The sequence below is a fragment of the Nicotiana sylvestris genome, chromosome 3, assembly GCF_000393655.2.
Source record: "Nicotiana sylvestris chromosome 3, ASM39365v2, whole genome shotgun sequence".
Taxonomy (NCBI): Eukaryota; Viridiplantae; Streptophyta; class Magnoliopsida; order Solanales; family Solanaceae; genus Nicotiana; species Nicotiana sylvestris.
Genome location: NC_091059.1, coordinates 173097786 through 173169874, shown reverse-complemented (window position 1 = coordinate 173169874; position 72089 = coordinate 173097786). Strand labels below are relative to the sequence as shown.

At 38.2% G+C, this 72089-nt stretch overlaps 2 protein-coding genes and 1 long non-coding RNA gene across 4 annotated transcripts; all 3 read right to left on the bottom strand.

Moving 5' to 3' along the window:
* Window positions 1–1580: 1580 nt before the first annotated feature.
* LOC138886943 (uncharacterized) lies at window positions 1581–1925 on the bottom strand. Its single transcript, XR_011405907.1, has 2 exons — window positions 1781–1925; window positions 1581–1747 (listed from the first exon to the last, which is right to left on the bottom strand). It is a non-coding gene; the product is annotated as an uncharacterized lncRNA (long non-coding RNA).
* Window positions 1926–40493: 38568 nt separating this feature from the next.
* Window positions 40494–42918, bottom strand: LOC104245753 (protein FAR1-RELATED SEQUENCE 5-like). 2 transcript variants are annotated; one of them, XM_009801415.2, is made up of 3 exons: window positions 42328–42918; window positions 41937–42189; window positions 40494–41847 (listed from the first exon to the last, which is right to left on the bottom strand). In XM_009801415.2, exon 3 carries the CDS (start codon window positions 41807–41809, stop codon window positions 40571–40573), a length of 1239 nt encoding a protein of 412 aa, XP_009799717.1. In that variant the 5' UTR covers window positions 41810–41847; window positions 41937–42189; window positions 42328–42918; the 3' UTR covers window positions 40494–40570. The 2 variants fall into 2 exon arrangements, with proteins under 2 accessions (XP_009799717.1, XP_009799716.1); XM_009801414.2 differs by having other exon boundaries at window positions 40494–42189.
* LOC104245754 (protein FAR1-RELATED SEQUENCE 5-like) lies at window positions 42080–42919 on the bottom strand. The gene is made up of 2 exons (XM_009801416.1): window positions 42328–42919; window positions 42080–42189 (listed from the first exon to the last, which is right to left on the bottom strand). Exons 1-2 carry the CDS (start codon window positions 42917–42919, stop codon window positions 42080–42082), a joined length of 702 nt encoding a protein of 233 aa, XP_009799718.1.
* Between the last annotated feature and the right edge of the window lie 29170 nt (window positions 42920–72089).

Genomic DNA, 72089 nt, shown 5'->3' with positions numbered 1-72089 from the left:
TCGATGGAAGTTTAGAAGGACCCCATAAATCTGAATGGATGTAGTCTAGCACTCCTCTTGTCTTGTGTTTGCCAGTGCTGAAGCTGACCTTCTTCTGCTTCCCTAGAACGCAGTGCTCACAGAAGTCAAGCGTGCTGATCTTCTCACCTTCCAAAAGTTTACGATTGCTCAACATCTCCAGTCCACGTGCGCTCATATGACCCAGTCTCATGTGCCATAGTCTTGCCTTGTCATCATTAGATAACTGCACTGTAGATGCATTTGCAGAGCCAACAATGGTGCTTCCGGCCAATGTGTAAAGGCCGTTCTCCAGCTTGCCTTTCAGCATGACTAAAGAACCTTTAGTCACCTTCATAGTTCCTGCTTCGCTCATGTACCTGTAGCCTTGTTCATCCAGAGTACCCAAGGAGATCAAATTCTTCTTCAGATCAGGAACATGACGGACTTGTGTAATAGTCCTCACGATTCCATCATGGCAGCGAACCCGAACTGAGCCAATGCCAACTATTGCACAAGTTGCATTATTGCCCATTACTACGGTTCCTCCACTTTTCTCGTAGCTGCTAAACCAGTCTTTTCGGAACGTCATATGCAGAGTACAAGCAGAGTCTAACACCCATTTGTTTTCATAACTACTATTATTATTACACGATGTTGTTAGTACATAATCATTATCAAAATTATGTACCTGTTCAACTGTAGATGCACTCGCCTTTTCCTTGGACTTTGACATTGGGCAATCTCGTTCAAAGTGCCCCTTCTTGCCACAACCCCAACACTCTGTATTCTTCTTGTTCACACGAGACTTTGATCTGTGCTTTGATTTGGTCTTTCCCTGTTGGCTAGTCCGGCCTCTTACAAAGAGGCCACTTGCCTGGTCATCTCTATCTCCTTCAATGTGCCTCCGCACATCACTAGAGTTAAGTGCCTGCCGCACTTGCTCAAGCTTGATAGGCTCCTTGCTATACATCATTGAATTCTCAATATCACGATATCCTGAAGTCAATGAAAATAGCAAAGCACATGCAAGCGTCTCCTCCTCCCTTTTAATTCCTGCAATCTGTAAGTCCATGACAAGTTTATTAAACGCATCTAAATGATCTTGTAACGAAGTACCTGACCCCATCTTAAATGTGTGAAGACGCCGTTGTAACAACATTCTTGTTGTCACTGATCGGTCTTGGTATAGCCCTTCTAGCTTTTCCCACAACTGTTTGGCCGTCTCTTCGGTACCCGTACTCACTTCACAAAGCACGTTAGGTGCAAGGGATAGTTGGATTGCACTCAATGCATCCCCTTCAATCTTCTCCTTGTCGGGAGCTGATATATCCGTAGGATACTTTCCGTCAATAGCATGGATTGAACCTTCCCTCCGCAGTAACGCCATCATCTGGATCTTCCAGATATTGAAGTTGTTGCGTCCATTGAATCTATCAATTTCAAACTTCATGGAACTCATATTTGCTTGTTCTTTCTCCTTGGATCGTTAAAGAATCATGTCGCTCTGATACCAATTGTTAGCGGAAACGTAAAAGAAAGAACACAAGATTTAACGTGGTTCGGATCAAAATAATCCTACGTCCACCAGAGAACAATTGCCCTTTTTAATATTAACAAAGGAAGGGGAGATTTCCCAATTACACTTAAGAGAATTTCTCTCTTAACTCTCTACTCACTACAATGTATTGTATTATTTTGGGATGATTTCTACAAGTGAAGGAGTGCATCTATTTATAGAGGTAAAGACCTCCTCTTGATGTCATTGGTGACATCAAACTACCTCCTCTTGATGTCATGGGTAACATCAAAGGAGGAAGCTTCCTCCTAGCATCCACACCAACTCTTTCCACCAACTCTTCCAATTGGCATGTCATTGTTGACTAAACATAAACCAACATTTTCAGCATGCCATTGTTGACTAAACATAAACCAACATTTTCACCTCTTCTTTCTAAGATTATAGGACCCACATAATCTAGCTTTCAACAAAAGGAAAGAGAGCTTCTGGCAATGCTATAATAGTTCAGGAAATTATTAGCTATTTTCGTAAAATGAAAGGCAAAACAAGTTATATGCTTCTTAAATTAGACCTTGAAAGGGCATTTAATCGGTTAGAGTGGTCTTTCATAAGGAAAACTCTTTTATATTTTAATATTCCAACCTCCCTTACAGAGTTAATAATGTCTTGTGTTACTACTACAATAACGTCAATACTTATTAATGGAACACGTACATCGTATTTCAATCCTTCACAAGGAATTCGACAACGGAATCCTTTATCTCCGTACATATTCATATTGTGTATGGAAATACTCTCTCGCATGATTAATCAGTCAGTAGATTACCTACATTGTCAACCAATTCGAATTTCCAAACACGGTCCAGATCTTTCCCACATTTTCTTTGCTGATGATATCATACTGCTCTCTAAGGTCACTACACAATGATGTCATCTGATTATTGATGTTCTTACCTACTTCAATCACATTTCAGGCCAAAAAATAAATTTTGATAAATCTAAAATATTTTTCTCAAATAACTGCTCCCCTTCTAATAAAAGTTTTGTGTTACAATCCTTTGCAATAAAGGAGGGTCAATCATTTGAAAAATATTTGGGCTTCCCAATTTTTAATGGACGACCTCAAAACAGTGACTTTCAATTTCTGCTTGATAATTTCAAAAATAGACTAGCGGATTAGAAAACTAAGTTTTTAACTATGGCAGAAAGAACTACTCTTATAAAGTCAACCCTCAATTCTCTTCCTAATCATATCATGCAGTATGTTCATATCCCAAATAATATCATTAATAAATTGAATCCTTACCAAAAAACATTTTTGTGGGGTACCACTGACACAAGAAAAAAATTGCATCTTCTTAATTGGGAGCAAATTACAACACCTACAATAAAAGGCAGTTTGGGTATCCAAAACCTACGAACTAAAAATTATGCCTTGCTAGCCAGCCTAGCATGGAGAACTTTCCAGAATCCTCGAGCACTTTGGGCAATGACCCTTCGAAATAAATACCTTCATCTAAAACCTGGCTATACTTCTTCTTCAACCTGGCGTAATATTGTAAAGGGTTGGCATCACTGTCAACAGGGTATCTACTGGAGACTAGGAACAGGGACCCATATTAATTTATGGTCTGATCTATGGCTTAAGATAGGTACAACTATGAGATCCATGTTTACAGGTCCACTACCTAAGTCACATAATATCCATATTGTCTCTACTGTTCTCAAAAATAATGTATAGGACTGGACGAATTTTGGTTTTGAACTTCCTACTGATATAGAATCAATAATAAACAGACAATACATATCCATCAATGCATAACAACATGATCAACTTCTATGGGGCCTAACAACTAGTGGTAAGTTCACTGTGCAAACTATGTACAAAGAACTAATTGACAATGGCAAATATTCAGCAGTCTTTTGCAATGACTTTCAATGGGTATGGAACCTGCCTGTTCAACTAAAGATTAGAAGTTTTTTATGGTTGGTTCTTCATAATAGATTACCTATGCTTCATTACCTAAACTACATAGGAATTCCTATAAGTCCTAATTGCATTTTCTGCCTTGCTAATCAAGAAACAATAAATCATATTCTGCTTCATTGCTCTTACGCTAAACAATACTGGAACTCCATAGGATTACAAAACTTTCCCACAAAAATTTCACTCAATGTTGCCCCTATTCATTGGTTGAATAAGCGCATAAACTATAAAGGAATTAATTTTCCTCATAAAGTAAATTCAAAAACTTTCCTAGCTACAAGTCTTTGGCATCTTTGGACAACTCGTAATAAAAACATATATGAGCATAAAGAACAAAAGCCAAATCCCTGCAATGTTTTAACTCAGGCTATAGAACATGCATACATGGTAGGCTCAAAATACATGCAAACTAATAGGGTGCCGTTACATCTAAGATGGATTCCACCAAGGATAAATTATTATAAACTCAATACGGATGGGGCAACTTCTTCAGCAATGGACACAGATGGAATTGGAGGGGTCATTAGAAATCGCATGAGTGAGTGGATGGTGGGATTTGCTGGCACAGTTCCTCATGTGCATTGTCTATCTGCTGAATTGCAATCACTCATCAAAGGCTTAAGTTTAGCCATACAACTACGACTGCTACCACTGGAAGTGAAAATAGATGCAAAGGAGGTAATTACACTACTGGGCAGTGAAACCTCAAAGTATTCTAACTTAAAACCTTAAAGTATTCTAACTTAATTTTAGATTGCAGGTACCTCCTGATGATACTCCATGATCCAGTGGTCATGCATACTTACAAGGAGCAAAATGGGGTAGCAGACCATCTTGCAAAGCTAGGAAGTAGAATGCCACTTGCTGTTGTGTTACACATTTTTATTAAACCACCATCTTCCGTCTCAACTCAACTGTTAGCAGACCAGCAGGGATTCACATCTCAGCGCATGGTTCCTATCACAGTTGTACAACAACTGGATGACCAAGCCGGCAATATATGTTTTGTTAATAATCATGTATCTAATGAGATTGTTGAACATTATTTTGAGAACTTAAGTAGCAGAAATGCAGTCTCTACTAGTTTAGAGGATCGTCAGTGTGAAAATCCTAGGGGCGATACCTCACATAGTTACGACTGTAATGATAGTATAGCTAACATTAGCATATGTAATATGATGCACGAGCATCAAAATCCTGTACGCATGTTTTAATATATATTAGTTATCTTTGGTACCAAAAAAAGATAAACCTTATAGTTTATCAAATGTGTTGGTTTAAGAATTAGCTAAATTGTTTTTTGTCTTAGACGGAAATGCTAAAAATTATAATTGTCTCCCACAGTAGTACTCCTAAGTAACAACAAATTAACTAGTGTTATAAATAGAATTCTATTTATGGTGAATATCCATATTTAGAGAGATTCTAGGGTTTATTACTTGGTGGCTAAGTCAACCTCTCCCTATAAATAGAGGGTTCTATTCCGTTGTAAATCATCCCAAAATTCAATAAGAATTTCTCTCTCTCTTTCTCTGCAATATTGTTCTTCTACTTTTATTGTTTCATAACACGTTATCAGCACGAGACACTAACCAATTGAGTAGAAGCTTTGGGATTGAGCATAATGATTGTCAATTGTTCTATGAACTTCCTTCATGATTAAATTCTAGATTTAAGGTAAGTATTTTACTTTTCTCTTTCAAATTCTTGACATTCTATAATTTGATTTTAAATACAAGCAAAGACGATAAATTTTGATTGCAACTCTAATGGAGTTTGAAAGAAATTATAACCATCCAAAGTGGTAAAATTTCTGGTTATAATTTCTATGCCTTGCCATGATCAAATTCATGTATGATTGTGGGCAAAGAATTGAAAACCCGTCCAATTGAATTTGCTCCATTCTCAGTCCCTTTAGAGAATGTGATAGCAGTATGTGATAAGTCTGAAAGAAGATAAAACTACTACTATGAATGTATCAATGGATGTGGACGTGATAATAGACGAAATTATAATCGTCATTATTGTGATATTGAGAATAATAAGGATTCTCAAAATAATCCTTCACTCTGTGAAAGTAATATTTGTCATCGATTTGACATGAGATTTTATAAAGTACATATAGATGATTATGGTCCATTCATGATGTGAATGTAATAACATCTAATTTATGAATACATATTCATTCTTGGAGGAATATGAACGTGCTAGTGGTAGTGAATATATCACACTCACCTCTAGATGGAGGTTTGAGATGAAATAAGAAAATAATGTCATTATTATGGCATGAATGATCATTGGTCACATACTTATTATACGCCAAAATATTATGGCAATGTGATTATTAAAAGACAATGGTAATGCAAGAAACAAATCTTGCATATAATTTGACCATGACCACAATGGTGTAACCTTTTTTTAAAAGAGATATTCATCACATGGATGTTGATGAATCTGTGGTAGTACAAAATTAATTGAGAGCTCTGGAAGAGCCAATTATTACTATTTTGAAGGAATACAATTGATTATCATGTCAATTTATTGTGTTGTAGTAAGTCTCAAAGAAACTTATTCAGTTTCCAAAGTACACGCGAAAGCGGTTGATTATATTGAGACTATAAATAAATGAAAGATTTAATATCTTCTATTACTACAACTTGTAGCGGGATAATATATATGTGAAAAGCTACCCGCTTTATTCTCCAATTTGTATTATACAAATAAAAGAATGTCATAATAAAGTAGAAGTTTATGGATATAAAAACTCATATCATAATAAACTTGGTGTTTATTAATAATTGCACATGTCATGGTGTAAATTTGAAGTTTATCAATATTGATAATTTATTCAGTTGGAATTTGGGTTAGCCATATCAATTTAAGTATGTTGTGCAAAAATTATAGAGAATCCACATGGGTAAATATTAAAGAACTAGAAAGTTCTTTACTAATTCTCTTACATTGCTTGTTCTTATTAATTAGTAGATCAACTAAAATTGGGATTGAATCTCATGAATGCTGGAAATATCAAAAGTGAATATAGGCTCATTCACCTGTCATGTATACCACATAAGATGCATTTATGAGATGGTTGCATGTCCAATTATTATTAACTCGCAACATGGTATTTTGCGAAGTAACTTGCTCAATAGTTTAATTTCGAGCATAATTTCCAGATTTTCTATTCAAGAAGTTCATCTTGATAAGTTGGTTTACATCACAACCAGTTTAACAAAATAATTTATTGAGTGCCTCCACTTAATAGCTAAACTATTGCTTATGAGAACAAAGTTATCTATATTAGTTTGATATAGGTTATATACCAAAGTATATTACATTCTCCCCTCACAAATGGTTCAGGGTCAGGAACCAAATAATTCCATTTTATTATTATTGATGTGCAGTGTATATTGATTAACACCATAAAACACAAAGATGAGTTCTCAAAGTTGAGGAAACAAGTTAGTTTTTCTAACATGAGGGGGAGACATGATAAACATTTGAGAAAAAGTTACGCGGAATGAATTATTATGTGTATATCTAGATCCTCGAATAAAATAATATGAACTTGAAGTTCATAAAAGGATAATTCATTTGCAATATATTGCAAAGCATGTAGACGCATTTGCTGGTCCAAAGAAAATAACTATATTCTCATTGCAAATGTTCCTATTAAGTCCTAGAAGGACAAAGTCTATGGTACGCTTAAACCATATAGACAAATCGGTTTCAAATAAAATTTCTTGATAAAGAAGATGAGCAAATGATCAAACTGATCATAATAAGGAGGCAAGTGATCTAGAAGATCACATGACATAACACTTCATAAAATCTCATGAGAGATTCAGGTACCTGAAAATATGAATGAAGAGATCTCTATGTTATGTCTTTATGAAAAAATGTTGGAATCGATATAAAATGTTCGTCGATGACATCTATCATAGCGCTAAGTATATATGAGGATCTTAAGTCTATCAAATATAGACACAAAAATTTTGGCCAAATAGAAGAGACGCAATTCGAATAGAATTGGTTTCATATGAAAGACAAGTATTTGGACCTGCAGTTCAAACACTTGAAAGTATAAAGTCAATGGTATGTGCAATCAGTTTTCGATATCTTATATGTCTAACATGACATGAAAACTTGATATGCATCTAAAGTCTCTTTAAATGGCTTATTTGACTATACTTATATGACAATCCCCAAAGGATTTAAACTGCTTAAAGCATATACAATTCTTGATCTTGAAGTACTACTTCCTCAGTACAATTTGTGCACAAATGTATCTTGTTATAACTATAAGCATGATAATGTGATAGCGAGATTACCTCTATGGAGATATTGAAGAGTCATTCCACGATATTTATGAAGACATTATATATGTATCACGAATGATGATTTCAAGGTGCAAAATATTCATTCAAGTTAATATGGCTGATTTATTTATCAAATCTCTACCAACAATCTTTTGAAGATGGTGCACAAGATAGGAATGTGAAGACTCAAGGATGCAAATTGATGCTCTCATCAGGGGAGTTAATGCGTGTTGCACTCTTTTTCCCTTACAAGGTTTTGTCCCACTGAGTTTTCCTTGAAAGGTTTTTAACGATGCAACCAAAAGGCGTATTATTAGAGATGTGTACTCTTTTTCCTTTTCTAGAAATTTTTTTCCATTGAGTTTTATTTTAGTTAAGGTTTTAACGAGGCACATTACTTATCGAGTATACATTCAAGGGGGAGTGTTATAAATAGAATTCTATTTATGGTGAATGTCCATATTTAAAGAGATTCTAGGGTTTATTACTTGGTGGCTAAGTCAACCTCTCCCTATAAATATAGGGTTCTATTCCATTGTAAATCATCCCAAAATTCAATAAGAATTTCCTCTCTTTCTTTCTCTGCAATATTGTTCTTCTACTTTTATTGTTTCATAACAACTAGTGAGTACTAGTAGGTTCTAAAAATCAATTTTTGAAACTTAACCTTCATGTAAGCTAAATCATCCTAAGATTAAACTTGTTTTGAAAATACTATTTATCTTAAATTACCACTTTACTATATTAGTTACTGTTTCTTGTTGAAACTCATTATTGCTTTTGACGGTAAGAGAATAATTGACAATTTAAGTAGTTCAGACTTCAGGCACAAAAATATATCTATATCTATCTACACTATATTAAAAGTACGAAAGCCTTTATCAAAATATCATTCGTCTTTTTTACCCTTTTAAAATAGAATTTATACTAGGCAAAATAGTCATTTTATTGTTTTCCTAATATTTAGGATTTCAAAATTAACTAATAATTTTTACTATAAAACATTTTCTTATTTAAATACAATTTCAAGATTTTAAAAACATTTCCTTATTTGAATACTTCAAGATTTCAAAAAGGCATAAGAGCAATATATTTTAACTAATTTAGATGTTTTTAATAAAGACATCCAAATTCAATTGCTACATTAAGTTTTAATAATTAACGATCATTATTTAAATATTTGCTTTCACGATTTCGTACAAGATTTTGTTAGTAGGTCTAATATTTAGGATTACTTATTCTTTTCCTACATAAAAAGAAACCCTTCCAAGCATACAAAGGCAACTTTACCTTGGTGTTGACCACTTTCTTTTTTAACCACTTCTACTTTTTCTATTTTATCAAATTTTTTAAATACAAATTAAATTTTGATAAACTTTACATAACTTCTTAATGATCGTGTTTTTTAGCAGATGGTGATAATAACTAAATTTAGTAGCATTGTTGCAAGAGGATCAAAATGTGATCTCTATTCTTATTTATATTCAGTTAATGATATTAAGGATATTATAAGTAATGACCTTGAATTGGATATGATTTTTGATAATTTATTGTTATTTTTTATTAAGCGATGGAGTTTTCTTAGCTACATAATTTATCAGTAAAGATTTTTTTTAGTTTACCTAACTAGAATACACAATACCTAAAACAATCATTTTCATACAATGTTAAAATAAAAGAGGCGGGTACGTGATAGATCATTAAGCTTTTAAAATTATCTGAACTGTTTCTACACTTAGCTAGGTCATCCGTAATTTTTTTAACTAAATATGATCAATATTTCTCATTTCAAGAGCTTATATTTTTAAAATTTTATTTTATAACTTAAATATATTATTTAATATTATTTATTAAATTTTTAAAAAGTTATACTCATATATATAAGGTACATGCGCATCGCGCGTATCCTAAAACTAGTTCTTAGAAAAGACTAATGCCATTTGTTAAAAAAAACATTGGGACTGACCCGACCACAAAAGATTCTTTAAAGTCATGATTATCATTGAATCATATCACATATCCTTCTTGATTTATAGTCTGTTTGGTCGGGCTTTTTATGGGCCAAAAATAATTGTTTTTAATATCAAAAATAGTTTTTTAAAAGTTAAGGTGTTTGGCCAATCTTTTAGAAAAAAAAATATTTTTTTAGTAGAACAGAAGTAATTTTTGAGAAGTAGAAAAAAGTAATTTCTTCCCAAAATGTTTTTAAGAAAAATACACTTAGAAGCACTTTTTAGAAGCTTGGCCAAACTAATTTCTGCTCCAAAGTACTTTTAAAATTAATTAGTCAAATAAAAACTCCCCAAAAACACTTTTAAGAAAAAAAAAATACTTCTTGATTGAGTTTAAAAACTTGATCAGACAGCCCATTACCTTTCTTTTGGCAGTAAAAAGTTACTTCTTCCTTCGAAACGTTTAATTATGTTTCTACTCATCTTTTGCAGGAAAAAATTGTGTGCACGAGTTTAAAAAGAAAAACAAAACAAGAAAAAAAGCAAGAAAGTTTAGAGTGAGATCATAGAAATGTATGTGCCAATTGTAATAAGCTTCTTTTCATGATCTTGGCAATAAAATCGGTTAATTAAAAAGAAAAGGAGAATTTTGTACAGTAAGTACATATATAGTGATGCTAATCAGTTGATTATTGGGAAAAAATAAGTATTTTTGAGTAAAAACCGAAGCAATTTCTGAGAAAAAATAAGTATTTTTGAGTAAAAATCGAAGCAATTTCTGAACAGTAGAAAAAAATAATTTCTTCCCGAAAATTAAGTTAGTAGACATATATAGTGATGCTCATCAGTTGATTAGTAGGACATATCTTGTCAAATAATTACAACCTTAACTTCAAACAGGGGTTAATATTATGTTTGTTTAAGGTGCAATTAGGAGTATCAAGATTCTATGGCGAACATATTTTTCATGGACCCAAATCCTCTTGCTTCAAGTCAAAAGTTGTAATTGTAGTGCCTTAAGAAGAAAACCTTTCCATCTTTGTCTAATCATCAACTTTAGTTGATAATTTCTGTGTATTAAGATTTTCACGTTTTCCATTAATTCCAAATTTGAAAATTTGCAGAACTTAATCAATAAATCATGATATTGGTTAAGGCTGTGGGCCGGTCTGGGCCCGGGACCGCGGTCCAAACGGGCCTAACGAGCTTAATGGGCCGGTTCAAGTGGGCCTGGGCTTAAGTGGTGCAAAAGACCGCAGCGGACCGGTTCAACACAAATAGCCCGTGAGCCCAGGACTGGCAGGCGGGCCTGGGCCGGTTCAACCGGGCCCAACGACTATTTTTTTTTAAAAAAAATTAAAAATGCCCAACGGCTAGATTTTAAAATCTGACCGTTGGGCTTCAAAATTGGTCCGTTATGCACTTTAAAAAATAGCCATTTGGCCCCCAAACTTTTTATAATTACACTTTTTTCCAATTCTCAACTATAAATACCCCTCCCCCCATTCTTTCATTTTTACTCACAAATTCATCAATCTCTCTCTAATTTTCTTCTATAATTGCTTACTTTATTATTGCAATTTCGTGAAAAATTGTGAAGTTGGTGAATTGAAGTATTCAAGTCTTCAAGTCTTCAACGATATTCAATTTTCAAGAAGTTGTTCGTCAATTCGGTAAACTCATTCCAACTCTTAAGTTTTAATATTATAGTTTTGTTAGTTTTATTTAGTATAATTATAATTAATATAGCATTTTCTTTGGAAAAAAATTTTGGTGGTAAGGGTAAGGGAAAATCTAAAATTGGTGAATCTAGTAGCCAAGCTACTACTCTTCCCCCGGCTCCCCGACCCAGACCTGTTACCCGTCCTCCTCCACCTATTATTCTTGATAGTGATAACCCTTGTTTTCAATTTTTCGATAGTCAATTTTGCCATGATGTTGCACCGGGTCAACAATTAAATGAAGAAGTTATGATGCTCTTTATCCTAATGAAACTATCTTTGAAAATGATGAGGAAAATGATGATTTAGATGAAATGCAACCGGATTTAGATGATACACCTACTAGTCCTGTTAATAACCCAAATGATGTCCCGCCTGACCCTCCTGTAGTAACCCCTACTTTTAATAGACAACCTGCTAAACGACCTGAAATATCTCTTGTTTGGCACTTTTTTACTCAACTAAGAGAACAAAATAAGGCTAAGTGTAAAACCTGTGGGTCTCAACTAGTTCATAAATTTACTGGAGACTGTAGCGGTACGGGTAGTTTGACTAGACACATATTGAAACACCCTAGAGATAAAGCTAGATTTTTACAAATGAAAGCTGCGCAAGAGGGGACAAGTGTAGATAGTACGGTTAACCCTAGTACAGGTTCAAATCTAGTTCAACCGGGAATTAACACTATTACCGGTGACATTTTATATTATGATCCAAATAAAGATCGTGAAGAATTCACAAAAATATTTACTGTTATATGCTTATCCTATAGTTTTCCTTCTAACCCTCATTTTGTGCATTATATTAGAAGAGTTTTTAATCCTACTTATAAAGGATGGTCTCGCGCAACCGTAAAGAGCGATATTTATAAATATAAACATGAATATGAACAATATTTGCGCTATTTATTTACTCATATAGATTGTCGCATTGCTATTACTACTGATATTGGTAGAAGTGGTAATGACTGTGATTATCTAACTGTTACAAGTCATTGGATAGATGAGGAGTGGATAATGCAAAAGCGCATTATTGCTTATAGAATAATTAATTCACGCCACACAGGTAAGTTTATTGCTAACACAGTTGCAGATATTTGTAGATATTTTTGCATTAGAGATAAAATTATGTCGGTTTCAATGGATAATGCTTCTAGTAACACTAACGCTATAGGCTTGCTTACAACTACACTAAATCCTGCATTTAGTAATATTTTTCATGTTAGATGTATTTGTCATATTTACTATTTAATCGTCGGTGCTGGTATGAAAGTTTTAAATGTAGAAATTGAAAAAGTTAAAATGGCTCTTAATTGGTTTTTTTATTCAAACCGTAGAAGTAGACTTAGAGACTATTTAAAAAAATGTAATGAATTTGGCCTTAGAGAAAGAAAGGTTCCTAAACCTTGTCCGACTAGATGGAATTACATGTATGAAAGTTTAGTTGTTGCATATGAATATAGGAATCCAATATGCGCAACGTATAATGCTCGTGTAGGTGATGGTGATGATGATGAGCACCTTACAAATCAAGATTGGAGTAATGTTAAAATGCTTGTAGACTTTTTAGAACAATTTCATATTGCTACAAATGAATTATCTGGCCAATATTATCCTACTATTTCTAACTGTTTAGTTTATATTGCAACACTTGTAGATTTATTTACTCAATTTTCAGAGGGTGGAGTAATTTATCAAGAAGCTATTAATTCTATGAAAGCTAAGTTTAAAAAATATTTTTTTCCTATCCCCCCTATTTTTGGTGTTGCTGCATTGTTAAATCCTACAATGAAATTAGGAGGTCCTCACTTTTGGTATTCAAAAATTTATAACGCTTTATCACTTTCAGCTGATGAATTTTTTACACTTGGAGATGCAAAAGCCTCAATTAAAATAAATGCTCAAACAATTTATAATGCTTATCAACTTGCCTTAGATCAAGCTAGACCAAATGTTCCAACTTCTACTTCGTCTAGTTCGCAAGTATCTAAAAGAACTGCGGGCCTAAAAGCCCTTAGTTCTTGGACGGAATTCAGGGGTTCTCAAGGTAATAATTTTGGTGATAGTTCACAACTAAATGAGCTTCAAGTTTATTTGTCGCTGGGACTTGAATCAGAGAATCCCGACGGCTCCTTCGATGTTTTGGAATGGTGGAAGGACAAACAAAAATACTATCCGGTTCTTTCAAGGATGGCTCGAGATATTTTAAGTGTTCAAGCTTCAACAGTGGCATCGGAGAGTGCATTCGGTCAAGCGAGACTTCAAATCGGTGATCATAGAGCGTCTATGAGGGAGAGCTTGAAAAAATCAGTACTCTTCAGAGATTGGATCCGTTCGGAAAGAAGAAATTTTGGACTTGCAGAATCACAACCGGAGATAGATGAAACTTATGAAGAAATGCTAGCGGAACTTGCGCAGGATGCTGCTTCGCCCGGAAACGGTGATGAACAAGCTTCTTTTCCACCACCACCAACGGAAATTCCTCCGGACCTTGAAGGATTTATGAGATTTATTAGAGATAATACATAGACTAATATGTAACTTGTATTTTGGCACATCTTCCTTAGTTTTTTTCCTTTTAATGGTGGTATTAGTACCTTGTTGTGCTCATTCCATTGGGGGAGGAAGACTAAGAAAGATATTGTCATTCTTTGTTAATGTCGTAATAGTAAAATATATAAGACATTTCCTTGAATATTTCTTTGCAATTTATTTTGTGTTTAAATTTGATATAGTATATATATTATATATCTAATACATATAAACTATATATATATATATATATATATATATATATATATATATATAAGGCAATATATATTACATAAGGCAATATATAATTATATATACACATAATACACCCTTATATATTCATACTATACATACTATATATACTATATATATTTATATAGTTATATATAAGCAATTTATACTAGTATATATATACTACATATATAGTTTACAAAAAAGTGTCTTAGATAAAAACAAATAGCCTATATATATATATGTGTGTGTGTATGTATGTATGTATGTATGTATGTATATATATATATATATATATATATATATATATATATATATATATATATATATATATATATATACATACATACACATATATATAAGGCACTATATATATCTCTAATACATATAAACTATATATATATATCTAATACATATAAACTCTCTCTCTCTCTCCCTCTCTCTCTCTCTCTATATATATATATATATATATACATACATACATACATATATATAAGGCAATATATATTACATAAGGCAATATATAATTATATATACACATAATACACCCTTATATATACATACTATATATACTATATATATTTATATAGCTATATATAAGCAATTTATACTAGTATATACATATATAGTTTACAAGAAAGTGCCTTAGATAAAAAAAAAAAAAAAGCCCAGAACGAAAAAAGCCCGTTAGGCCCGCGGGCCCGGTCCATTTAGCCTGGGACCATGTGGGCTTAGGACCACCGTCGGCCGGTTCCACACATTGAGACCGTTTGGCCCGGAACCGCCTCAGCCCGGCCCGCCTCAAGCCCGTCCCGCATCAAGCCATGCCTATTTGGCCCGGCCTGTTTGGCCCGGCCTGTTTAGGCCCGTTTGCCCGGACCACAATACAGCGCTAATATTGGTCTACCTTGCCCTTAACTACTATATTCGTAGATTCGCCCTTCCCCATTATTTGGGACTAAAATACATGTACGTGGCTTCTAAAAAAAGGTTAATTAGTTTGAGAGGTCATAGAATTTCAACTCTAAGCTCCACAAAAAGATTAGAGCAGAGAAAGAATATGTTGAAAAGAAGTGTAGTACACTATTTTTGGGAAGCCCGAAAATCAAATGAAATCTTTTACAAGTAGAGAAGGAGAAACAAAAAAGTTTACAATGTGAAAATTCTTGTAAAATATACTATATGCTTATTTATTTATGTTACATTAACTGATGTCAAGACGTAAGAGAAGTGGAAACCTTTAAATTCTTGTTAAATATGAGAAGTGAAGTGTACGAGACTAAAAGAGGAGCATTTATATGATATTAGCCTTAATTAAGACCAAAATGTTGGTACTATAATTTATAAGCACCCTCCAATTTTATCTGAACGATTTTATTCGCAAAAAAAAAAAATGTCATAACATAATCCCCTCTCCCATTTTCCCTTCCCTTACCCAAATAATATAATTTATTTATTTTTATAAAAGTAAGAAACTAAAAAATAAAGCCATAACACTACTGGAAAATGGCAGAATTCCGACCGTCAAAACGGTCGGAAATCACGAATTTTCAACTACTTTCCGATCGAAATTGGTCGGTCGAAAAACAGTTGGTCGGAAATCAATTTCCGACCGAATCTTTCGGTGATTTCCGACCCAAGTTGTCGGAACGTTCAAAAGGTCAAACGACCAAATATTCTCAAATTTTCGACCAAAGTGATCGGTATTTACCGACCGAATCAGTCGTAATAATATAAATAAAAATAATTATTTATTTAAAATTAAATAATAAAAATATATAATTTCCGACCGAATCGGTCGGAAATTAATAATTAAAAAAATAAATTTTATTTAATTTCCGACGGAAGCCATAAAAATGATTAAATATTAATTATTTTTAAAAAAAAATTGGGCTGCTGTCCGACTGTTTCCGTCGGAAATCAATCGAAATTTTCTGTAAAACTGAGCAGATTTTGAGCTACACCACCTGTCAAACTATTACAATACAATAACACCAACAATACCAACCATTAACACATTCTAAACCAACAATACCAACCATTAACACAATCTAAACCAATAATACCAATCATTAACACAACTTAAACCAACAATACCAACTATTAAACCTAACTATTTTGGGCATAAAAACATCCAAATAGTAGCCCACATTTAATTTTAAAAACAAAACATAAAGTTGTCTCTCACAATCAAGTTTATCAATCAACCAAAATATCACACCTAAACTACAACACATTAGATCCAGTTTATTCATCCTCATCATTAGATAGATCATGCCCATGTTTTCTCATGAATTTTGCATCTTAACAAATGTTCTGAATTGGGTGTCCAATTGTTGCTTCAAATCACGAATTTTCTTCCTCATATCTTCCATATGTTCTTGATTTTGAGAATAAGAAGAATTGGCTAAGAGTGGGTTTGGATGACCTGTAGGTCGTCGATGTACTCCAAGTCCGTAGATTCTGCCTTTGTTTACTCCACCCGCTGCCTCTGTCCACAATGAAGCTATATCATCAGGTATTGATTGAGTTGAAGGAGGCTGAGTTTGTTGTCATTCGTCCACCCTTTTATGATAATCTTCCTGAAATGAAAACATAACTATTATATAAAGAAACTAATATTAATAAATCATAAATAATTATGAAGTTAGGATTTTACATATGTGTCTGACCCATGCGTCTCCACCTAGTGTTCTCTTGTATCATCCTTGTCCTTTTTCTTATGTGTCTCCTCGAAGACCTCAGTGTGACTCATATCTCGCCCTCTTTCCTTTTCCTTCATAACAAAAAGTATGAGTTAGACATTACAAACATAAAATTCTATATGTAAAACCAAGAAAATTTTATAAGTAATTACCACTCTTAATTTATGGGCCGCGAAACTAATCGAACCTCAAAAATACTATTTATTTCATTTTGATGTTGAGAATGCCATGTACACTTTGTCTACAATATAAAAAGTAACATTAGATGAAAACGATAATTATTTAAATAAATGTAATCAATTTTTAGCCTAAATTGATTCCACATTTGATCTCTGATATTGTATGTTATCTATCCCCAAGAATTCCACGGCTCATGATAAAATAGCTTCATAGAATCCACAACCAAATGTGTCGACTGAAAGGATGGCAAAAACCTACATTAAAATTAACATATATATGATGACAAAAACCTGCATTAAAATTAACATATATATAATTAATAAACATCAAATAAATTCAAATATTTGGGATCTACAATAACAATTATGCAAAAACAAAAATCGATTAATCTACAACTGTAATAAAACAATAAAAGTAGAAGAACAATATTGCAGAGAAAGAGAGAGAGGAAATTCTTATTGAATTTTGGGATGATTTATAATGGGGTAAGACCCCTCTATTTATAAGGGAAAAATGACTTAGCCACAAAGTAAAACTCTCTACAAGATAGACATTCACTCTAAATAGAATTATATTCATAGCACTCCCCCTTGAATGTCTACTCGATAAGTAATGTGCCTCATTAAAACCTTAACTAAAATAAAACCCAATGGGAAAAACAATTCTAGAAAAGGAAAAAGAGTACACATGTTTAATAATACGCCTTTTGGTTGCCTCGTTAAAACCCTTGCAAGGAAAACCCAGTGGGACAAAACCTTGTAAGGGAAAAAGAGTGCAACGCGCATTAACTCCCCCTGATGAGAGCATCAATTCACATCCTTGAGCCTTCGCATCCCGATTTTGTACACTAGCTTCTTGAAGGTTGACGTTGGTAGAGATTTTGTAAACAAATCAGCCATATTATCACTTGAACGACTCTGTTGCACATTGATATCACCATTCTTTTCAAGATCATGTGTGAAAAATAACTTTGGTGAAATGTACTTTGTCCTATCTCCTTTTATGAATCCTTCCTTCAATTGAGCAATGCATGCTGCATTATCTTCATACAAAATTGTGGGTAACTTGTCACATTTCAAACCACATTTGTCTCGAATAAGATGTATTATTGACCTCAACCACAACACTCTCGACTTGCTTCATGAATAGCAATTATCTTAGCATGATTAGATGAAATAGCCACAATTAATTGCTTAGTCGATCGCCAAGATATGACAGTGCCTCCACAGGTAAATACATAACATGTGTTGAGACCAAGCCTTGTGTGGGTCAGATAAATACCTAACATCAACATAACCAACCAGATCGAGACTGCAATTATTGCCATAAAATAAGCCGATATCGGTAGTCCCTTTTAGATACCGCAATATGTGTTTGATTCCATTCCAATGTCTCCTTGTAGGAGCAGAGCTATATCTTGCTAAGACATTAACTGAAAAAGTTATGTCAGGCCTTGTAGTATTAGCAAGATACATTAGTGCACCAATTGCACTGAGATATGGTACTTCAGGGCCAAGTAGCTCTTTATTCTCTTCTTGAGGTCGGAATGGATCCTTATTCACATCAAGTGATCGAACAACCATCGGAGTACTTAATGGATGTGCTTCATCCATGTAAAACTGTTTCAATACCTTTTCTATGTAAGCATATTGATGAACAAAAATTCCATTTGCCAAATGTTCAATTTGCAAACCAAGACATAATTTTGTCTTTCCGAGATCTTTCATCTCGAATTCCTTCTTTAAATAATCAATTGCCTTTTGGAGTTATATAGGAGTTCCAATAAAGTTTATGTCATCAACATATACGGCAAGTACAACAAATTCCAATGTTGTTGTCTTTATAAAAACACATGAGCAAATGACATCATTTATATAGCCTTCCTTTAATAAATACTCACTAAGATGATTATACCACATTCTTACTGATTGCTTTAGACCATACAATGATCTTTGCAATTTGATTAAAAACATTTCCCGAAACTTTGAATTATGTGCGTTTGGCATTTTAAATCCATCGGGAATTTTCATGTATATCTCATTATCAAGTGAGCCATAAAGGTAGGCGGTAACCACATCCATTAAATGCATGTCAAGCTTTTCATGGATAACAAAACTAATGAGATAACGGAAAGTTATAGCATCCATAACGGGTGAATATGTCTCTTCATAATCGACAGCAGGCCTTTGTGAAAATCCTTGTGCAACAAGGCGTGCCTTATATCTTTGTACCTTGTTTTTCTCATTTCTCTTGTGTACAAAGACCCATTTATAGCCAACAGGCTTAACACCATTAGGTGTTTGGACTACAAGCCCCAAAACTTCACGTTTTGCAAGTGAATTCAACTCTGATTGGATTGCTTCTTGCCATTTTGGCCAATCAAGTCTTTGTCGACATTCTCCAACTAATTGATGTTCAAGATCTTCACTTTCTTGCATAATGCTAGATGCAACATTATATGCAAAGACATAATCCACCACTATATCCACTTGATTCAAATTTGTCTCAATATTGATTGGATTTATTTATAGTTCCTTATTTTCTTGAGCCTCGGGCTCAATGGATTCCTCATGAATCTCAGAATTTATTAAATCGTGGATTTCTTCATGAGGTTCTTTCGTAGTGTCATTTTGATCATTTGTTTTCCTTTTTCTAGGATTTCGATCTTTGGAACCTAATGGTATGCCACATTTTAGGCGTAGTTTTGACTCATTAGCTATGACACTAGAAGATTGTCCAACAGGGTGTCACGACCCCAACCCCAGCTGTGATGGCGCCCAACACAATGCTAAGCAAGCCCGACCAATTAACATCTCACAATCTCTGTCTTTATAATTCAATACCAATTTTTGGGATTTAATACCAATTTAATATAAATAGAAGTATGAATTTAACAGATGAAATTTGCGGAAACCATAATCACAAAAAATCTCTGTAAAACAGCCCACTAATCCGGTGTCACAAGTCTGAGCCTCTAATACAATGTTTCAACTATCTAATACAGAAATATGTCTAAAATGCGGAATAATAAGTGGAGATAGAAGGAGAAATCGGGTCTGCGAATGCCATGCAACTACCTCGATAACTCTGATGAAAACAGAACGGCAGGAAAGCTCGCTCTATGCCTCAGGAATACCTGTACCTGCACACATGGTGCAGGGAGTAATGTGAGTACTCCGACCCAGTGAGTAATAACAATAAATAATGGCTGACAGTACGAAACCACGTAAAGGCACTAAGAAGTTTTATATCAAAACAGTAAAATCATTTAAGCAGCAGTGAATGAGGAAATCATGTGAAATTCTTTAAACTAGGTAAAACAGATATAATCAGTATAAATCAGCTCCTCAAGCATTTCAATTCATTTATTCGTTCTTATCCTCAGTTCTCAATTCATATACTTCTCACGATAACCGAATCAATAAATATATATATCGCTGCGGCGTGCAGCCCGATCTCTATATCGTTGTAGCGTACAGCCCGATCCATAATAATAATAGTCGACTGCGCTCACTGGGGGTGTGCAAACTCCGGAGAGGCTCCTTCAGCCCAAACACTATATAATTGTTGCGGCGTGCAGCTCGATCCATATAAATAATTGCTGCGGCGTGCAGCCCGATCCATAATATGTATAATATATATATTTGCTGCGGCGCGCAGCCCGATCCATATCATATAACATATATATCTGTTGCGGTGCGCAACCCGATCCATATCATATAAAATATATATCTGCTGCGGTGCGCAACCCGATCCATATCATATAAAATATCCTCACTATTGGGTCCTCGACTCCTCTCAGTCATTTAAAAATCATAGCCTCTCGGGCATAATGTACGGTCGGGGTCTCAGCCCTCATATCTCTTTCTATTTATGATTAACATTTCAAAAAAATTTGGTTCATATCATTCTTAAGCAATTGGAAACATGACTGAGGATATAAATTCTTTAACAAAATAAGTGAGGAAAACCAGTCAAAAATCCCCCAAGGGTTTTACAGGTCGGCACAAGGCCCCAAGCATGGCAACAAGCCCAATTCACAATAATAAAGTATATGTCTCAATCAACAATGTAGTAAAATATCATTCAGGATGGACCAATTCACAATCCCCATAGCATTGAACCTCACGCTCGTCACACAGCGTGTATCTCAACTTAGTATAGCACTACGTTGTGCAAATTCGATGTTTCAAACCCTCAGGACATCATTACTTACCTTAAACTGGCCAAAACTCTAGCTCGCTATGCCCTTGCCTCTCAAATTGGCCTCCACGCGCGTCGAATCTATCCAAAATTAGAACGTATAGGTCACAATATGCTAAGGGAACATAGCCCAAGCGAAAATATTCGAAAAACATCAAAAATCTCGAAATTAACAAAACCCGAGCTCCGGTCCCACGTCTCGGAATCGTGTAAAATTTATATTTTCAGAATCCTCATATCCTCACGAGTCTAACCATACCAAAATTATCCAATTCCGATACCTTTTGGTCATCCAACTCATCATTTTACATTTTTGAAAGGTTTCATAATTTTCTTCCCAAATTCCATCCCAAATCACGAATTAAATGATGAATTCAGTGATAGATTCATGTATTCTAGTTAAATCTGAGTTAAAATCACTTACCTGGATGAATTTCTTGAAAAACCTTCGAAAAATCGCCAAAATCCGAGCTCTCTAGGTCAAAATATTAAATAAAACCCAAAACCTCGTATTTATAGGTACCCCCTCAGATTTCAGCTACCACGGGCCGCACCAAAATGACCGCGGTCCGCGCAGGCCAGTGCGGTCCGCGCAAACACAACCGCGGTCGCACAGGCCTTCCTCTGCAGTGACAGGCTTTAGTATTTTGGCCATAACTTTTGCTACAGATGTCCAAATTGTTTTTTTTACCTTTCTGGAAACTAGACACGAAGGGCAATAACGTTTGTTTTTGAATCATCTCAAAATTCCTTGTAGATCAAAAGATATGAGGTTCCGAAGTTGGACCGACGATCTGCAGATCTTCATGACCGCGGACCGCGACCATTTTCCGCGCCCAGCACTAAACCACCGCGCCCAGCACTAAATTCACCGCGACCAGCACTAAAACTTCTGCCCCCATCCATTTTCTAAGTTCAGGAATGTCCGGACTCGCTCAAAACTCACCCGAAATACACCTGAGGCCCTCAAACCTCAACCCAAACATACCAACACCTCCCATAACATCATTAACACATTGTCGAGCTTTCGAATAACTCAAAACAACATCAAAACACCAAATCAACTTCGGATTCAAGCTTAAGAACTTAGAAATTTCAAATTCCACAAACAATGCCGAAACATATCAAATCAGGTCCGATTGATACCAAATTTTGCACACAAGTCATAAATGACATAACGAAGCTACTGCAACTCTCGGAATTTCATTCGGATCTTTATATCAAAATCTCACATGTCAACCGGAAATCATCGAAATATCAATTTCGCCAATCCAATCCTAAACCTTCCACGGACTTCCAAAATGCATTCCGATCACGCTCCTAAGTCCCAAATCACCTAACGGAGCTAACCAAATCATAAAAATTCCCATCTGAGATTAAATACACATAAGTCAAATTTTGGTCAAACCTTTCAAATTTAAGGCTTCAAACTGAGAACTGTTCTTCCAAATTCATTCTGATTACCCTTAAAACCAAAACCAACGATTTACATAAGGCATAATGTATACACGGGGCAATTCATGCCTGAAGACTGGCGATCAAAGTGCAAAAGTTCAAAGCGACCGGTCGGGTCGTTATACAAGGACATCAATACGGATTGGAACATTCTCTGCAGTGATATGTGATTTTGTTATCCTTTTCAGATCCGTAAATGTGTCTGGCATTTGATTTGTTATTCTCTGCAAATGGATAATATTTTGCACCTCTTTTTTACAAATAGAGACACGTGGATCAAGATGAGATAATGATGGATTTTTCCACAATATTTACCGTTTGGTTTCACCAACTTCTCCCCCTAATTTTGGGAAAAGTGTCTCATCCAATCGATAGTCTGCAAATCGAGCAGTGAATAAATCCTTCGTTAATGTTTCAAGATAGCGAATAATGGAGGGTGATTCAAACCCAACATATATTCCTAACCTTCTTTGGGACCCATTTTGGTGTGATATGGCGGTGCTACAGGCACATATACTGTGCATCCAAAAATTCTTAAATGGGATATATTAGGTTCATGACCCAAAACTAATTGCAACGAGAAATATTTATGATAATTTGTTGGTCTGAGACGAACTAGCATTGCTGCATGCAAAATGGCGTGACCCCAAACAGAAGTGGGCAGCCTCGTTTTCATGAGTAACGGTCTTGCTATCAATTGCAGACGTTTAATTAAAGACTCTACAAGACCATTTTGAGTGTGAACATGAGCTACAGGATGTTCCACTTTTATCCCAATTGATAAGCAATAATCGTTAAATGCTTGGGATGAAAACTCAGCAGCATTATCAAGTCTAATAGACTTAATTGGATTATCGGGAAATTGTGCCCGTAATCAAATTATTTGTGCCATTAATTTTGCAAACGCGAGGTTGCGAGATGACAAAAGGCATACATGGGACCATCTAGAAGATGCGTCTATTAAGACCATAAAATATCTAAACTACCCACTAGGTGGGTGAATAGGTCCACAAATATCCCCTTGTATATGTTCCAAAAACACAAGGGACTCAATTCCAACCTTTGTTGGTGATGGTCTAATAATTAACTTGCCTTGATAACAAGAAGTGCAAGAAAATTCATTATTTAAAAGAATCTTTAAATTCTTTAATGAATGCCCATTTGAGTTTTCTATAATTCGTCTCATCATAATTGATCCAGGGTGTCCCAATCGATCATGCCAAAGTACAAAAGTATTGGAATTAGTAACCTTTTGGTTTACGGTAGAATGTGTCTCAATTGCACTAATTCTTGTCCAATGCAGGCCACAAGATAAAGATGGGAACTTCTCAATAACCCTCTTTTGGCCAGAGACATTCTTGGTAATGATGAGATATTCAAGATTATTCTCATCTATTGTCTCAATATGATATCCATTTCGACGGATATCTTTAAAACTCAACAAGTTCCTCTTGGACTTGGAGGAGAACATTGCATTCTCTATGATAAGTATTGTTCCTTTAGGCATAGTTATAGTAGCTCTTCTAGAGCCTTCAATTAATTTACTACTGTCAGAAATTGTAGTAACATCTGCCTTACACATACTTAAATGAGAGAAATATTTCTTCTCTTTGAATATTGTATGTGTCGTAAATGAATCAACTAAACAAATATTTTTACAATTGAACTTTAATCCAAGTTTGCTTTGTGGGATATCCATATTTGCTTAATCTTCTTGAGACGGTAGAGTCTCGTGCTGATAACGTGTAATAAAACAATAAAAGTAGAAGAACAATATTGCAGAGAAAGAGAGAGAGGAAATTCTTATTGAATTTTGGGATGATTTACAATGGGGTAAGACCCCTCTATTTATAGGGGAAAAATGACTTAGCCACAAAGTAAAACTCTCTACAAGATAGACATTTACTCTAAATAGAATTCTATTCATAACAACAACAACAATTTAATAATTGAATGGATGAAACTGATAATAGATTTCAATTAAGCTTAATTCCATGAAAGTCAAAAGATATTAAAAAAGTTAGAAGTAAGACATATTGTCAAAAGTAGTCAACTAGCACTAAGAGTTTTAAAACATTCTTCATACTTTCTCCCTTTAAAATTAGTACCTTCCCCAATATAATCACATGAGATGAATTGCTATATATGTAACAACTTTACAAATTAGTTAGCAAAATTATTTAGTAAAATTATCCCCAACTTAGTAATGTTATCCCCAAAATTAGTATGTAATTTACCAACATATAAATTTAATTTAGCAATATATGACTCTAAATTACCAACATATAACTTTAACATATAACCCTAAATTACCAACATATAAATTTAACATATAACTCTAAATTACCAACATATAACTTTAATTTAACTACTAACAATAGTCATAGATTTACTTTAGCTAACACCAATCAATTTTTACCAACCAACCTAGGAGCAATTAAAAAAATTAGTGTATTTTTTTTTTTAAAAAAATAACAAAAGAGGGTGAGGGAAACTTACCTGGCAGTGGAGGGTCGTCGATGGACCTGCAACTGGGTGGCGGCAGCGGCGACTCCTGCTAGTTGATGGCTGCGGCGGATTTGGGTGGGGAGAAGTTTGAGTGAGAGAGAAGAGAGAAGGAAGAAAAGAGGGGAAGGAAAAGAATGGGGTTGCTAGAAGTTTTTTTTAAAAAAACTTTCCGGCCGAATCGGTCGGAAATTTGGTCAAAGTAGTCAACTCTCGTTTTATTAAAAAATTCCGACCGAATCGGTCGCTACTTATTATTATTTTTTTTATTTTTTTTAAATTGTTTCCGACCGAATTGGTCGCTAACAGTGATGCGAAATTTTCCGCCAAAATTTACGACGGATATAAACGGGATATTAGTCGTAACTATTATTAAAAATTAAAAATATATTTTTATGCATTTTCCGACCGATTCCGTCGGAAATTTCCGATTACTTTTTTCCGTCGAAATATTTCGGTCGGAAATGGGACGTTTTTTTTAGTAGTGTAAGAAGGGTGCAGGTACACATGAAACAGACATTAATTGGCTGGATGGTTCAAGCAGATTTAATTGCTTCTTCACTTGACTAAAAAGCAGAAAAAGATGAATGTTATACCTATAATTTAATAATTCCGTTAAGAAGTCGTTTATTTAACTGTGCGATAGGAGTAATTAATAAAATAATTAATGATATTAGAAAACGGTTGGTGTGATATCCTTGAAATCATTTCCACTCTCACAAGAACGAATCTTGCGTGCATGACCACGCAAAATCCAAGTTTGTGGCTTTTATAGGAGTATATTTTATTCTTTTCTTGGTATTATTGCAGCCTGCATCAGAAAAGAAATGTCTCACTTTCATTAATTCATACAGAACAGACTATACTAGTCAAATGTCAATATGTCATGGACAGGCGGCATTCATGCTGTTAATGAATGACTCATTTATTCAACCCACAAGGAACTTGGCTGGTCCTTTTTTTTTTTCTTTTTCTTTTTTTTAAACGGTAATGTATGAGCCAACTCGTGCAAATCTAGACTATGTCACTTTCTTGCTATTCTCATAATCTCATGTATCGATGTAATTAATATATTCATTTAGACTAGGCAAATAAAAGGAATTAATTACATTTTGTCTCTATATATTGAGATTTAAACCTTGGTCTTTCAACGTTTTCACCAAGCTAATTTTTATTGATAGCTATGTAGGGAAATGATACGGAAAAATAACAATAATAATACTGCAATAATAAGCAGATACACGAATTAATTTGAGTCGTGTTGAGCACTGTCCTAAGAAACTATTTTAACAATGTAAAATATTTCCCCAAGATATTTAGAGGATACATGAATCAACAAAATGTTAAAGTACAAACTCAGCTATTCCCTTGTCAATAATGAAATTAGAAGGAAAGAGAAGAAGGATTTCTTTTTGTCTTGCTATGATTGATGGCTATTTTGAAGGTCTGTTTGTAACTTTTAGGTGAAGCTTAGAGCTTGAACACTTGTCTTCAATTTCTAATGCAAGAATGTCTTTTTCTTCTCCCTTCCTTTTCCTTAAATAGGTTTTAGCATTTTCTAGATTAAAGGTGCATCCCTCGTTTATGATGAAGCACATCAGTATCTACCAACACTCTAGTAAACTTAAAATAAAAAAGAATTAAGTGAGAGAGGCTCTCTCTCTATCGACAAATCTCTTGCATCTATCCTTTAATTTGTGTTGGATTTTCCTTGGATATGAAGCGAGAAATGAAAAACCTTTTCAAAATAGAGAAATGTCTGAGACTTCAAGAATTTCAAGTGAGGCTACAAACAAATCAACTAAATAGTCTAACCTCTATATGACTACTGCAGTGGACCAAAGCTGAGACAATACAACTCAATCGACCTCGTAGATATACATATTTTACACATAATTCAAATACACTTTGCAATATTTTTATGTATATATTGTGGTAGGAAGACTAAAAGGGTCCACCCTAATATGGATAATGTTGTAGGACAAGACCTCTATAACTATTAAGTAGCAATGCAGCTTCTTGTTCCTGAACATCCCTCGCCACGAGTTGGAAAGCCCCAAAAAAGAAAATTTGAGAAGGGGGGGGGGGGATAAAGAAGAAAGAGATTATAGGAGAAGATGGGAGTAAAATATTAAATCCTCTCTGAGTTCTTAAATATATATCGAACGAGTTGGTACTTGTCTTATGATTGGTCCCTATCTAAATAAAGTTTTCCCATTATTATTGGTCATAGATGTGAAAACAAACAAACAAGTACTCATTGTCCTATTTTTATATTACGACAATTTTTCAAATATCTTTTGTAAAAAATTAAAAGAATATAATTGATAGTACTTACAACGTAGCTTCTACGTAAAATTTATTGTAATTAAGAAATGAAAATCAGTGTTCAATATCACCCCAAGCTTAAATGAACAGATCATCTGTGGAAAAAAGAAGAAAATGTCGTTGGATCATAGCATTTGATGGTCACTTATTTCTTCCACTGTCTTGGTCACGTTTCCTTATTTGACAGTGTGATGCATTATGTTGTATAGAAGAACTCGAAACTGTTATAAAAATGTGAATACTATCTCAAAAGGGAAAATTTTCATAGATTATAGACATCATTTTTCTTCGCTCTTTATAAAATTGTATCCTTTAATGAGCTAGTAAAGAAATTGGACGCCGACGACAAATGGAAACACAAGAAAATGTGAAAACGCCACCTTATTGGTCTCCAAATGTCACGACCCCAATCCCGGTCGCGATGGTGCCCAACACACTGCTAGGCAAGCCTGACCAATTAACAACCTCAACCCATTTCTTATATAGTTCATCATTAGCTAACACAGTTAAATTACCAAAACATCATATTAAAAGTCTGAAACCAGAGTTAAATAGGCGGAGTTTCAAATAATAATACTACTACTACATATCCCATATAGATCCAGTGTCACAAGTTTGAGCCTCTAATACTAGTTTATCACCCTAATACATATCAATCTAGGGAATGCGGATAAAACAAAAGGATAGAAAGGAGAGATCAGGACTGTGGACGCCATGCAGCTACCTTGATGCTCCCGGATATGCGTTGCTCAACTGTAAATCCTCACTCAGCCTCAGATGCACCTGGATCTGTACGCAAGGTGCAGGGAGTAATGTGAGTACTCCAACCCAGTGAGTAATAAGCATAAATAATGACTGAGAATAAGAAATCACGGAGAAACACAGAGTAATCTATAATGCGGCATTTTAAACAAGTAATATGAAAGCAATAAACCAATGGAAACGAAATATGGAAATGCTACAACAAATAAGCAGTCAAGTGACAGACATAAAATGAAAATCAACACATAGAACGATACCCTATAGTACCCGCTGCGGCGTGCAACTCGATCCATACATTTATCGTTGACGGCGCTCATTGGGGGTGTGCAAACTCCGGGAGGGGCCCCTTACGGCCCAAACGCAATATCAAGTCATCTCATGGCATCAAATCTAGGCCCTCGGCCTCATATCAATATCAGTATAACACTGTTGCGGCGCGCAACCCGATCCCATAGTTTCTCACATCTGGCCGTTGGCCATGCTCAGTCCAGAAAATCATATAAGCCCCTTGGGCATTAGTAAAACAGTAGTTCTCAACCTAAAACATCATTTAATATATCATTTTTGTTTCAAAACCGAGTAAAAAGTGGCTGAGTTGTAAAACAGTGGAAAAACGGTACGACTGAGTTCAAGTAGTAAGTCAAAACAGTGAGGAAATAGTGATAAAACTCCCTGGAGGGTTCAAATAGTTGGCACGAAGCCCAAGTATGGCAATCAGTCCAAAAAATGATGATAACAAATAAGCTTCAATCAAAATGCGCGGTAAAAGCATCACTCGGGACGGACCAAGTCACATCCCCAATAGTACACGACCCCACTCTCATCATCAAGCGCGTGTCTCACCTCAATATAGTACTACGATGTGCAAATCCGGGGTTTCAAACCCTCAAGACATCATTTACATTCATTACTCACCTCGAACCGGCTAAATCTCTATCTCGCGATGCCTTTTCGCCTGGAATTGGCCTCCACGCGCGTCGAATCTATCCAAAATCAGAACGTATACATCACAATAGGCTAAGGGAACAAAGCCCAAGCGAAAACAATCGAATTACCACAAAATTCTAAAATTTGGTCAAACCCGACCCCCGGGCCCGCATCTCGGAATTTGACAAAATTCATAAAACTCGAATCCTTATACTCTCACGAGTCTAACCAAATGAAAATTATAAAATTCCAATACCATTTGGTCCTTCAAATCATCATTTTACATTTTTGAAAGATTTCACAATTTTCTTTCTAAATTCCATCTCAAATCACGAATTAAATGAAGAATTTAATGATAGATTCATTTACTCTAGCCAAATCTGAGTGAAAATCCAAAACCTTATATTTATAGAGTACCCCTCAGATCTCAGCCTTCATAATCTGCACAGAACCACCGCGGTCCGCGCAAAAGCACCGCGGTCCGCACAAAACCACCGCGCCCCCACAAAACCACCGCGCCCGCACTTCATTTTGTGCGGTCCTCACAACACATACCGCGGACACACTCCTTTTTATGCGGTCCGCGCGGGTGAGTTCCGAGGCCTGCAACCCTTTTGGACCTGCTACAACTATGATTTTAGGCCTAAAACATCTCGGAACCTACCCAAAACTCCCGGAACTTCAAACCAATTGTACCAACACATCCCATGACATCGTTCAAACTTGTTCAAAACCTTGGGACGCTCACAACAACATCAAATCACCAATTTAACAGGGGATTCAAGCCTAAGAACTCCAAGAACTCTTAAATTATGCTTTCGATCAAAAAATCTATCAAATCTCGTCCGAATGACCTAAAATTTTGCACACACATCCTAAATGACACAACAAAGATACTGTCACTCTCGGAAAAGCTATGATTTTCGGCCTGCTACATCCCAAATGGACCTGCTACAGCTATGATTTTCGGCCTAAAACATCTCGAAACCTACCCAAAACTCTCGGAACTTCAAACCAATTGTACCAACACATCCCATGACATCGTTCAAACTTGTTCAAAATCTCGGGACGCTCACAACAACATCAAATCACCAATTTAACAGGGGATTCAAGCCTAAGAACTCCAAGAACTCTTAAATTATGCTTTCGATCAAAAAATCTATCAAATCTCGTCCGAATGACCTACAATTTTGCACACACATCCCAAATGACACAACAAAGCTACTGTCACTCTCGGAACAGCTATGATTTTCGGCCTGTTACATCCCAAATGGACCTGCTACAGCTATGATTTTCGGCCTAAAACATCTCGGAACCTACCCAAAACTCCCGGAACTTCAAACCAATTGTACCAACACATCCGATGACATCGTTCAAACTTGTTCAAAATTTCGGGACGCTCACAACAACATCTAATCACCAATTTAACAGGGGATTCAAGCCTAAGAACTCTAAGAACTCTTAAATTATGCTTTCGATCAAAAAATCTATCAAATCTCGTCCGAATGACCTAAAATTTTGCACACATATCCCAAATGACACAACAAAGCTACTGTCACTCTCGGAATTCCATTCCGACCCCTATATCAAAATCTCGCCTATCAACCGGAACCGCCAAAATATCAACTTCGCCAATTTAAGCCTAAATCTTCTCTAAAACTCCAAAACCCATTCCGATTGCGCTCCTAAGTCACAAATCACCTCCCGAAGCTAACCGAACCATCAGAACTCACTTTCGTACCTTCTAACACATAAGTCAATATCCGGTTGACTTTTCCAACTTAAAACTTCTTAAAAGAGACTAAGTGTCTCATATCTTACCAAATCCTCTCCGAACTCGAACTAATCAACCCGATCACATAAACACGGATAACGAAGCGTAAAGAAGGTAAAATAGGGGAAAACGGAGCGGTAACTCATGAGACGACTGGCCGAGTCGTCACATCCTCCCCAACTTAAACAAATGTTTGTCCTCGAATGAGTTAAGAAACATACTTGAAGCCTCAAACAAGGGAGGATATCTGCTCTGCATCTCCCTCTCGGTCTCCCAGGTAGCCTCCTCAACGGGCCAACCTCTCCACTGCGCTTTCACTGAAGATATATCTTTTGACCTCAACTTTCGAACCTGACGACCCAAAATTGCTACTGGCTCCACATCATAGGTCAAATCATCATCCAACTGAACCGTGATGAAGTCTAAAATATGAGATGGATCCCCAATATACTTCCGGAGCATAGAAACATTAAATAGCGGATGCACGCTAGACAAGCTGGGTGGCAAAGCAAGCTCATAAGCCATCTCTCCAATCCTCCGAAGCACCTCAAAAGGCTCAATGATCCGCGGACTCAACTTCCCTTTCTTCCCAAACCTCATAACACCCTTCATGGGCGAAACCTTCAGCAAGACCTTCTCACTGACCATGTAGGACACATCTCGAACCTTCCGGTCCGCATAACTCTTCTGACGCGACTGCGTTGTACGAAGCCTCTCCTGAATCACCTTCACCTTCTCTAAGGCATCCTGAACCAAATTTGTCCCCAATAGTCTAGCCTCGCCGGGCTCGAACCAACCAACAGGAGATCTACACCACCTCCCGTACAAAGCCTCATAAGGAGCCATCTGAATACTCGACTAGTAGCTGTTGTTGTAAGAAAACTCTGCAAGCAGTAGAAACTCATCCCATGAACCTCCAAAGTCAATAACACAAGCACGCAACATGTCCTCCAATATCTGAATCATACGCTCGAACTGTCCGTCCGTCTGAGGATGAAAGGATGTGCTCAACTCCACCTGAGTACCCAACTCTCGCTGAACAAATTTCCAAAACTGGGAAGTAAACTGAGTACCTCTATCTGAGATGATGGAAATCGGAACACCTGCAACCGAACAATCTCCCGGATATAAATCCCTGCCAACCGCTCTGAAGAATAGGTAGTACACATAGGGATGAAGTGCACGGACTTGGTCAGCCGATCCACAATCACCCAAATAGCATCAAACTTCTTCAAAGTCCGAGGAAGTCCAACCACAAAGTCCATAGTGATCCTCTCCCACTTCCACTCGGGAATAACCATCTGCTGAAGCAAGCCACCCGGTCTCTGATGCTCATATTTTACCTGCTGACAGTTAAGACACCGAGCTACAAATCCTACAATATCTTTCTTTATTCTTCTCCAGCAATAGTGCTGCCTCAAATCCTAGTACATCTTCGCGGCACCCGGATGGATAGAATACCGCGAGCTATGGGTCTCCTCCAGAATCAACTCTCTAAGCCCATCCACATTGGGCACACAAATCCGGCCCTGCATGCTCAACACACTATCGTCACCAATGGTCACATCTCTGGCATCATGATGCTGTGTCCTTAAGGACAAGCAAATGCGGATCATCATACTGGCACTCTCTGATGCGATCATATAAGACCGAGAAACCACACATGCCAACACCGGACTGGACTCCAAAATATCCAACCTCATGAACCGATTGGCCAAGGCTTGAACATCAACTGCAAGAGGTCTCTCCCCAACTGGAATATATGCCAAACTCCCCATACTCACTACCTTTCGGCTCAACGCATCGGCCACTACATTGGCCTTTCCCGGATGATACAATATGGTGATATCATAATCCTTAAGCAACTCCAACCATCTTCGCTGCCTCAAATTAAGATCCTTTTGCTTGAACAAATGCTGAAGACTGCGATGATCGGTAAATATCTCACAAGATACACCATACAAATAATGCCTCCAAATCATCAATGCATGGACTATGGCAGCCAACTCCAAATCATGAACATGGTAGTTCTTCTCATGGGGCTTCAACTGACGAGAAGCATAAGCAATAACTCTACCCTCCTGCATCAATACACAACCAATACTAACTCTCGAAGCATCACAATACACGGTATATGAACCTGAAACTGATGGCAAAACCAACACTAGAGCTGTGGTCAAAGCTGTCTTGAGCTTTTGAAAGCTCTCTTCATACTCGTCCGACCATATAAATGAAACACCCTTCTGAGTCAACTTGGTCAAGGGCGATGCGATAGATGAGAATCCCTGAACAAACCGGCAAAAATAGCCTGCCAACCCAAGAAAGCTACGAATCTCTGTGGCTGAAGACGGTCTAGGCCAACTCTGAACCGCCTCTATCTTCTTTAGATCAACCTGAATACCCTCGTTGGACACCACATGTCCCAAGAAAGCCACTGAACTGAGCCAAAACTCACACTTGGAGAATTTTGCATAAAGCTTCTCCTACCTCAATCTCTGCAACACAACTCTCAAATGCTTCGCGTGCTCCTCCTGACTACGCGAGTACACCAGAATATCATCAATGAATACAATGACGAATGAATCCAGATAAGGACAGAACACGCTGTTCATCAAATGCATGAACGTTGTTGGGGCATTGGTCAGCCCGAAAGACATAACAAAGAACTCATAATGACCATATCTGGTCCTGAAAGCAGTCTTAAGAATATCTGTATCCCTGATCTTCAACTGGTGATAGCCCGAACAGAGATCAATTTTGGAGAACACCCTCGCTCCCTGAAGCTGGTCAAATAAATCATCAATGCGAGGCAAAGGATACTTGTTCTTAATTGTTACTTTGTTCAATTGCCTATAATTAATGCACATTCTCATCGTGTCATCCTTCTTCTTCACAAACAAAACCGGTGCACCCAAGGTGACACACTAGGTCAAATGAACCCCTTATCTAGGAGTTCCTGAAGCTGTTCTTTCAATTCCTTCAACTCTGCTGGTGCCATACGATATGGCGGAATAGAAATGGGATAAGTGCCCGGCACCAGGTCAATACCAAAATCAATATCCCTGTCCGATGGCATGCCCAGTAGGTCTGCAGGAAACACATCGGGAAAATCCCTCACAACTGGAACAGAATCAATGCTAGGAATCTCAGCTCCAACATTCCTCACAAACGCTAGATATGAAAGACAACCTTTACCAACCATACGTTGGACCTTCAAGAAAGGGATCACTCTACTAGGAACATAATCTATTACACCTACGCCACTCGATCCGCGGTACACCCGGCATAGCCAAGGTGACTATCTTAGCATGACAGTCTAGAATAGCACGACACGGAGATAGCCAATCCATGCCCAAAATGACATCAAAATCCACCATGCTCAATAGCAATAGATCTACTCGGGTCTCCAGACCCCCAATAGTCACCACACATGATCGGTACACACAGTCTACAACAACAGTATCGCCCACTGGGGTAGATACATGAACAGGTAAAGCAAGAAACTCACGGGGCGTACCCAAATAACGAGCAACGTATGATGACACATAAGAAAAGGTGGAACCGAGATCAAATAATATAGAGTCATCTCTGTGGCAGACTAAAACAATACCTGTAATGACAACATCTGAAGAAATAGCATCTGGCCTGCCTGGAATAACATAGAAACGAGCCTGGCCACCACCTGATTGACCTCCCCCTCTGGGGAGACCCCTGGCTGCCTGACGTCCACTCCTAGCTGGCTGGGCGGGTGGTGAAGTAACTGGAGCAGAAGTCGAGGGCTGACCCCTCTGCTGAAACTGACCATCATGAAGTCGAGGGCACTACCTCCTCATATGTCCAAACTCTCCGCACTCATAACAACTACCCGGTGCTGGAGATGGGGACTGAAGGGAACCCCTCGCACCAGAGTGACTAGCAGATGCACTCGGCGTAGAAGAACCTTGAGCTGATGGGGCATGAGATGAAATCTGAGCTAGGAGGGCGCTGAATGAAGTATGGCCCTGCTGGGACCCCTGATGACCACGACCTGAAGATGCCCCACGATACTCTGGACGGGCCTACTGAGCAGTCCTGAAAGAATGACCTCTACCATGCTGGGACTGGCCCCTCGACGGAGCTCCACTATAACTGCGCGATCCTCGAGGCCTCTTGGCCTCCCTTTCCTCTCGCTCCCTATGGCGAACCGTCTCAATCTCACGAGCGATATCAACCACCTCCTCGAACGTAGCACCCAATACTTTCTCTCTAGTCATCAAAATATGGAGATGGTAGTTAAGGCCATTCACAAATCTCCTGATCCTCTCACGATCTGTCAGAATCATCCAAATGGCATGACGAGCCAACTCAGAAAATCTCATCTCATACTGGGTCACGGTCATACCCCCTGCATCAACCACTCAAACTGCCTACGCAGCTCCTCTCTGCGGGACTGCGGTACATACTTCTCTAAGAAGAGAGCGGAGAACTGCTGCCAAGAAAGGGGTGCTGCACCAACAGACCTATGCCTCTCAAAATCCTCTCACCAAGTAAAGGTATCCCCCGAGAACTGAAAGGCGGTAAATGCTACACCACTAGACTCAAGGATCCCTACTATACGGAGCATCCGCTGACACTTGTCAAGAAAACCCTGGGCATCCTCGCCCTCAGTACCACTGAATGACGGAGGCTGGAGTCTACCAAACCTCTCAAGATAACGCTACTCATCATCCGGCATAACCGGTACCATGAACTCCTGAACTGGTGCAATCGGCTGAGCTGCAGGTGCCCCCGACGTATGTAGTCCCTGTACTACCTGCTCAGGTGTGCGAGCAACGGGGGTTTGATTGCCTCCCCCGGCCTGTGAAGTAGCTGCTGCAAAAGTGGCTGAAACTGCCTGAGACAGGCCAGTGCAAACTGATAAGATCTGTGCCAAGGCCTCCTAAAGACCCGGAATCACGATGGGCACAGCTGGTGCCTAAACTGGTGCTGTTGGAGACTGATCTGGAACTGGGGTAGCTGGGGGATCAATAGGTGTTGCCCTCGTTGCTCTGCCTCTGCCACGTCCACGACCGCGTCCCCGACCTCTGGTGGCCTCAGTGGGTGGCACTGGTGGTCGTCCACCTCGTCTGGTAGCTCGCGTCCTCACCATCTATGAGAGAATAGAATAACAAAAGTTTTGTTCTCGAATCAACAAAGTCGCACGATAAGAGTTTCAAGAATATGAAGTTTTTCCTAAAGGTTCTGCAGCCTCTCGAGGATAAATACGGACATCTCCGTACCGATCCGCGAGAGTCTACTAAACCGGCTCATGACTTGCGAGACCTATGTAACCTAGGCTCCAATACCAACTTGTCACGACCCCAACCCCGGTCATGATGGCGCCCAACACACTGCTAGGTAAGTCTGACCAATTAACAACCTCAACCCATTTTTTATATACTTCATCATTAACTAACACAGTTCAATTACCAAAACACCATATTAAAAGTTTGAAACCAGAGTTAAATAGGCGGAGTTTCAAATGATAAAACTACTACTACATAGCCCATATAGATCCGGTGTCACAAGTCTGAGCCTCTAATACCAGTTTATCACCCTAATACATATCAATCTAGGGAATGCAGATAAAACAAAAGGATAGAAAAGACAGATCAGGGTTGTCGACTCCATGCAGCTACCTCGATGCTCCCGAATATGCGTTGCTCAACTAAAAATCCTCACTCAACCTCAGATGCACCTGGATCTGCACGCATGGTGCATGGAGTAATGTGAGTACTCCGACCCAGTGAGTAGTAAGCATAAATAATGACTGAGAATAAGAAATCATGGAGAAACACAGAGTAATCTATAATGCGGCATTTTAAACAAGTAATATGAAAGGAATAAACCAATGGAAACGAAATATGGAAATGCTACAACAAATAAGCATTTAAGTGACAGACATATAAAGAAAATCAACATATAGAACGGTACCCTATAGTACCCGCTGCAGCGTGAAGCCCGATCTGTACATTTATTATCGATGGCGCTCACTGGGGGTGTGCAGACTCTGGGAGGGGCCCCTTACGGCCCAAGCGCAATATCAAGCCATCTCGTGGCATCAAATCTAGGCTCTCGGCCTTATATCAATATCAGTATAAAACTGCTGCGGCGCGCAGCCCGATTCCATAGTATCCTCACATCTGGCCCTTGGTCGTGCTCAGTCCAGAAAATCATATAAGCCCCTCGGGCATTAGTAAAACGGTAGTTCTCAGGCCAAAACATCATTTAATATATCATTTTTGTTTCAAAATCGAGTAAAAAGTGGCTGAGTTATAAAATAGTGGAAAAACGGTACGACTGAGTTCAAGTAGTAAGTCAAAACAGTGAGGAAATAGTGATAAAATACCCGGAGGGTTCAAATAGTTGGCACGAAGCCCAAGTATGGCAATCAGTCCAAAAAATGATGATAACAAATAAGCTTCAATCAAAATGCGCGGTAAAAGCATCACTCGGGACGGACCAAGTCACAATCCCCAATAGTACACGACCCCACTCTCATCATCAAGCGCGTGTCTCACCTCAATATAGCACTACGATGTGCAAATCCGGGGTTTCAAACCCTCAAGACATCATTTACATTCATTACTCACCTCGAACCGACTAAATCTCTATCTCGCGACGCCTTTTCGCCTGGAATTGGCCTCCACGCGTGTCGAATCTATCCAAAATCAGAACGTATACATCACAATAGGATAAGGGAACAAAGCCCAAGCGAAAACAATCGAATTACCACAAAATTCTAAAATTTGGTCAAACCCGACCCCCGGGCCCGCATCTCGGAATTTGACAAAATTCATAAAACTCGAATCCTTATACTCTCACGAGTCTAACCATATGAAAATGATCCAATTCCGATACCATTTGGTCCTTCAAATCATCATTTTACATTTTTGAAAGACTTCACAAATTTCTTTCCAAATTCCATCTCAAATCACGAATTAAATGATGAATTCAATGATAGATTCATGTATTCTAGCCAAATCTAAGTTAGAATCACTTACCCCAATGAATTTCTTAAAAAACCTTCGAAAAATCGCCAAAATTCGAGCTCTGTAGGTTAAAATATCAAATAAAACCCAAAACCTCGTATTTATAGAGTACCCCTCAAATATCAGCCTCCGCGGTCCGCACAGAACCACCGCGGTCCGCGCTAAAGCACTGCGGTCCGCACAAAACCACCGCGGCCGCACTTCATTTTGTGCGGTCCGCACAGCACATACCGCAGCCGCACTCCTTTTTGTGCGGTCCGCCCGGGTGAGTTCTGAGGCTTGCAACCCTTCTCGACCTCCTACAGCTATGATTTTCGGCCTAAAACATCTCGGAACCTACCCGAAACTTCAAACCAATTGTACCAACACATCCCATGACATCGTTCAAACTTGTTCAAAACCTCGGGACGCTCACAACAACATCAAATCACCAATTTAACAGGGGATTCAAGCCTAAGAACTCCAAGAATTCTTAAATTATGTTTTCGATCAAAAAGTCTATCAAATCTCGTCTGAATGACCTAAAACTTTTGCACACACATCCCAAATGACACAACGAAGCTACTGTCACTCTCGGAATTCCATTCCGACCCCTATATCAAAATCTCGCCTATCAACCGGAACCGCCAAAATATCAACTTCGCCAATTTAAGCCTAAATCTTCTCTACAACTCCAAAACCCATTTCGATCGCGCTCCTAAGTCACAAATCACCTCCCGAAGCTAACCGAACCATCAGAACTCACTTCCGAACCTTCTAACACATAAGTCAACATCCGGTTGACTTTTCTAACTTAAGCCTTCTTAAAAGAGACTAAGTGTCTCATTTCTTACCAAATCCTCTCCGAACTCGAACTAATAACCAGATCACATAAAACACGGATAACGAAGTGTAAAGAAGCTAAAATAGGGGAAAACAGAGCGGTAACTCATGAGACGATTGGTCGGGTCGTCACACCAAACACAACGAAGTAAATAACTACTACTCCTTTCATTTCAATTTATGTGAACCCATTTGATTTAGCACGGAATTTAAGAAAAGAGAGAATACTTTTGAACTTGTGGTGTAAAATGAGGCATATATATTTTGTGTGGCTATAAATCATTGCATAAAGGTAATTGTTTCCAAATAAAGAAATAGGTCATTCTTTTTGGCACAAACCAAAAAAGAAATAAGTTCACAAGTTGAAACGGAGGGAGTACTATATAATATGGTCAAAGATTTTCAAGTTAGTTATATAGACCGCTCGTATTAATTTTTTTACACCATATCATATCGCATTTACGTGTTATAGCAGGTAAATCATTTATGTATAGGTAAAGCAATATATACCAGGAGATCCTCTATATATGTTAGTGATTATTGTAGATTAACATAATGAGTATGTATACAAAAGGAAGGAAGAGTCGGTGGAATGGTAGGATTTGTACGTGTTTCTAGAATTTGATAACAGTACATGAAAGGAATATGATTGATAGCTATGGGTTAATCCAGTCAAGTATTATTAGCTCAAGTAATATTCAATAGCCATGTAGATTCATGTCATGTGGACCATAAAATGATTAATGGTTGAGATCTATTTAACTTTTATACTAATTAAAAAAAAAAACTAAAATGGTAGAAGTTTGCCTAACTCCACCGTTAAAAATTAACCCAAGGTTATATTCTCACTTTTTTCCCCTTTTAATACATCAAAATATGCCTTTTACTTTTAGCAAAATAAGATAGTATTCAACTTTTACTTAATCCTAGTTCATAAAATATTTGAAAGATTGCAAAAGTTCCAAATGAGCGTAGGTAACATTGACTTGTATTGATGCTACAGAATGTTTACGAAACTGTATGTGGAAAAATAAGATAAAGTTCCTCTATACGTCCAATCAAATTTACTATAAGCAATACTTCACTTAATTTCATTTCTAAAATATCCAGTATATCAAATATTCGAAAAAATCAATATGAAATAAAAACTGGCATAGATCATAATGTATTGTTATCTTGGAACTTTTGTGATCCCCGACTCTCGAAAAGGTTTGCCTGCAAGACGTAAACAATTTTGAAATATTAATAGCTAATTTTTACATTAAAAATAAAAATAAAAACATCATCTAATAGGTACCTGATCATGAAAAAATAAATAAGACTTTTGTACATGTGCAAAAGTATCAAGACTAAAAGGTTCCTGCACAAATATAAATAATGAAGTTAATTGAAAGCAAATCATAAGTTTAACTTCGATTAAATAAATTGTTATATTACCGTTAGCATTTGAGTAAAGTTAGGGTATGGCAACGAAAGAGAAAACTCTGAACTGTGGGATAAGCTAGCACAAGTCATAGTCTGAGAGGTACTTAAATCAGAATTCTCATAAATATTTCCCTTTGATATTGGATTCTACCAATTAATAAAAACATTAGTGTAATTGATTAAATATTATAAGAAATGATACATATGAGCTACTCTAATAGTTGAAAATGTGATATACCTGAATGAAATATTTGTCATTATCAGATAGAGCTCTATCATCGACTCTTGGTCCATCCTGTTTAGCGGAACTTGACTTGTTTCCTCGAGCTTTCTTGCAATTTGCGTTCACCTCGAGGGAAGGTTTGATCCTCTTTTTATGGCGTTTTCCATCTTTCTTTTTTAAATTTTTGGCTCGTGTGAGGATATTTATGTTATTATTTTCTTCTGGTAAATCTCTTGTTGAACCACTAGTACAAAAAGATGGAGTTGATACCTCTGCGATTTGCTTCAATTTTGAACTTAGCTCATTTGCACATGCTACTACTACCTTATAGCCGTCATCTGTTTTAGAAGTTTTTGCTACCATTCTAACAAATATAGGACAAAGAACTCTATAACGATTCATAGTAATCAACTTTGGATCCTTGATCTCTATTTCTTGCTCATCAACTTCTTTAATATTTACGCCTTTTGCATTTTTTGTCCATCTATCCAAAATATGCTCAGTCGGAATTCTACTAACTCCTTTTACTACATCGAGAACTCTTATTGCATCGCAACAAAGTATACCCATGGACTCAAACTTCAAGCAAGTATAAGATATATGGCCTACCTCTGTCACCGTAACAATATATTGTCGAGTATGCCCATGTTTACTAACATTGTAAATGGTGGACAAAATGTTCTTCCCACATCCAATATTCACTTTGATTGATAAGGATTTCATATATTCATCTTGAAATTTTGCAAAAATATTTGAGGTATAGACCTCTCTAGCATGAATCAAAATAGGAACTTGTGCTTTTAATACTAGAATATGTTGTGATGCATCACAAGTATCTTGCAGCTCATTATATCGCTTATCCTCAATTGCTCGATCATAATACTTAAAAAATTTTACTAAATTGTAATCAGACTGCAAGTAATCCTTTAAATCACCATTCAAACTCTCACTTAATTGTGTGTTGTTCATACCACCCGATTTTTTTCCATATGCTGCAAATAATTTTTCCCTTAATGTATATATTCCTTGCAACCATTCATTTTCATGAAGGTTATATTCATCAAGAATTGTATTCCAAGAATCTATAAATTCTACTTCATCTTCATACTCATAAATGCATTTTCGAAAATCACCACGGAATGAAGCGTACCTTTTATAAATTTGTTTGAGATGTTTAGCTGCATTTTGCTCCATGTGCCAGACACATAACCTGTGATAAACTTCAGGCATGACAAGTGAGATGGCCTTACTTATTGCAACATCTTGATCTGTAAAAATTATTTTTGGATTTTTTTCAAACATCGCTCCAAGAAACATTTCAAACAACCACTGAAAGAAATCTGCAGTCTCATCATACATTAAAGCGCCTTCGAAAACAACCATTTTTCTATGGTTGTTCAATCCAACGAAACTTGCCAAAGGTTTGTGCTCTCTATTCGTCTGGTAAGTGGTATCGAATGAGAGCACATGTCCAAAAGTATCATAGTCTATTATCATCTTTTAATCGGTCCAAAATATATTTGTGATCATATCATCAACATCCAATTGCACCGCAAAAAATAAAGATGGATCTTCAATTCTTTTCTTCTCAAAATACTCTAACAGTACTCCTGGACGAAATAAGAAAAAAAAGGTTACATTATACTTTATACTTTAGTGGGCCATATTAGAAAATTATATTAAGAAGCCTAATAGAAATAAGAAATGATAATATATTTCTTATAGACATAGTATGTTAGTTTATTTACCTGCTTCTCCTCGTCTCATAGCCTTTTGTCGTTTTGTTCGAAGGTAGTTCTTCTGATTTAATTTGGTATAACCCAAATTTACTCGACCTCCATCTTGAAGACTCATAAAATCAAATGTTGTTTTAGAAAATAATCCAACATCCTCTGCTAAATCTATTTCATGAGCCTGAACTTCGTTTATCCTTCGGTGAGATGGCAACATATGAATCATTGTTGGTGAAACAAGTGCATGATTATGTTCCAATTTAACTTTAGTAATATGGTACTTTCCCATTGAGTGGCGGGTAACAATAATATGAGCTTGATATCCTGTTCGCGTTTCTCTTCGTAATTTTTTAACTTGATCTTTTCGTTTATCATCTCTACGAAAACCTTCCTTGAAACATGTAATCTTCCGTGATGTTACATAACCCAATTCTTTATTTGTATTGATGTATTCTTTGCGAACACTAAAACCAACTCTTCTTGCATACTCATTATAATAATTAAGTGCATCCTTGTCACTATCAAACTCAAGGCCAAGTTTCGGTTCATAATCTACTGTACCTTGAGAATTACTTTGTAAAACTTCTTCAGGAGAATTTTCGCACATTCTTTTCCGAAATTCTCAACTCTATTAAAAAAAATCAAACTTAAAACATTATGGAGTTCTGAATAATAATTCAAACGTAAAAAGGTACAAACTTATTAATACCATCATAAATTAAATAATCATAATGTAACTTTCTTTTATTTGCAGCTTGTCAGATGAGGCATATGGATGAAAACAATCAAAAATATACGAACTAATCAAACTTAAAATAAAAAAACACAATTAAATTTAACAAGACCAAACAATAACTAATATTATAAGAAAAGGTAGAGAATAAAACCTTGTATTTCAAGAGATTCACTGTTTGTTGTTGACGATAGCAACAATGAAACTTTTGGGTTTCTTAGGAAAAGAAATAAGATCAGATACTTGTAAAAGATGAATACATATCTTTTAATGATATGTATAATCTTTCCAAAGGTGAAAAGGTTCTTTTGGCGGGTAAATAAATCGGGTAGATGATTCCCGCTATCTTTAATTGCCTTTCTTGATAAAATTCAGTTGAATACTATTTTATTTTGCTAAAGGTAAAAGACATATTTTGATGTATTAAAGGGGGGGGGGAGGGGAAAGTGAGAATGTAACCTTGGGTTAATTCTTAACGGCGGAGTTAGGCAATCTACATGGCTATTGAATATTACTTGAGCTAATAATACTTGACTGGATCTTTTTCCGGACAGAATATGTTGATGGGTTGTTTTATCAAATCAATCTATGTTAGCTTATTTTTTTCAAATTTCATTTAGGTGATACAGTGCAGCATTACGGCCTATTAATTGTTAGAAAATGATAATAAACAAAATTGGCTTTGAGGCGAGAAAATCGACTGTCCTTAAAAAGTTATCGCCTGTATACTAATTTAGGGAAAATACAAAACGATTCTCTTCAGGATACAACAAAGCCTGCAGTAATACTTGTGATTTTCTATATCCACTTCGTTGGAATTCTTGTGTATTATAGGCAACCAACAGACCCTTTCAGAAAGGATGTTTTGTTTCACAAACAGACACGACTATTTATTGGAATTTTGAATTTAAAATTCAAATAAATTTGATTTTACTGTTAAAAATAATTAACTCTAGGATCTCGTGCCTGTTGAGTCAATCTCGTGCCTGAGACAATCTTGTTCCTGTTGAGTCAGTCTCGTGCCTGTTGAGACAATCTCGTGCCTGTTGAGTCAGTCTCGTGCCTGTTGAGACAAACTCGTGCCTGTTATGTGCTATTTCATAATGATCAGTTCCGAGGCTAACAGACACGGTACGAGTAAGGTCGGTCCCGAGAGTGTTTCACATGACAGGCACTGAACTTCTTTCTTCCGATGTGGGAAGAATCCCACTTCCAACTTGCCAATAACAAACTATCTTACAATCCCCCACTAGTTTGTTATTTCGCTTCATAACACTTGTGAATAATTGAAAGTACCTTTTACAGATTTGAACTTTCCTTTAGTGTAAGTATATTAAAGTTTTGACGAAGTTAATGGTATCTTAAGATTTGAACCACAACTCCTTGTGCCAAAACCGAAAGTACCACACACACAATGTTATCTAGTAGCTTAGAAAATCCAGTATTCGCTTTAGCACGTTTACGGCCATGTGCTCATCCTGAATTCATGAATATTTACAAGATCAACCCTTTAAATCTTGCTAGAAGCGGCACCACTTCAATATTCATATAGGTGGAATTAGTTACTATGTCCCTGTTACTCCAGACATTAATAATTCCATTAAGATTAATCAACCTCTTCATGTAACAGTATGCACTTTGGAGTTTGTCTTTATGCCCCTGTTATAACAAGCATTTAACAACTCCTTAACTCCTCATATAACAGTAAGTAGTACAATAGAATTAGGGCTCCTAAAGAGGAGATCAGTGCTTAAACAATACAAGTAACTTGTTATTACCCATTGAACTTATATTGTTAGAGTGTATACTAACTCAAAGTGGGGTTCCTATTCCTTGTATTTAATTTAAGGGTCTCAGCCCCATCCCTCCACAAGTTTGTTGTACTACATCTCTACCTAATGGCTTCGTAAGTGGATCAGCCAAATTCTTATTTGATCTCACATATATTATAGCTATAGCTCCATTTGTAATTAATTCTCTTATATAAGCATGTCTCAAGCTTATATGTCTCGATTTTCCATTATATATTTTATTGTGAGCAACACACATTGTAGTCCCACTATCACAGAATATGGAAATGGCTGGCATAGGTTGTGGCCACAACTTTATATCAAGTAACATATTCCTCAACCATTCTGCTTCTTTTCCAGCAGCTGCTAATGGAATAAATTCAGATTCCATAGTAGAATGGGAAATACATGTTTGTTTCTTGGATGCCCAACTAATGGCTCCACCGCCTAGAGTAAATATCCATCCTGATGTGGATTTATTATCATTAACACTTGTAATCCAACTTGCATCAGAATATCCCTCTAATACATTAGGAAAACCATTATAGCAAATGCCTAAGTGCTTTGTATATTTTAAATATCCAAGTACTCTACTTATTGCTTTCCAATGATCATTACCTGGATTACTGGTAAACCTTGAAAGTTTACAAACAGCAAATGCAATGTCGGGTCTAGTGCAATGCATTGCATACATCATACTACCTATCGCACTTGCATACTCCAACTGTGCTACTGCTCTTCCAGTATTTGCAGTTAGCTTAACACTAGAATCATAAGGAGTATTATACCCCTTTATTCCTAAATGACTGAATTTAGTAAGGATTTTATCTATATAATGTGCTTGTGACAAAGTCACTTGCTTGTTATCTCTTTTGACCTTGATTCCCAAAATAGTATCAACTTCATTTAAATCCTTCATTTTAAAAACTGAGGTTAGATACTTCTTGGTCTCGGTAATTCCTTGTAGATTCGTACCAAAAATCAGCATGTCATCGACATATAAACAAATTATTACTCCATATTCTTTTGTAAATTTAGAGTAAATGCACTTGTCTGCATTATTATGTACGAATCCGGTTGATAGTATTACACTATCAAATCTTTCATGCCACTGTTTAGGCGCTTGTTTAAGACCATAAAGAGACTTTATCAATTTACAAACTTTCTTCTCATTTCCCGGAAGAACTAATCCTTCAGGTTGTTGCATATATATTTCTTCACTAAGGTTCCCATTTAAAAAGGCTGTTTTAACATCCATTTGATGTATGTAAAGATCATAGATAGAGGCCAAGGATAAAAGGAATCTAATGGATGTTATTCTTGCAATAGGAGCATATGTATCAAAATAGTCTATGCCTTCCTTTTGAGTGAAACCTTTTGCAACTAATCTTGCTTTGAAGGTTTGGACAGAACCATCTGTATTGTACTTTCTCCTAAAGACCCACTTACAACCTATAGGTTTTGATCCAAGAGGAAGATCAACCAAAACCCAAGTGTTGTTGGATATAATTGAGTCCATTTCATCATTAATGGCCTCTTTCCAAAAGGCAGCGTCTCTAGAAGACATTGCTTCTTGAAACGTCTTTGGGTCTTCTTCAACATTTAATACAATAGGAATTTGATTACAAACGTTTGTCCTATCTCCTTCAACAAGAAATACTATAGATTGTGAAGAAATAAAATCAGAACCAAGATGTTTTTCTTTTCTTATTCTTTGGCTTTTCCTTGGTTCTATCTGCATATCATCACTTCTTTCCTTAGTTTTAATAATTTCAGAAAGCGACAATTTATTAGCATCAATACGTTTTCCATTTATTTCAGTCATTTCATCAACATTGTCATTTATAAATCTATTTTCAATAAATTCAACATGTATAGATTCTATAATGACATTAGATTCTAGATCTAGCAGTCTATAAGCTTTGGAGTGTTGTGCATATCCTACAAAAACACTTTTAATTCCTCTAGGACCCAATTTTGTTCTTTGATGGTCAGGTACTCTATAATAGGATATACACCCCCACACTTTAAAATAATTTAAATTTGGTTTTCTACCATTCCAAAGCTCATAAGGCGAAATATGCATACTCTTTGAAGGCACTCTATTTAAAATATAACATGCAGTTAGTAGTGCTTCACCCCATAAATTATGTGGCAAATGTGCATTAAGTAACATAGCATTAACCATATCCACCAAAGTTCTATTTTTTCTTTCCGCTAACCCATTTTGTTGAGGAGTATAAGGGGCACTCATTTGATGTATTAGGCCATGCTCTTCACAGAACTTATTAAATTCGTTAGGAAAATATTCTCCGCCTCTATCACTTCGAATAATTTTAATTTTCCTACTCCTTTGATTTTCCACAACAGACTTGTATTCTTTAAACTTTTGAAAAGCTTCGTCCTTAGTTCTAAGTAGGTAAACATATGTAAATCTAGAGAAGTCGTCTATAAAAGTAATAAAATATCTTTTGCCTCCTCTAGTTAATTCTCCATTTAATTCACACAAGTCTGAATGTATTAAATCTAATAGTTCTGTGGATCTTTCAACTTTACGAAATGGTTTCTTTGTCATCTTTGCTTGTATGCAAATTTCACATTTTATATGTTGAGTTTTACATGAGATATAACCATTTTTGGACATATAATTCAAGGAGCCAAAATTTAAATGTCCTAGTCTAGCATGCCATAAACAAGAATCAGACTCCAACGATGTAAGCAGAAACATAATTTATTTCATTAATACTCAATTTGAACATGCCGTTACAGTTATAGCCTTTTCCAACAAAAACACCATTCTTAGACACTATTACATGATCAGACTCAATAACTATCTTGAAGCCTTTCTTTGACAGCAAAGCAGCGGACATTAAGTTTTTCTTCATATCAGGAACATGATACACATTCAGTAACGTCAACTTCTGGCCAGATGTGAAGTTAATCTCAATACTTCCTTTTCCAGCAACATCTGCCGCAACATGGTTTCCCATCAAGACTTGTTCAGAATCCTGCACTTCTGCATATGTCTTGAACATCTTCTTGTCATAACAGACATGAATAGTAGCACCCGAATCTAGCCACCAGTCTTGAGTATTTGTAGCAGCGGTAGCCACATTCAACTCTGTGACCATACCAATTTGCATTGCGGAAACCATGGCAACCAGTCCTTGGGCAGAATTTTCCACTACGTTTGCCTTTTCAGAATTTCCAGATTTTTTCAATATTTCCAGACTTTTCGGTATTGCCTGCATTAAAATTTATTCCTGTCTTTCTATATCTGCAGTCCCGAATCATATGGCCTTTCTTTCCACAATGATGACAACTAAAGTTCTTTCTTTTTTTAAAAGAAGACTTTTTGGAAACTTTCAGATGTTTGTTCCCACTTCCTGAACCATTCTGACTGACAAAATTGACTGCGGAACTCGAAGGCTGACTAATAGCATCACGAGCACGAGTCTCACTTTCAATTTGAATGTGAGTACGAAATTGTTCCACAGTCATTTTATCCATAGAATGTAGGATTTTCTTTCTATAGTCATTCCAAGAGGAAGGCAATTTCGAAAGAATAGCACCTATTTGAAGTGCATCAGGAATTTTAACTTCAAGATCACTTAGTTTTGATACTAAGATTTGCAGTTCATGAATCTGATCCATTATAGGCCTAGTATCAAATATTTTAAATTCAAAGTACTGCAGAGCCAGGAATTTGTCAATACCTCGTTTTTCATTCTGGTATGCAGTTTGTAGAGCAGTCTCTCTTGGCGACTTCAGATTGCAGTAAAGATCATAGAGTCGATCTGTCAAAGTATTCAGAATATGGCCGAGACACAATAGTTCATCATGTTCTCGTTTCTTCCTTTCTTCCTTGACTACGTCAGAATCTTCTGCTGTGGGCTCAGGCATCGGAAGCAAGGCAGAATCAAGAACATAGTAGATATTGAGAGCGGACAACAATAATATCATCTTGTCTCTCCAACGGGTAAAGTTCGTTCCATCAAAGCGATCAAGTTTGATGAACTCCTTCGGATTCTCAACAACAGACATCAATTTCTCCATAGCAGAATAACTCTTTAAGATTGTTAGAAAATGATAATAAACAAAATTGGCTTTGAGGCATGAAAATCGACTGTCCTTAAAGAGTTATCGCCTGTATACTAATTTAGGAAAAATACAAAATGATTCTCTTCGGGATACAACAATGTCTGCAGTAACACTTGTGATTTTCTATACCACTTCGTTGGAATTCTTGTGTATTTATAGGCAACCAACAGACCATTTCAGAAAGGATGTCTTGTTTCACAAACAGACACGACTATTTATTCGAATTTTGAATTTAAAATTCAAATAAATTTGATTTTACTGTTAAAAATAATTAACTCTAGGATCTCGTGCCTGTTGAGTCAATCTCGTGCCTGTTGAGACAATCTTGTGCCTGTTGAGTCAGTCTCGTGCCTGTTGAGACAATCTCGTGCCTGTTGAGTCAGTCTCGTGCCTGTTGAGACAAACTCGTGCCTGTTATGTGCTATTTCATAATGATCAATTCCGAGGCTAACAAGCACGGTACGAGTAAGGTCGATTCCGGGAGTGTTTTACATGACAGGCACAGAACTTCTTTCTTCCGATGTGAGAAGAATTCCACTTCCAACTTGCCAATAACAAACTATCTTACATTAATCTCTACTCGCGATGATTAAATAAAGTTGTGACAACTCTCTCGTGCACTATATATAATGTAATATTGTTCTATTTCTCTAAGCAATACTAAACATTATATTTCTACTCTTATTTTTTAGAGAGCTTTCTTTCTCTATCCATGCATACACCATACATGTAAGGACTACCTAGTGTATAGATACCATATAGATACCAAATGCAACAAGTCTTGTATAGTAATAACTAGTACATTAAAAATCTCATTTGTTAGGTATCTTAACTAAATGCATACTTCAATATTTTTTAACGCAAGACATGGTACTTATTGTCAATCTAACTTCACTTATAATGTCAATAGAACACAAATAGTATAAAAATAACAAATAATAAGAAGTTTAATTTATACTGCCAATTCTCCTCAGAGTGTTACTATTTGTGTATGTATTTAATTTGATAGGTCCGATAATTATTTGATTTTAGCACACGCCTCATACATAAATTATTTTCCACTACCATTAATTATTCGAATTCACGAAATTGAGTTAGCTATTTTCCTATGGTTTTCAACTGATGGGAAGTAGATTTAATCTCTCATATAAATATCTCTTATGTTGCCTTTCATTCACAAAAATTCATTAGAAGTGGCTACCTATTTTTATTAGAGTATTTAACATTGAAAACTCTTGTTGGATCCCTAGTATTACTTTTCGATACTTGAATACGTCAATTACGGAAGATAAGGGTAAAACTACCAATAATATAAATTCAGAAAGAGAAATTGAAAACCAAAAAATAAAGTTGAGAATTAATTTTATATTATGAATGCAATGACCCAAACAACATATGCAAAATTTATAAATAAGTCCATTTTAAATTGATGATCATATATAAGACATTGTAAATAAAAATCACAATTGACAATCTTTCAGTTTGCAATTGTGTATAAAGGATGCACGAACATTTATTATTACATAACCTGAAGAACAAACTATAGAATTGAATGTTTACCTCAAATTACAAATAAGTTGTTGATACTATCTAGCCTTTTCTGGTAAAGAATATATAGTATGATTTTTATTTTGTTCCTACCATTCTAGACACCTAAAGCGAATCATAAATATAAACAAAGAAAAGGCACAACATAAAAGAATCCTAAACCTTCCGCAGTAATTCAACTTGCGGCACTAATTTACATTGGCAATAAAATATTCTAAATTTAAGGAAAGCCAAACAAACAAAAAACTAATTAAAGAAGCCTAAACCTAAAAGAAAGCCACACAACAGTAAAGAAACCTAATCCTAAGCAAATAAAAGCCTAAAGAGTTCTAAACCGGAAAGAAAAGAAATAAACATTAGTTTTTGTTTTTTGCCTAAAAAAGTATTAGTGATTAAAATTACAATTATATCCGGTGTGAAAAAATGTGAACGACATTCTGATAGGATCTTCGTATTTTTAATATAGTACTAGTATCTATAAACGTGCGTTGCACGTTAATAATGGCATAAGATGGTTTAAATATTTATTTATATGAAGAAAGAATAAAATTTAATGAATGAGGAAAATTTTATATATAATACTACGACAATCATCTAAATGCCGAAAAATATTATTACATTAGTATAACACGTGAATTCAAAATGAAAGGATATCATCAAAACTTACATAAATGATCAATTTTAGTCATGTTAAGTAGATAATTATGTAATGTAGTTTAAGGGTATCTAATGTGATAACATCTTATTAAACACTTCTTTATAGACGGTATTTTTTTTGTAAATATTTCCTTCTAATGCTTTGGTTACTCTACCATAACCAGAACTCTTGTTGTCGATATTGATATCTCTATTGAAAGTGCAACACATAGTTATTCATGTAAGAAAATATATTGCGGTAAATGTAGTTCAATATTTAGGAAGTTTGTCCTTGTACTTGATATATTATAACTATAAAACATAAACATACTGAAATTTATTTTCACACAAATTTAAATAATATTCTTCATTTTCACCACTATCATAAGTTTTGCATGTACGACGTTATTGCCAAAACTTCTACATACCATATGTGTACTATTACATAAGCTATTCAGCGGATCTAAGTTTTCAGTAGTATGACGGGCATTGTGATGACCCAAAAAGTCATCTTCTGCTATAGAACGCGATTCCATATTCCGAGGCCTTAAAAACCTAATATTATTTCTCCTTGATTTGCTTGCGCAGTTCGGGCGTGATTCCGGAAAGTCTTTATGTGTGAAATTTATGAAAATAATAATTTTTGGCCTAAAATGTTAATTTTGTTTACTTCGGTCAACTTTTAGGTAAACAGACCTGGACCCATGTTCTGACGGTCCTGGTGGGTCTGTAGTAAAATATGGGACCTGGACATATACCCGGAATCGAATTCCGAGGTCCCTAGCCTGAAAAATAAATTTTTGATAAAAATTGTTAAACTGGAATTACAAAGGTTTAAGAATTTGGTTAAACATTGATCTTGTTGATATCGGGTCCGTATTGTGGTTGCGGAGCCCGGTACAGGTCCGTCATGATATTTATACCTTATCTATGAAATTTGGTGAGGAACGAGACTGATTTGACGTGATTCGGACCTTTGGTTGAGAAAATAGAAGTTTTGAACTTTCTTGAAATTTTCATGCAATTTGGTGCTAAATTCATAGTTCTATGTGTTATTTTGGCGATTTGATCGCACGAACAAGTTTGTATGATGTTTTTAGACTTGTGTGCATATTTGGTTTGGAGCCCCAATATGATGACCTTTGGGTCATCACTTGATTTAGAAATAAATTATGTGTTTCGAGGCCTTAAAACCTCCCTTTTGTCTTTCCTCGAATTGTGTGCATAGTCCAGACGTGTATGTGAAAAGTCATTATGTGAAAATCTGTGAAAAATGATGAATTTTATTTTCAAAAATGAATTTAGGTTGACTTAGGTCAACATTTTGGGTAAACGAACCCGGACCCGTAATTTGATGGTCCCGGAGAGTCTGTAGGAAAATATGGGACTTGGGCATATGTCCGATGTCGAATTCCGAGGTCCCAAGCCCGAGAAATGATTTTTTGAAGAAAATTGTTTAACTAAAAATTTTAGAATTTTTGGAAATTTGAATGTAATTGAATTTGATGGTATCGGGCCCGTATTTTGGTTCCGGAGCCCGGTACAGATCTTATATGTGATTTAAGTTGAGCCTGTAAAATTTGATAAGAAACGGACTTGAAAGACATGAATCAGACCTTCTGTTGTTAAAATTTGAATTTAAGAGTTCATGAGATTTTTCTTTGATTTTGATGCTAAATTCATAGTTATTGATGATTTGATCGCACGAGTAAGTCCGTATGATATTTTTGGACTTGCGTGCATGTTTGGTTTGGAGCCCCGAGGGCTCGGGTGAGTTTTGAATAGGCCACAGAGTGAAATTTGGACTTAGGAAATTGTTGGTATGTTGCAGGTCTGCAGGCTTCGCAAATGCGAAGAATGATCGCAAATGCAAAGAAGGCCTGGGCAGGCCCTAATCGCAAATGCGACCATCTGATCGCTAATGCGGACGGGCCATAGTCGCAAATGCAACGTATGTCTTGCAAATGCGAAGCCCTCAGAAATTTTGGGTGTCGCAAATGCGAAGAAAGCAAACTTTTGAAGGGTTTACAATTGCAAACCCTGGTCACAATTGCGACATCTGCAACCTGCTAAATCATAACTTAGACGCATTTTCAGCGATTTTTCAACCCTTTTCAAAACCTAAACACCTTTGGGCGATTTTTCAAAGATAAGATCTCTTCCAAATAAATTGTAAGTCATTTCTAACTCGTGTTCATTAATCTTTAATATCTTTTCACATGATTTCAACTCAAAATCAAGGGTTGTCATGGGAGAAATTGGCTGTTTTGGGTAGAACTTAGGTTTTTCAAATTTTGGAGATTTGGACCTCGATTTGAGGTCCGATTTCAAAATAAATTATATATTTGAGTTCATGGATGAATGGGTAATCGAGTTTTTGTCCGAACCTCGGGTTTTGACCATATGGGCCCGGGGTCAATTTTTGACTTTTTGGGAAAACCTATTTTCATGCACTAGAATTGATTCATTTAGCATTTATTGATATAGTTAAGTAACTTATGGCTAGATACGAGCGAACTGGTGGTGGAATCAAGAGGCAAAACGGTAGTTGAGGCTTGAATTGTGTTCATGGCATCGATGTAAGTTTTGGTCTAACCTTAGCTTGAGGGATTAAGAGTTGTGTCTTATTTGCTATGTGCTAGTTGTTGAGTACGATGTATAGGCATGGTGAAGAGTATCTATACGTTAGTGTCAATCATGCCCGTGAGTCTTATACTATGATTATTGTGACTCCGTTTAGTATTGTTCATACCTTATGTGATGATTTCTATTGTTGAACAATGCTTATGGAAGTAATATTGGTAATTGAACATTGAAGAGCGTTGGCTCTAGTTGTAACATGATTTGTGGAAGTATTATTGACAATTGAACATTATAGAGCATTGGCTCAAATTGTGAATTGAGTTGAAGTAAATGTGAAAAAGAAAGGAGGATTATGATATTGTCTCCCTTGCCGAGATTTTGTTGTTTTAACCTTTGCCGAGATGTTGTTGCTTTGATACTGTTTCCCTTGCCGGGATATGATTGTTGTACTATTGTTCCCTTGCCGAGATTTTATTGTGATTTTATTGATTTCCTTGCCCTTATTGCTTTGTGATTGTTGTTTGGGTAAGGAAGAGTGTTAAAGCACGAAGGGTGATGCCGTGTATGATTTACTGAGAGAGTGTTAAAGCACGAAGGGTGATGTCGTGTATGATTTACTGAGAGAGTGTTAAAGCACGAAGGGTGATGCTGTGTATGATATTTGTGAGAGAGTGTTAATGCATGAAGGGTGATGCTGTGTTGCACGATGTACAATTTTGTGCCTTTATATGAGTGATAATGCATGAAGGATCATTCCGTACCATGATTATGTGGTAAAAGCACGAAGGGTGATACCGTGCATTTATCTTTGATTTTCTTGATTTCTATTGATAACTGAGTTATGGTGTTCTTTACATTTAACTGTTGGTTTCTGTTGCTACTTATTGTTCCCCGCAGCATGATTCCCCCTCCCTATCTTTAATTGTAAAGTTTTGCTTTTATTTTCCGTTGTATATGATTTAACTGCACAGGTTTATTTGGTAGTTTGGTCCTAGCCACGTCACTACTTCACCGAGGTTAGGCTAGGCACTTACTAGCACATGAGGTCGGTTGTGCTGGTACTACACTCTGAACTGTGTGTAGATTCCGGTATTGGAGCATACGGACCTTAGCTTTGGGTTGTTGCCTTCAGTCCATTCGGAGATCCGAGGTAATCCTGCAGGCATCCGCAGTCCTTGGCGTATCCTTCTATCCTTTCATCCCGTTTCATTTATGTATTTTCGAGAGAGTATTGTATTTATTTTCGGACCCTTATTTGTAGTATTCCTAGACCGTGTGTGAAATTGTGACACCAATTCTGGGTAGTCTTTGTTTAAGGAACTGTATTGGTAATATTGAAATAGTTATATTTTGTTCTTCCGCTTATTAAATTCCGTTGTTTATATAATATTAGTTCATAATTATTAAGGGATTAAAATGGAAAAAAGGTAAATAATTCAAATGGTTGACTTGCCAAGCTTTAACTAGTAGGCGCCATCACGATTCCCGAGGGTGGGAAGTCCGGGTCGTGATAAGTTGGTATCAGAACTCTAGGTTACTTAGGTCTCACAATTCACGGACAAGCTTAGTAGAGTCTGAGGGATCGGTACAGAGACGTCTGTATTTATCCCCCAGAGGCTACAAAGGTAGGAAAAACTTCACATCTATTCTTTCCTGTCGTGCGGTTTGGTTTCTTAATGCTAATTGAATTTCTACTTTGTTCTTTCGCAGATGGCGAGAACACGCGCTTCCTCATCCACTGATCAGCAACCCGAGCCCCCAGCAGCAACTCCCATGAGGGGCAGAGGGCGAGACCGAGGTTGTGCTAGAGACTGAGGCAGGGGCAGAACTCAGCTCAGAGTAGTAGTACCAGCAGCGGAGCCTCAGGTTGAGTTTGATGATGAGGTTCCGGCCCAGGCAGTTCCGGTGGGCCCAGCTCAGGTCCCAGAGTGGTTCATTGTTTCCCCAGTACTCCAGGATGCTCTGGTCCGTCTAGTGGGCCTTATGGAGAGTGTCACTCGGCAGGCTTGCTTCCTATAGCACTAGCCGTCTCTCAGGCTGGAAGAGGATCCCAGACTCCTGTTACCCGCACTCCGGAGCAGATGGCTCCCCAGTTTCAGACTCCAGCAGCTCAGCCAGTTAGAACAGCTCAGCCGGGTATGGTAGCTCAGGCCGGTGATGGAGCAACTATGTTTGATGATGCCTTGTGGAGATTGTATAGGTTTACCAAGCTCTTTACTACCACTTTCAGCGGTGCATCTTCTGAGGATCCCCAGGATTATTTAGACAGTTGTCATAAGGTTCTCAGGAACATGGGGATAGTGGAGACCAATGGGGTAGACTTTGCTGCTTTTCGCTTAACTGGGTCCGCCAAGACTTGGTGGAGAGGTTATTGTTTGGTTAGACCAGTTGGGGACACCAGCTTTGACTTGGGAGCAGTTTTCTCAGCTATTTCTAGAGACGTTTCTTCCCATCACTCAGAGGGAGAACTATCAGAGACAGTTTGAGCGTCTCTAGCAGGGTTCTATGATTGTTACTCAGTATCAGACCAGATTTATTGATTTAACCTGTCATGCTCTTTTTATACTTCACACTGAGAGAGAGAGAGGAGGTTCATTGAGGGACTCGTTCAGTCAATTCGATTGCAGATGGCTAAGGAGACGGGGAACGAGATTTCCTTTCATGATGCGGCCAATGTGGCCAGGAGGGTTGAGATGGTTCTATCACATGGGGTAGTCAGGGGTCTGACAAGAGGCCTCGTCATTCGGGCAGGTTCAGTGGTGCCTCATCTGGAGGTAGAGATTCTTTTGGTAGGGGCCATCCTCCTAGGCCGTTTCATTCAGCACTTCAGGCTTCTCACAGTGCTCCAGGTGGCCGTGGTTCTCATATAAAGTATTTTCATCAGCAGTCCTACAGTGCACCACCGACTCCCATCAGTGCACCATCGTTCTAGAGTTTTTGGGGTGGTCATTCAGGTTGTCAAGGTCAGCAGTCTCAGCAGTTGAGAGCTTGTTATACTTGTGGAGATATGGGACATATTGCTAGATTTTGCCCTTGATTATCGAGCAGCTCTCAGCATCAGGGTTCCCATGCTATGGTTCAGGCACTGAGTGTTCCACAGTTCGCTCAACCAACTAGAGGTGGAGGTAGAGGTATTAGAGGTAGAGGTCAGGCCGCTAGAGGTGGAGGCCAGCCAGTAGCAGGCCATCCTAGAGATGTAGTTCAGAGTGGTGGGGATCAGCCCCGATGTTATGCTCTTCCAACCAGGCCTGAGGATGAGGCTTATCATAGGTACTGTTCTGGTTTGTAGTAGAGATGCTTCAGTTCTATTTAATCCAGGGTCTACATACTCCTATGTGTCATCTTATTTTGCACCGTATCTGGTCATGCCTAGTGATTCTTTGAGTGCTCTTGTATATGTGTCTACACCGGTAGGTGATTCTATTGTGTTAGATCATATCCATCATTCATGTATAGTTGTGATTGGGGGTCTTGAGACTCGAGTAGATTTGTTACTTTTGGACATGGTTGATTTTGATGTCATACTAGGGACGGACTGGTTATCACCTTACCACGCTATCTTGGACTGTCATGCCAAGACTGTGACCTTAGCCTTGACGGGTTTACCTCGTTTAGAGTGGAGAGGGACTCCTGGTCATTCTACACGTAGTGTTATCTCATATATGAAGGTTCGGCGTATGGTCGACTAGGGGTGTTTGGCCTATTTGGCATATGTTCGTGATTCTAGTGTTGAGGTTCCTTCTATGGATTTTGTACCTGTAGTTTGTGAGTTTCCTGAGATATTTCCTTCAGACCTGCCGGGTATGCCACCCGACAGGGATAATGACTTCTACATTGATTTGGCTCCGGGCACTCAGCCAATTTCTATCCCGCCGTATCGTATGGCCCCGCCTGAGTTAAAAGAATTGAAGGAGCAGTTGCAAGACTTGCTTGATAAAGGCTTCATTAGACCTAGTGTCTCACCTTGGAGTGAGCCGGTGTTGTTTGTTAAGAATATGCATGGATCGATGAGGATGTGTATAAATTACTGTGAGCACGTGATTTTTGTTTTACGCGACAATCACTCCAAAAGAAACAAAACTAATATTAATCGATCTTGCTGTACAATTTTTGGATTTTTACGTGGTATGTTGTTAATTATTTATGATTTTTGCCCATTTTATTTTTATTAAAACAAAATACAAAAAATGTGTCGTGTGTAGTTGAACCGTAATTGGTTTTAAAAGGAAAATCGTAAAAAATATGCGTCTTTTATTCTATTTTTTGTTGTCATTAAGTGATTTTATTTTAATTAAATGTCAATGTGAGTGATAATTGTTGTTTTGAGTATTAATTAATATTGGTATGATTTTATTAGGAATTTTATTTTTTAAGTTGTAAGAAGGAAAACATTGGATTTGGGCCATAATTTCAAATGAAATCAGGCCCAAACTCATACAAATGACCCAGTCCAACCAGGCTTTCTGCGAGATGCCCCAAACGACGCCGTATAGGCGTCATCCTTTTGAGCCATTGATTGATTCAGGGGAACGGCCCAAATCAGACCAATCTTTTACCCAAATGACGCCGTATAAGGCCGTCTAATCTCAACCGTTCAAGCCGGGCTGATCTAACAGCCCTCGTTCTATCTCCTTTACCCGTTATCAGACCCGACCCAATGAAACCCAGCCTAATCCACCCCAGTATGAAAGCAAACGACATCGCTTCACTTAAACCTCCAGATCCAGGCCGTTGATCTCGATTGATCTAACGGCTGAGATCAGGCCATCCACCCCATATATAAGCTTTCCACCCGTACCCCACCCCCTATCCAAATACCCCTACTTCGTCCTCATCCCTTCCAACAGACCCAACCCCGGAACCCTAGAGCCGCCCCCCTTTCCCCTCACCAAAAACCCGGCGGCATGGACGCCGGTGACCCCCACCTTAACACCCTAGGACCACCTTGACACCCTGAACATAGATCTGCAAACCATTGATCTCGAACCTTCCCCCATCGTCTCGAATCTTCATTTGAAGATTCGAGCAGAACCTCGGCTTACACTGATGTACCCCAGCTTCACACCAGACAGTCCCCGAACCTCCCTCGTGACCAAACCATGCTTGGTTTGGTCTTAATCTAACCATGGAAACCCAAATCCCAAATCTACCATCTATGAACCCCAGAAACCCCAAGCCTGGTCTGTGTCCGTTTGAGCTAAAGTGATTAGGGTCTAATGGACCTTAATTGAAGTGTTCTCAGCTGAGAACACTTCGATTAAATTCCTTTCAACCCTAAGAAGGGTCTGTTCAAACACGAGCTGATTTTTCCGATTTTTTCTTTCAAAGATTTTAAGGTAAGTTTGTTTTCTTTTCTTTATTTCAGTTCGTGTGTTTGTTAAAGGTCTGTTCGTATGGCCAAATGTCTTGTTTAATTTGTGTTTTAAATTTTACCAACTGTTTTTGCACACCTTGCCTGGACCTCTGTATTTGGTCAAATGTTTCCTCATTCACCGATAATGTGTGTGTATGTAAACTGCATAATCGACTGAATTGAAATTGTTTGAGTAATCAATCCCAAAAGTTAATCTCTGTTTTGACAGTGCAATCTGAACCCTTGGTGCAATACTGTTTGATTCCAATCCTTGGCTTTGATTGTATATGTTGTAATTAGTATAGTCGATTCGATACGTGTCGTCAAATAGTTCAGCTGTTTGAATGATAACAATTTGATCTGTTTCACTGCTGAAGTCCTACTTAAATCAAATTAGGAATTGAGTATAACTACTAATAGTTGTTGTATTTGAATCAGAAATTTAAGGGTCTGGTCTGTAATTGCAGTCTGAATTGGAGGGCATGTGCACTTGTGTACAACATGTGCATAAAGGCCTTTGTTAAGATTAAAATAGTTTGACAGCATATGCTGTCAGATTATATTCTGCTGCCCATATCCTGCTTTAGTTTAGAAATAATAAACCTCACTTAAAAGGTAAGTCTGCCAGGGGAATATCATGGGAATTTGTTTATATTTAAATAGTAAGTGGAAACTGAAAGAGGACAGACCACATGGGAGGGGTTTCTGGTTGCTTAACAGGCTGTGAATAGCTTGAATTTAGGATATAAAAAGGGAGAAGAACTTCCAATAGCGGGGGACTTCCATTCGTTGCTGCATTTACAGTTTTATAAACATTATTAGATTTGTGTAACCTGTTTAGTTTGCAACTTATTGAAGAACACATAGGTTAGCCTGTACTTAATTGAAGTTTAGTGTGTTTAAAATTGTGATTTCAGTTATCTAGTTGGTTGTATGATAAAGAATGTGTGAGTGGTTGGCATACGGATAATTAGATTTCCGTCAGCTATATTTTGTATGTATAGGGCAGAACGTTTTAACCCTGCAGAATACAATGTAGCTTTAATCTTTTAAGTTCTAATTTTATCAGATCTCGTTAGGCAGTTTACATGACCACGTTCGAACCCTATTAGTAGTAGTTTCCGATAGTCAACTATATTGACTTAGCTTAAATAAGTTAGTTTAAATTCAGGATTGAAGAACGTTTTAACGTAGGTTTTGGCAGTTTTATTAATCTTGTATATTAATATCCTCTAGTAAATTAAAAGGCATGTTCATCCATGAAATAAGGCACGGAACAATTCACGTCTCATAAACAACTAATCAGATAATCAAATAAGAGTCCGAAGCTGGTCAAGAATGTAATTTAATTAGTGTGTACTTTTCCTTCTTTCATTTTTCTCAAAGATAAACAATAAATGTAGTCGCCATTAGGTTTATCCTTTCATAAAATGAGACGAGCCTCGCCAAACAAAAAATGTAAATTGCGGGGCCCTCAATAATTAACCATAATAAATACTTAGAATTCGGGATGGACTCGTTTAGTGAATTTCAATGCCTTCCCCAAAGATAATAACACGTTAGGCTCTTTAGGCGCGACTCAATTGAAATTACATTCTTAATTTTGGGTGCGCATTTATGTGACCCAAAATTCAAATCTCAATGGAGTCGAAATGTATTAATAACCACGGGTGCATTGATTGTGACGTGGTTCGAGATGCATTTTCACAATGTTGCAATTCTATAAAAATAAACGAAAATAATAAAGCGATTTAAACTTAATAAAAGCACGTAAGTTGTAACATGTATTTAAATCAGATATTTAGCCATTATAAAAATTTAAGCGACCGTGCTAGAACCACAGGATTCGAGGGTGCCTAACACCTTCCCTCGGGTCAACAGAATTCCTTACTTAGAATTTCTGGTTCGCAGACTTCATTTTGGAAAAGTCGAAAATTTCCTCGATTTGGGATTCAAGATAAACCGGTGACTTGGGACACCAAAAGCCAAACCTTTCCCAAGTGGCGACTCTGAATTAATTAAATAATCTCATTTCGAATATTGTCACTTAAATTGGAAAAACTCCCTCGCGCATCTTACCCTTCAGGGTGGGGCGCGCAAAAAGGAGGTGTGACAGCTCTGGCGACTCTGCTGGGGAAACTAGCTCCCAGAACCAGTGGTTCTGGGTTCAAGAATTCGAGCGTAAAATAATTGTTATATTTGGCTTTATTATCTGATGCTTATTACGTGTTTTGACATAACGTGCTAAAAGTTGTCTTTTACCGCTTTGATATTATCTGAAATGTATATAAACTGTGTCGAACCCTTCTCTTTTCACCACCGGAGAGAAGCTCGCTGGTCGAGGCTCCCTATTCTGTTAGTGTCAATACCTGAAATAAGAAAGAGGATGGATAAGTTACGAAGCCAGACGGCCTTTTGGTTCCCGGTAAGTTGCCCCTCCTCGACTCGAGTTGTCCGCTCGGGTACACAGTCTAGAACATCTACCCAGGTTATAAACCTAGTATAACGAAACCTCATGTCGGATCCCTAGTAGGAACACTTATCTGCATCATGTTGCATTTGACATAGGGGACTCAACACAGGGGTTGGGTCCGTCTAGGACAGGCAACCTGGAATGAAAAGACCATCCTACTGCATCCCATTTATTTTGTGCATCTATTTGCTTCAGATCTGCATGTCGACAGGTTTCCGAAAAATTTTCAAAAAAAAGAGAATAGCGGGGTAGGGAGATAATTACTTATTCTTTTGAAAAAAAAACCAATGTCCAAGTAATGTCAAAACCTCACCGGAATTTTCTTTTAAAAAAAAAATAAAAAACAAAGCTTGTCTTTCAGTTTGACTATTCCTTTTAATCACTTTCAAAATCCAAAATACATATAAATAAAACAAAAATCAAAAAAAAATTTATTGTTTCATTTGTAGTACCTCTTTAAAAGATTTTCGAAACATCAAAAAATGGAAAAAAAAGGGAAGTTTAAAGTGTATAAGTATTTCCTTGGTCTCTTTTCAAAAATAAATACTATAATAAAAAATATATAACAAAATTCCAGGAAAAAAAACAGTTATTCTTCTTTTCTTTAAAGGATTTTATTTTTGTTTCCCCTATTTTGATCCGACCGAACTATGCCGGTTTGATTCTCACACGGTGTGAGATACGTAGGCAACTCTCATCGGGTCCAACCTCCCGTTTTGCAAAAAAAAAACTTTAAAAAAAAAAAGATCTACATAATTTTAATTTTTGAGTCTAATAAAAGTTTTTTTTAATCACCCTAAATAAATGTGCAGGATGAGCACGATACAAAACGAACCTTTTTCAATGATGACCAAGATCCCTTTTGAGTTGCGATTATGGTGGAACGACTTAGGCAAGGAGGGGCAAGGCAAAGTGAGGAAATATCTGAAAAATCTCCCGGATTTACTAGACATTCAGCCTCGGGGCGATATTATCAGATCATTGGTCACTTACTGGGATTCGGCGCACAATGTATTTCATTTCTCAGACTTCGAGCTCACCCCGACTTTGGAAGAAATAGCGGGATACATTGGGGGTGATGAAGCTCCGTTAAGGTTCAAATACTTGATTGCACCTAGGGCCGTCACGGTACACCGGTTTCTGGATTTTCTGAAAATACCCCGAACATTTCACCATCCAGATCTTGCCAAAGATTTCTGCAGTCTCCACCTCATGTATGCTAGATACGGTCACGAGGGCGGGTTCAATAAGCCGGATTTCAAACTGTGTAGTAAAGGCAACCGACAGAAGTGGGACGAACACAGGCTGTTAGCTTTTATGACGGCCTTCTTGGGTCTTATAGTGTTCCCAAGGAAGGACGGAAACATCGATCTAAAAATAACTGGGGTCGTCAGTACTTTGCTTACCCAAGATAAAAGTACTCTAGCGCCTATGATTATGGCTGACATTTTTCGGGCTCTCACTGCTTGTCGAGCCAGGGGCGACTTTTTCGAAGGATGTAACCTACTGTTGCAAATATGGATGACCGATCATTTATGCCACCGCTCCCCGCTCTTGGGTTACGGTTCGCCCGAAAAAACTTGTATTGGAGAATTCTACACTAGAATCAAAGGTTTCAATCTACCTGAGGGCGTCACATCATGGACCTCATTTTTCCGAACTCTCACTGCTAGCCAAATCCAGTGGTCGCTCGGATGGTCGCCTATTGAGGAAATCATATACATGCTGGCAACCAGGCCCCACTTTCTGTTGATGGGACTTAAAAGCATCCAACCCTACGCACTATATCGGGTTTTGAGGCAACTTGGGAGATATCAAGTGGTGCCGAAAGATGAAGATCTGAGTACCCAAGTGATTGAAATCAGTCCAGACGGTCGTTTCCCCGAAGAAGAAGTTCGCCAAATCTGGAGTGAGTGCCAACATCTGACAGCAAGCACTTGTGTGATGGATATAGCAAAAGGGGAAGTTGCCCCAGGGTATCACGCTTGGTTCAGAGGCGACCTGTCTTGCGAAAGACCAGCTAAGAGACCGCATCTCAAAGATTTTGTAGAATCATCCCAAGGGCAATGGAACTGGTTAGCAAAAGAAAAGGGGTATCGGGCAGAGATCGGTGATTTGAAGCTACAAATTGACAGTCTGAAATTCAATAACAGCATACAAATCGCGGTGGATCGAAGCGAAAAGAAAAAATTGTCCAAGAGAATGAAGAACTTATGGCCCAAATCCAAAAATTGAGATTGTCTCTTGATGAACAGCCCAGAAGTCGATCAGACCAGCAGTTGATTAAGGGTTTAAAAAGAGAAGTCACGGAATGGCGAGATGGTTTAGAAGAATCGGGAAAGATTATGGCAAAGCTCAAGGCACAGTGGGGAATAAGAGTAGAGAAGCATCGCCGATACTTGAACCAATTGAAACGCGACCACGAGAAAACTGTTCCCAAAATGAAGAGAGAGATGGCTATACTTGAGATCAAAGCTGCTAATCAGGCCAAGGATTTCCAAATTGAGAGCAGATACTGGTACGACTTGTTAGCCCAAATGAAGTTAGAAGTACGGCGACTGAAGAATCAGCATATACAGGATTCTCAGGTATTCAAGATGTGTAGCGATCAGATAAAACGCCTACTCATAGAGAAGAAGCAAACCAGAGATAGGATCAAGGCCATTGCCCATGCCATCACCAGACGATGTCTACGATGTGAGAACATGACCAGTGTTACCGTCCTCTCGACAGTGATGGGTTATGTCAAACAGACCATGCATGAGCTGGAGCAGCTTGAGAGGGATCTCACACCTAGGACCGCGGCGAGGCCGAATGATGCCCCGCGGGCACCAATTTTCAAAACCATAATGTACTCATAAGTCGAGTCTGTATATTAGCATCTTCTGCCTGTTTTTCCCATCAGTTTGTTTTAGTCTATGTTGAGTCTAGGTTTATTTTCAAGGTTTGCTCTTTCTTTTGCAAAATGTAGTTTGTAATAGACCGTTTCAACAATAAAAGGTGTGTTTCTTTTACGCTCATTTGTGTTTTTGAACTACGTAATGATCTGATTCATGTGGCATCGTGATACGTAGGCAATCCTCATCGGATCCGGTCGCGGTTTAACCAAAGAGAAAAATTGAAAAAAGGGGGAAAAATAATAAAAGCCTAAAAGAATGCCGGAATGACACATGCTTTCGTCGCAAACATGTAGGAATCCATTTAACTGTATAGGTGCATCATGCCCCAACGTGAGATTGCTTATCTGTTATTTGATTCGAATTAACCATTCGTTTGCCATTGAGTTTCTTCCAGGTTTTGGAAAAGGTGGTTGGTTTGGTGAAAGTCTGGCCTCGCACCCGTATTTCACGAGATCGAAAGGGAGTGTTCAATTACCTATTGTTAAGACAGGAGGCAGTGCTCACACTTACTTCACAAGGGCAAAAGGAAGTGTAGAAATGTCTTCAGAGATTCCGTTGCCAACAATCCCTGTTTCCGAGGAAAGTTCTATCTCGGCCGTCCCCACGCCCGAATCCGCAACTGCGGAGGAAAATAGAATCTTGCGGCTTCGCATGCTCGAAATGCTTGATGACTAGAATAATGGAAAAGAGCCACCAAGCATCGTCCCTGGATTCCCTGAGTTATTCTCCAGGACAAGCGGGATTTCTAATGTCCCCATAAGTTATCCTGCTACCCCATTCGGATACCCAACCATTTCAGCCTTCTCTGCGGGATCGCCCTCTGAGTCTCATCCTTGAGTGTCAACGACGGATGTAAACACCAATATCTTTACTGCACCACCTTGCCCGATCACGGCACAACCTGCTGCATACAAACCGACTTTTGACTCGTCCTCGTTTACATTCCAAGCCCCATCTTTCTCGATGGAACCAACTAGGTTCGCTACCAGCACTAATCCTCCACAGCCTCAGTGCGAGCTTGCACCTGGGCAGGATCAGAACCCCAGAATTGCGGAACAAAATGAGATGGCCAAAAGAATGAGAAGCCTTGAACAGAGTTTGAAGAATATGCAAGGTTTGAGCGGACAGAAAAGCGTCTCTTACGCCGACCTATGCATGTTCCCTCACGTGCACCTACCAGTGGGTTTCAAGACCCCAAAGTTTGAGAAGTACGACGGGCACGGTGACCCCATTTCTCACCTAAAGAAATATTGCAACCAATTAAGGGGAGCCGGCGGAAAAGAGGAATTGCTAATGGCATATTTCGGGGAAAGTCTGGTAGGAATAGCCTCGGAATGGTACATGGACCAGGACATGTCCCGATGGCATGTCTGGGATGATCTCGCTAGAGATTTTGTGAGACAATTCCAGTATAACATCGACATCGCACCAGACCGAAATTCTCTGTCGAACTTGAAAAAGAAACCTTCAGAAAGCTTCAGAGAGTATGCTATTAAGTGGCGCGAGCAGGCGTCGAGGGTGAAGCCTCCCATGGATGAAGTGGAAATGGTCACTACCTTTCTCCAGGCTCAAGAGTCTGACTATTTCCAAAACATGATGTCAGCCATGGGAAAGCCGTTTGCAGAAGCAATTAAGATTGGAGAGATGGTGGAGAATGGTCTGAAAACAGGTAGGATTTTGAGTCAAGCAGCCATAAGGGCGACCTCCCAAGCCGTCCAAAGCGGGTCCGGAGGAATGGCAAGAGGGAAGAAAAAGGAAGAAACGGCCATGGCAGCCTCAGGAACAAGGGAATATCGTAATCCCCGACCCCGTTTTCCGGAAAGAACCCCACAACACTACTACCCCCACTCAAATCTGGCATATGCTCATCAACCCTATATGGTCATGAATGCCCCAGCCTTATGTCCATCCGCCGCAACAAGCCAACCGAGGCCAAGCTCCACCTCCCAGAAATCAGCCTCCTTACCGCAACCACTATAACCCACAACCTCCGCAGAATAACTTCCGCCCTCAGGAGCCGCCTAGAAGGCGGACTTTCACGCCCATCGGTGAACCATACTCTACTTTGTTCCCGAAGCTAGTCCAGTTGGGCTTCCTGCAACCAGTCCCTCAAACAAGGCAAAACCCGACGTCACCTTCTTACAAAGCTGGAGTCAGATGCACCTATCATTCAGGGGCCGAGGGGCACGATACAAATGACTGCTGGTCGTTGAAAAGAGTGGTCGAGAATTTGATAGAGCAAGGGAAAATAGTGCTAAGGGACGAGGAGGTCCCAAATGTGACTAACAATCCATTACCTGCTCATAATAACGGGCCGCTGATCGGGATGATTTGCGAAGACAAAGAATTTGACCCTGCTTTGAAAGCTATAATCGCCATTGTCGATGCAGAGAAAAAGCCTGAAACAGCCCAGAAACCAGAAAAAGGGGAAAAGGCCAATACTGCAAAGCGCGAGCCCGAAAAGAAGGTGGAGAAGAAAGCGGTACCGGTAAAGGATGGAGTTCTTTACATCCCACGAGGTCGAGCAGAGAAGCCGCAGAACTTCGAGGTCAAAAAGGCAAAACCTATGTACGTACCAAAAGGGGCCTATGTGGTCCGGGGGACGATTCAACCACCTCGGCTGAATGAGCCAGTGGTTATCGGACGCGTGCCACAAAAGCCGATGACAAACCCGTCCACAGTACCGTGGAACTATCAGAGGACGTTGGTAACATACAAAGGTAAAGAAGTCACGGGGGAACTTCCAGAAAGTACTCTCATTGGAAGGTTTTCAAACACCCAAGAGCTGAACAACGCCACACGGAGACGCTTCCCACCAAAGAAGCCTGTAAGCGTTGAAGAAGAAGAAGTTTTCTTCCAACAAATGAAAATGCTAGACTACGAAGTGGTAGACCAACTATGCCAATGCCCCGAGCAAATGTCCATGCTATCGTTATTGATGAGGTCGGCCGAGCACCAAAAGATCTTGCTCAAGACTTTGAATGAAGCATACGTACCAGTTGAAACCTCAGTTGAACAACTAGAACGGATGACGTAGAGGTTCTTCGCCATTAACCAGATCTCTTTCAGCAAGAATGACTTACCTCCAGAGGGAGCATCTCACAACAAAGCCCTGCATCTAACAATTAAATGCGAAGACTACTATGCCAAGAGGGTGATGTTGGACGGAGGTTCAGGTGTCGACATTTGCCCGCTCTCCATGCTACAAAGAATGGAAATTGGGACCGGAAGAATCCGACCCAATAATGTCTGCGTAAGGGCTTTCGACGGCATCAAGAAAGATACCATGGGGGAAATAGACCTGTTGTTGGTCATAGGACCAGTCGAGTTTGAAGTAACCTTCCAGGTGCTCGACATGGATACATCCTACAATTTTCTCCTCGGCAGACCTTGGATCCATGCGGCAGGAGCTGTGCCTTCCACTCTTCACCAGATGGTGAAGTTTGAGTACGAAGACCGAGAGATCGTGGTCCATGGAGAAGACGAGCATGCTATTTATCGGGACCCATCCATCCCATATCTTGAACCAAGAGAAGGGAGCGAACACACGGTCTATCAAGCTTTCGAGATTGTACTAGCAGAGCAGCATGAAGAGGGAATACCTTGCCCCCAGCCTTTCTTGTCTAACGCCTCGGTTATGGTGGCCAAAGAGATGATCCGGCACGGATTTAGGCCAGGGAAAGGGCTTGGACGAACCCTGCAGGGAATAACAGAACACATCACCTTGCCGACCACCAAGAAACCTTTTGGACTAGGTTTCAAACCCACTCCAGGAGATGAAGAGTGGGCAAAGAAAAGGAAAAATAAGGGTTGGAAGTTACCTCGACCATTGCCGAATTTATATGAAACTTTCATCAGGCCAAGGTACACAGAAGAAGAAGACGATGAGGTCTTCACGGCTGAGGAAATCGAGGAGATATGCGGGGAAATGAGAGAAATGCTCTACGAGACTCACATGGTTCAACCAGGTGAAGGCACAAGCACTGCTGAGATGCTGTACATGGGGCCGAATGCCAAACTTCGAAACTGGAAGGCCACGCCATTCCCGACTAGACGGAAGTCCGGGTAGACCTGTCCTGCCACCTTTCCTGTGTCACAAGTTATCTCCAAAACATAACTTGAACGTTTTCTTCCTTTCAATTGTTGTTTTGAATTCCTAAGTTGTAAACATTGTTGTCTTCCAACTTTCCAAAGAAAAATAAAAAAAATCATCATTGCTTTCCCATTTTTTCTTTTGTTCTGATTTTTGTTATTTTTCCTTTTATCTTTCCTTTCAGTTATAATAATGCGGCTTTAAATATGACATGCTTGCGGACTTCATGCCCAGATCACAACGAGCTATTTAACTGTGAATTAATGAACCCAGAACCAGAATATGATGAAGAAGAAGCTTTTAGGGAAATAAACCGAGAGTTGGAACATTTTGAGAATAAACCTAAGCCAAATCTGAATGACACCGAACCGGTTAATTTAGGAACTCCTGAAGAAATCCGGGAGACCAAAATAAGCATTCACATGGACAAGAAAATGCGAGATGCGATAATTCAACTTCTTTTTGAATTTAAAGACGTGTTTGCTTGGTCATACGATGACATGCCGGGACTAGGTGTTGATCTAGTGGTTCATAAATTGCCAATTCATCCTGATTGTCCTCCAGTTCAACAAAAGCAACGAAAGTTCAAAACTGAGGTCAGTGACAAGATTAAAGAGGAGATCACCAAACAACTGAAAACGGGAGTGATTCGGGTAGTCCAGTATACAACATGGTTGGCAAATGTGGTTCCAGTACCGAAAAAGGACGGGAAAACTCGGGTATGTGTAGATTACCGAGATTTGAATAGAGCAAGTCCCAAAGATAATTTCCCACTGCCCAACATCCACATCCTCGTTGATAATTGCGCCAAACACGAGATACAGTCTTTCGTAGATTGTTACGCTGGGTATCATCAGGTATTGATGGATGAAGAGGACGCCGAGAAAACTGCCTTCACCACGCCTTGGGGCACCTACTGTTATCGGGTCATGCCATTTGGTCTGAAGAATGCTGGGGCTACTTACATGAGGGCCATGACTGCCATTTTTCATGACATGATGCATCAGGAAATAGAGGTGTACGTGGACGACGTGATAGTCAAGTCCAGGACGCAGGATAATCACATCCAAGACTTGAGGAAGTTCTTCGAGAGACTAAGGAAGTATGACTTGAAGCTGAACCCAGCCAAATGTGCTTTCGGAGTTCCGTCGGGCAAACTTTTGGGCTTCATCGTAAGCAGGAGAGGTATCGAACTAGATCCAACTAAGATAAAATCTATCAGAGATCTACCTCCCCCGAGAACGAAGAAAGACGTGATGAGTTTGTTGGGCAGGTTGAACTACATCAGTCGATTTATTGCCCAGCTGACAAGCACGTGTGAGCCCATATTCAAGCTGTTAAGGAAAGATGCGACGATCAAATGGACAGCTGAGTGTCAAGAAGCCTTTGATAAAGTCAAAGAATACCTTTCGAATCCCCCAGTTTTGGTCCCGCCAGAGCCAGGGAGACCACTGTTCTTGTATCTGACAGTCTTGGAGAACTCTTTCGGTTGCGTCCTCGGGCAACATGACATAACCGGAAAGAAGGAGCAAGCAATCTACTACTTGAGCAAGAAATTCACCGGCTATGAGGCCAAGTACACTCTGCTGGAAAGAACATGTTGCGCTTTGACATGGGTTGCTCAAAAGCTGAGACATTATCTTCAAACTCACACTACCTTCCTCATAAGCAGGTTGGATCCTTTGAAGTATATATTTCAGAAACCAATGCCTACTGGAAGACTGGCTAAGTGGCAAATCTTGCTTACTGAATTCGACATAGTCTATGTTACTCGCACGGTAATGAAAGCCCAGGCGCTAGCAGATCACTTGGCCGAAAATCCGGTCGATGAGGAATACCAGCCATTGAGTACCTACTTTCCAGATGAAGAAGTAAACACCGTAGAAGTGGTCTCGGAGGACGCTCATGTTTGGAAGTTGTTCTTTGATGGAGCTGTAAACGCCAAAGGTGTAGGAATTGGGGCAATTTTGATTTCGCCCTCCGGTCAGCATTATCCAGCCACAGCTAGACTTCGTTTCTTTTGCACAAACAATACAGCTGAGTATGAAGCCTGCATCATGGGCATGCATATGGCAATCGATCAGGATGTCGAAGACTTACTGATCATGGGAGATTCTGACCTGATTATCCGGCAAGCCCAAGGTGAATGGGAAACTCGGGATGTCAAGCTTATCCCTTACCGACAGCACGTGGAGGACCTCGGCAAGCGTTTTAAAACAATAGAGTTCAGGTATATCCCGAGGTGTCACAATGAACTAGCGGATGCACTTGCTACTCTGGCTTCAATGCTACCCTACCCGGGCAACGCCCACGTCGATCCTTTGGAAATCCAAATCAGGGAAAGACACGGTTACTGCAACGTAATCGAGGCAGGATCAGATACGCAGCCTTGGTACCATGACATCAGGAGGTTCTTGAAGACACAAGAATACCCCGAGCATGCTACTGGAGATCAAAAGAGAACCATTAGGCGGCATGCAAGTGGTTTCTTTCTGAGCGGTGAATTATTGTACAAGAGGACCCCGGACCTCAACCTACTAAGATGTGTCGACGCCGAGGAGGCAACAAAGATCATGCACGAAGTACACGCAGGAGTGTGCGGACCCCACATGAACGGGTACGTCTTGGCAAAGAAAATCCTTCGAGCAGGTTATAACTGGATAACCATGGAAAAGGACTGCTTTAGTTTTGTTCGGAAGTGTCATCAGTGTCAGGTGCACGGTGATTTGATTCATGCACCTCCCACGGAATTGCATCCCATGTCTACACCTTGGCCATTTGTTGCATGGGGCATGGACGTCATTGGACCAATCGAGCCAAAGGCTTCAAATGGACACAGATTTATATTTGTTGCCATAGACTACTTCACAAAATGGGTAGAGGCTGTCACTCTCAAGTCGGTCACTAAAAAGCTGTAGTGGACTTTGTACACTCAAATCTTATCTGTCGTTTCGGTATTCCTGCGACTATCATTACAGATAACGCAACAAACTTGAACAGTCACTTGATGGGAGATGTATGCGAGCAATTCAAAATAACGCATAGGAATTCTACTCCTTATCGGCCAAATGCCAATGGCGCTGTAGAAGCGGCAAACAAAAACATCAAGAAGATTTTGAGAAAAACGATCCAGAGTTCCCGACAGTGGCATGAGCAGTTACCATTTGCATTGTTGGGGTATCGCACTACGGTACGCACGTCAGTAGGAGCAACTCCTTATCTTTTGGTTTATGGGACCAAGGCTGTGATACCAGCGGGAGTAGAAATTCCTTCGCTTCGAACCATTGTCGAAGCAGAAATCAAAGACAGCGAGTGGGTCAAGACTCGATTAGAGCAATTGACTTTGATCGATGAGAAGCGAATGGCTGCGGTTTGTCACGGACAGTTGTACCAACGAAGAATGGCCCGTGCTTACAACAAGAAAGTCCGACCCAGGAATTTCGAAGTAGGTCAGCTGGTACTGAGGAGTATTCTGCCACATCACCAGGAAGCAAAAGGGAAATTTGCTCCAAACTGGAAAGGCCCATACATCATCAGGAAAATATTGCCGAGAGGAGCATTGTACCT

Coding starts and splice junctions, on each gene's coding strand:
- LOC104245753 (XM_009801414.2), bottom strand. CDS start 42,076: ATGATAATAGACTATGATACTTTTGGACATGTGCTCTCATTCGATACC.
- LOC104245754 (XM_009801416.1), bottom strand. CDS start 42,919: ATGTGCGAAAATTCTCCTGAAGAAGTTTTACAAAGTAATTCTCAAGGT. Junction 42,190..42,327: donor TATGAGACGAGGAGAAGCAG/GTAAATAAACTA, acceptor TATTTCGTCCAG/GAGTACTGTTAGAGTATTTT.